General features: G+C 35.7%; 7 protein-coding genes and 2 pseudogenes across 7 annotated transcripts in view; 5 read left to right on the top strand and 4 right to left on the bottom strand.

The window, feature by feature from the left end:
- LOC140831674 (protein EXPRESSION OF TERPENOIDS 1-like) overlaps positions 1 to 1,873 on the bottom strand; it is a 2,645-nt gene extending 772 nt beyond the window's left edge. Inside the window, exon 1 of the mRNA XM_073195422.1 lies at positions 487 to 1,873. Coding sequence (XP_073051523.1) covers positions 487 to 1,123 — 637 coding nt within the window. The 5' untranslated portion in view covers positions 1,124 to 1,873. The remainder of the gene's footprint in view (positions 1 to 486) is intronic.
- A 13,000-nt stretch (positions 1,874 to 14,873) lies between these two features.
- Positions 14,874 to 16,315, top strand: LOC140831673 (B-box zinc finger protein 21-like). The gene is made up of 3 exons (XM_073195421.1): positions 14,874 to 15,145; positions 15,252 to 15,671; positions 15,761 to 16,315. The coding sequence occupies exons 1-3, from the start codon at positions 14,960 to 14,962 to the stop codon at positions 16,046 to 16,048; spliced, it is 894 nt and encodes a 297-aa protein (XP_073051522.1). The 5' UTR covers positions 14,874 to 14,959; the 3' UTR covers positions 16,049 to 16,315.
- A 2,370-nt stretch (positions 16,316 to 18,685) lies between these two features.
- Positions 18,686 to 21,567, bottom strand: LOC140831909 (pentatricopeptide repeat-containing protein At3g26782, mitochondrial-like; annotated as a pseudogene).
- A 7,224-nt stretch (positions 21,568 to 28,791) lies between these two features.
- Positions 28,792 to 30,769, bottom strand: LOC140831908 (SH3 domain-containing protein 2-like; annotated as a pseudogene).
- Positions 30,770 to 34,738: 3,969 nt separating this feature from the next.
- LOC140831907 (uncharacterized) lies at positions 34,739 to 37,939 on the top strand. Its single transcript, XM_073195619.1, has one exon. The coding sequence runs from the start codon at positions 34,739 to 34,741 to the stop codon at positions 37,937 to 37,939; it is 3,201 nt and encodes a 1,066-aa protein (XP_073051720.1).
- Positions 37,940 to 37,981: 42 nt separating this feature from the next.
- Positions 37,982 to 39,352, top strand: LOC140831906 (uncharacterized). Its single transcript, XM_073195618.1, has one exon. The coding sequence runs from the start codon at positions 37,982 to 37,984 to the stop codon at positions 39,350 to 39,352; it is 1,371 nt and encodes a 456-aa protein (XP_073051719.1).
- A 6,842-nt stretch (positions 39,353 to 46,194) lies between these two features.
- LOC140832658 (uncharacterized) lies at positions 46,195 to 49,867 on the top strand. Its single transcript, XM_073196791.1, has one exon. The coding sequence runs from the start codon at positions 46,346 to 46,348 to the stop codon at positions 49,733 to 49,735; it is 3,390 nt and encodes a 1,129-aa protein (XP_073052892.1). The 5' UTR covers positions 46,195 to 46,345; the 3' UTR covers positions 49,736 to 49,867.
- A 3,176-nt stretch (positions 49,868 to 53,043) lies between these two features.
- On the bottom strand, positions 53,044 to 54,903 carry LOC140832657 (V-type proton ATPase 16 kDa proteolipid subunit). The gene is made up of 3 exons (XM_073196790.1): positions 54,670 to 54,903; positions 54,301 to 54,586; positions 53,044 to 53,443 (listed from the first exon to the last, which is right to left on the bottom strand). The coding sequence occupies exons 1-3, from the start codon at positions 54,746 to 54,748 to the stop codon at positions 53,311 to 53,313; spliced, it is 498 nt and encodes a 165-aa protein (XP_073052891.1). The 5' UTR covers positions 54,749 to 54,903; the 3' UTR covers positions 53,044 to 53,310.
- A 4,844-nt stretch (positions 54,904 to 59,747) lies between these two features.
- Positions 59,748 to 61,392, top strand: LOC140831672 (aldehyde oxidase GLOX-like). The gene has a single exon (XM_073195420.1). It carries the CDS (start codon positions 59,755 to 59,757, stop codon positions 61,390 to 61,392), a length of 1,638 nt encoding a protein of 545 aa, XP_073051521.1. The 5' UTR covers positions 59,748 to 59,754.
- Positions 61,393 to 68,591: the final 7,199 nt, after the last annotated feature.

The raw sequence follows: 68,591 nt of genomic DNA, 5'->3' as shown, positions 1-68,591 counted from the left end.
ACAGGCCATGAAAGCAGAAATCAGATTATATTTATGTTCCACACATGACGAGAAAAAATAGAAATTCTGAGTAAGAATCAAAGAAATTTTCTGCACTATAATTTCTTCATACTTTTTTGGCGTCAGTTTTACCCGGTGACAGTAAAGAGAAAGGAAAAGTTAAAACAAGTGGTTGGACGAAATATGAAGGGTAGAGTTCATCACACGCGAATGATACATATGAGCATATATTATCAAATTGCTGAATATCGTTGTTGAGGAACCTGGTATTGTAGAACTCGTACAAAGTCATTTACGCGTTTTGCATTTCTTTCCTGTCTCCCAGATTTGGCAAGTATTACCGTTCTTGAATGAACATATTGTCAAATCGCTCGACATCCATTAATTTACAATTCGAAAATTCAAATCCATATGATTAGTACTGGTGATCTTATTTCAAAGATCTGGGTTTTCTTTTATGAATATTTGTAGTTACAACAGTACTACCTGACGTGGTAACAGGAAAACGCGTAGTTGAAGCAAGAATAGAAGATCCACCACCACCACTACTTCCGCCGCCGCCTGAATTCTCTCTCAGCCGCTTTGAATTCTCCCCTCTAATCGCCAACTGCTGTTGTTCCTGCTGCATAGTGTTGATCTGTTGCTGTCTCTCGCGGCGTTTAGAGGCGGGAACCCACGTACTTTTTATATGTGTCTGGCACGGGAAGCCACGGCTCTTGCAACAAGTCCTGCATCTCGAATGCGTGCAATCTTTCTTAGCTTGGTTCCCACAATCTTGACAGTTTATTCCCTCGTTTGCGCCTCTACCTTGCCTTGACATCCTAAACCCTGACGCTGATCTGTAACTATAACTCGTAGAATCATCACCGATATTACTCCCGAAGATGATACTGTTATTCCTTTCGATACTACTACTTGGCCCAACCGAAAATCCCACATCTTGAAAATTGTGGAGGTGATTTGGCTGCTGCTGAAGTCTGTGTTGATGATACTGTTGCCATATCTCGAAACCCTTGTTATAGATCTCTTCGTTCTTGAACAGAAAGGAGTTATTATTATTAGTATCCGTTTGTCGGTGGTCTTGTTCTTGGTCCTTACCTCCTAGTGAGAAAAACCCAGACATTTTCCAACCCTACAAGCTAAGTCTAAGCTCAAGTTTGAAAAAAAATCCATAGCCAAGAATAAGACCTCGGGCTAAAAGGGCAGAAAAGTGGTTACCGTCACCCGAAACAGACCAAGAAAAACTCTGTGTTTCCGCGTGGGCTGAGTTGTAAATTCGCAATTTAAGTCATCACAGCGACCATAAAAGCTCATACTAAGAAGCATGGGGCGGAAGAGGTGAGTGTTTTGTCCACTCCCTCACTGACACGCTGTGTGTGTCTTTCGGGGGTTTGTTCTCTGGTTGCAGCCTTTTTTCAGAACCAAAATTTAGGAATTCTTCTAGGGTAAAGAGTACATGGGAATGGAGAAATAGAAAAAAGAAACTCTTTGATAGAGAGTGTTGGATTGAATTCTTTTGTCTTTCTTCTTTTTTTATGCATTAAATTCACAGCCCTGCAAACGCCGCCATTAGCCACCTCCTCTGCAGCGTCAATTTAAGGCATCCTTTGTTTCTCTCTCTCTATACACACACTGTGTGGTGAATCTTGAATGGCCACTCCCACTGTCTCTTTTTTATTTCTTTCTTTTTTACCTTACCAGAAGAAAATCTTGGCCATTTCCTCTACAGTTCTCTCAGTTGGCAATGTGAGAACCTCGTCAGGAAAGATTCAATCCCAGCCCTTGCATGTTCATCCAAGGTCCATCATCCATCCACGTGTCATTGCTTCAACTTTTGCTTATTCGTCCCTTCACCGGAAAACACGCTCCCCCCTTTTTTCTTCTCGCTGACCAATCTTATGATCAATTATTTCACGATTTTCCTTCTTTTTTTTTTTACATTCGATTTAAAAAAAATGTGCAAATATCTTACCGTCTCTTAAACTAGAGTTTTATATATAAAAAAATGTGTAATTATTTTACTTCATTTATTTCTGAAATAATCTCATTCGTTTATATACTTTATCGTCTCATATATTTAGAGTAAATTTCTTTTTTCTATCTAAATTATACAGTCCAGTTTTCACATTTAATACTATTTTATCTGTTTTTAAACAAACTTTAACTTGTTTTTTATTACAAAAACATTCATTAAATAAGGGGTAAAATTACCAATTATTTTGTAAAACTTCCGATAACTTTTTTAATATATATGAAAACACGCACAAACCTAAATATATGATAATGAACGAGTAAGTATAACTTCTCATGTCCACACTTTTTCAAATTATAAACTGAGATTAGGTAATATTGCCTTGTTATAAAAGAAAATATCAGTCTTTTTAACTATAAAGTGAACGCTTTGTTATCCCGAATTTCCATTAATAAATTACAGAAAAAGTTAACATAATTTGATAATGTTATCGTATAACATGACTTTATAATAACGCGTGTAACTCAGTAGCTAGTTCTTAATTACAAATTAAACCGTTTTCAAGGAATTTAATTTTTAAAATTAAAATGAGACAAAATTTCAAATGCCAAGCTTCTGAAATATATGAATTTAACTATTAATTAATTAAGCAACATAAAAATCATTAAAAAAATAAAAATTTGGAATGCACTATTATTCATGTCTTATCACATCCCACACCGCATGTACAACGACCATTGAATAATGTCGTGGTCATCGATCTCACATTTAATTTCATATTGCTACATTTAACTGTTCGATTTGATCAATTTTTAAGTAGTTCTGTTTTAAATATTTTGGTTGCTATGCCTTTTAGATAATATTGTAATTATATATATTAAATTATGTATTATACAAGTTCGTAAACATTTTTTTAATCGTATTTAATTGTTCGGAAATATACAATAGCGATTTTATATGATATATATTAATAAGGGACAAACGGAGTGTATGATAATATGATGGACAACTTTATCAAATGGTAGAAAAATTAAATGTTAAACCTTTAAGAAAGATATGCACTCAGATGTCCTAATTTTTCATATATACATGACTTGTTGATTGAATATTGTTCCGTATATTTTTATGTTGTCTCAAATATGTAGATTATTTTTTAGATTTATTAGCAATTTTTTGTTTTTTAATAATATACTCCTATTATTAAATAAATATAACATGTGAAGTTTGTTAGTAAACTTTATTTTTCTGTATGCAAAAAAGAAACAAATTTATATATTTGGGACGGACAGGTAGTGCTTACAAGAAATTATTTTAAATGTTTCAAGTTTATAGCCAACAAAATATTTAGAAATTGTATTTAAGAGTCGATAAGCAATTAAAATAAAATCTTACAAACAATGACAAAATAATACACAACAGCAGAATTAATATGTTCTATTGTTCTTGTTAAAAAATATAATGAATTAGAAATATATATTTTTTCGATTGGAATGCTAATAAAGAAAACGAGATTCCTAAAAAAAAAGATTAATTCCTGAATCTGATTGAATTTAGTGGTTTACGTTGTGGAAGAAAGACATCGTGTGTATGTGATATTAGATATTGACTAGTTATATATGAACTAAAGATATATTTCATTTCCTCTACTACTCCAACCGAAGTCTTTTCTTCTAGTTGCGACTGTGACTTGTTTGAATAAACATATGCAATCAATAAAATATGACAGCATTGTGTATCTAAATATAAATGTCGCATTTGCAGCCTAAGGTATCGGACATGTAAGCAGTCTTCTCCGCTTGAGAGGGAAAGACAGCTACTTTGTGAGCAACTCTAGTCATATAAAAAAAAAATTTCGAGTTACAATTATTTGATAAAACTATGAAATTGTAAAAGTATTGATTATAATAAATAAATAAATAAATAAATAAATAATACTCGGCGTGAACGTAATAATCAATCAACTGCTTTTCTTTGAAAAGAAATTAACCGAATGAGGAAACGCTGACAGCTATCACCGACTAATCAAACGAGTATAATTAGGCTTAGTGATGATAATATGTCACAGTCAGTGAGAGTAGCCCCAGATTTTATTTGCTGCTTTCGAGAAATTCAAAGAATCCTCGAGTGTATAAAAACCAGCAGACTGTTTCCTAGTATACTCAATTTGGTACTTTCATTTATTAATATTTTTTTTTGTTTTATTACGTTAATTAAACGCCTCGTATTCCACTAATTCTTTCCCCTAATCATTTCCCTTTTGGCTTATCTTTTTCATCGATTCTATTAATTATACTTGTTTGATGTAATAATTATATTTGATGGGTTACCTCAATCGAAATACGTCGTTTGAGATATTGTATGAATTAAAATATTTGAATTGCACTTTTACCATCTGTCTTAACTTTTGACAAAATGACAAATTTTCGATTATAAAATTGGTATCAGAGCTCACGGTTCGATTCTCGTTGATTGCAAGGAGTGTGATTATTGAGAGTAGGATTATTGAGTGCAATAATTGTCTCTTCTAAGTAGAGCAATCGAAATGTGGAGCTTAAACTGTTATAACATTTCAAAGACTTGAGTTGTGCCGTTACCATCTGCTATAGATTTTGATAAAACGACTAATGTTAAACTATACTCCACAATTTTGTGAAATTTTGTGTAAATATAAGCACTATTCCATTGTCGACCCCATATAATAGCAACTTTTGAACTGATCTAAAATCGTAGGATGTAATAAATTACAATACTATGATGTTTATATCAAAATGAAAACATTGTTGAAAAATAACGAAAGATTTTTGGAATTAAAAATAAAATTTACTGTAGTGTCATTACTTCAGTTGATGCTGACTGACTTTTCTGAAGGTGGTATTTAATTTTCTATCGTCTTGCATAGGGTTTCCAATTAGGGCAGTTTAAATTGGAACATAATAATTTTCTTACAAGTTCACCAACTTCTTGGTATTAAATGTCACCATTTTCTAGTTCCATGTGATGATTAAATTTTCGATTTATTTCATGAAACCAGAGTTCGTCAAATGAAGCCAAGCTGTACGTATTATGACAAGTTAATTGGAAACATATACATATCCATTAATATTCTCTTAACTCAAACTACTTGTTTGTGTAGGTGCCGTAAATATTGAAACATGACCATCGAGCTATTAATTATCACACTTAAAAATGTTGGTTTGTACCGGAAATATTTATAATATTGTATAGTATAAATTATAGTATTTTTTAAAAGATTACACTGATATGATTACTGATTAAGAAAAAAAACAAAACTTACAACCAAAATTTTATTTTCTCTTAATTAATTCTTTCCAAAAATGGATTGTTTATATTAGTCAAAATACCAAAAAAAAACTTCTAAATATTGAAATCAGATCATATATTTAGGATTAAAAAAATAAAAATTACATAGTTGAGACAGTGCAAAGATTATTCAAGGAACAAACGTTTGCCTTGGTGAGATTGCGGATTTTGTTTTTATCCCAAAAGATGTACTTCAAGAGACGAAAAGGAATTTAACAAAACCCTTGGGATTTTTGGTTGGAAATAAAGAAGTTTCTTTTTCAGTGTTTTGTATTCAACGGAAAAATTAAATTCCAAAAAAAAATCGGGGACCAATATATATTACCTAATAAATACATATAGTAATAAGAAATAAAGTAGCGCCTCATAATTTTTGAAACAAGAAATCAGTTGATATGAAATAAAGCAAGACATTAATTCATGAATTAAGCAATGGCAGCAGTTTGACGAGATTTCTTCGGAGAAATGAACGACGAAAAACAGCAAAAGAACAACATTTGAAGAGACAGTAGTAATAATAATTTTAAAAAAAAAAACTCTTTCTTAGCTAAATAGTGAGATGTCGCATAATTAGGGGCAATTAGTAACATAATACTATATAATCATGCATGAAATTAAAAAAACGTGGTTAAATATAATTATTTCTTGATTCTCCTTACAATATATTCTCGAACGAGTATATTGTATAAAGCTTGGCTTATATGGTTATGCAGACTATTGTATTAGTTCAGATATTTACTCAATGTACATACGAAAATAGTGTCGGCAAGTTCTCGCGTAATTATAAGATAAAAAAGAAAATCAATTTCTAACTATACAAAAGCAATAGATTTGTTTTGTGGATGCTGCTCCGGAGGAGAAATGATTTTTTTGTTTTTTGGGGCCCGAGGACAATCTTCGAATCTTTATGGAGAAGTCTTAGGGATTTTAACGTGTAAGAAATTTTTTAAAAAAAATATATATATATATATATATATATATATATATATATATATATATATATATATATATATATATATATATATATATATATATATATATATATATTAGTGATTTAACGTGTAAGAGATTTAATTTCTATAATTTAAAATACATCCAATCCGCCCATCATCACAATTAAAATACTCTAATTATTAAATCCATTGATTTCAAGTCCCTAAATCTATATCCATTTATTTTTTCAACCACATTTAAAATTCGTTCTTTTATATCAATTCTTAAAAATCAGATGTTTGAATCTAAATTTGATTTAATCCAAATTATTGTAGCGAGAAAAAAAGAAAAAAAGAAAAAGCCCTAATTTATAAGATGAATAAGAGTTACAGTGATTATAATAGAATATCACGTGTCATTTTTATCCCATAATATGATAGGCAAAAACTTGTGTGAGACGGTCTCACGGGTCGTATTTGTGAGACGGATCTCTTATTTGGGTCACCCATGAAAAAGTATTACTTTTTATGCTAAGAGTATCACTTTTTATTATGAATATGGGTAGGGTTGACCCGTCTCACGGATTATGACCCATGAGACGGTCTCACATGAGACTCACCCTGATATTCTCGAGCCCTGCGTCCGGTTACCTTTCATCCCGGGGGTTGACTCTCTGCTTGCCCTCTCTGTTCTTATATTTATAATTATGCGTATATAGGGTGGAAAATACACACACACAAAAACACACACACACACACACACACACATATACATATATACATATATATATACATATATATATATATACATATATACATATATATATATATATATATATATATATATATATATATATATGTATAATGTTGTGAGACTCGCCAAGATCGATTCAATGAACTCGATAGCATCAACTGATAGAACAAGAATTATGGAGATGTTGTGACTGTGAGTAATTTAGTAAATTTATTTTCACAATTGATCAATCGAAAACCACGAGAATGTAAAAATTCAGATCGAAAATGCGATCGAATTACGTGGTTTGGCACTAAATTGCCTACGTCCACAAGAAGAACAAACAACTTTTATTAATCAATTCACAAGGAGTGTTACCAGGACTGTGCCTATTAAGAGGTAAATGAGTCCAATTACTCAGGTCCATCTCTTTTTTGAGGTCCAAAATTTTTTTAAAAAAATATTATATATAATGCTAGTTATTAGATAGTCCAAAACCAAGTATTTATTAAATGGAACTTGCTTAGTATGTTATCGATTTATTCCTCAATCTTCCCCAATATCATCTGCAGACAAGCCTTATTCGACTCCAGTCGTTGCGTCGTATCTAGGTTTCATTGAAAGACCCGTGAGGAGCTGTAAGTTTATTTTCTTGTATTTGCTTTGTTCGGGATTCTAATTTTTTATTGTAGTTTTTTACTTTCTTCGGGGCTTTATGCAGTATCTATAATCTACGCTTTTTCACTGAAATTTTGGTGGATGTAATGCTTATCTGGCTTTCAAATACTCATATTTATTATAAAATCTTGTTGATTGTCTCGGTCACAGTAGCAAGTGCAGAGCGAAGTTTCTCAAAGATTAAACTCATCAAAACTTTTCTCTGATCAACCATGTCACGAGAAAGATTGAATGGATTGACTACGTTATCGATTGAGAAAGAAATTACTGAATAACTTGATTATACAGACTTGATTAGTATTTTTAGCTCTAAAATTGTTAGGCGGATTGTTTTTCAGTGATATTTTGGACATGTTTGATATTTTTATTCTTTTTGTTTTTTATATTGTCTTTGACGTATTGATTTAGTTTGAAAAATTGCTATGAAACTAAAAAAATATGAATACACATTATGATTCAGAGGTTTCTTTTTAAAAGTTATACTCAGTCCCAAATATTGTTAAGATCGGCCCCGTTACAAGTACAATTACATTACAACGTGAATTAAAATATTACAACCGAGCTTTCTCCTTCCTTAAGCTCGTTTGGACTTCCTTTGGCTCTCTTCTGTGCGTGATCTGTGTGTGGATTCGGATGTGATGGCAAAAGAAAGTCTTCTGCCTCCAGAACCTGTGAAATATATAGAATTATTTTCCTATCTAGTAACGATACATATATTAATTAAAAGGTAAAATATAAGCTAGAAAATCATTAGAGAGTACTAAAATTATCATCCTAATCCTAAGCAGCTCAAATTACTGAAAACGAGGAATCCTGAGCAGATACAGAAATTGCGAATGTGACAAATGAAGATCCGACAACCGTACACTAATTACTTTATTATGTGCGGCTAAATGTATACTTACTTGTCATGACTTATGATTTGATGGATAATGTGTGTGTGTATATAGTGTGATTTATGTAATGTCGCTACAAATTTATCTGTTATATCATAGAAAACATTCGTCAATCTAGATTTTCGAAGCATACATTGGAGAGAACAGATTTGTTTTAAATGTGTTTTTCTGTTGAATTCTCTCTGATTTTAACCTGGTTGGATGTCTTTGTAAAATAGTGTGAAATTCTATTTGTACACAATTGATGCCCTATTAGAAGCTAAGCCCTAGCAAACTAGTAATTTTAATAAGTGGTTAATTGTTAAATAAATAAGTTGATTATGCAAATGAAATGATTGGATGTAATCCTTGTCATAACATGGTGGGTCAATGTGCAACTTTTGTTGGGCCCTTCCTTGCCCTCCATGTGCCAAACATCATTCTAAAATAGATCACGAAAAGAAGAAAAATCCGTAGGTCGTCTTTTTTGTACTCATTATACATATATTATTTGATGCGTTTAGGGGTCAATTGTAGGGGGGCCTAGACCATACTAGGTTTGGGGCCTATACATTATATTATACAAAACTTTTAATAATTTATACAAGCTTACTAAACATATCTTTTCAAATAAAAAATATGATGATAAATTAATATAACTAACAAGAGGAAAATACAATATTCGTATTTTATGATGCTCTAGTATATTTACATTTTTATAATGTCGGTATTTGTTTGTAAGTTTATTCTTCTTTTTTCTGCGACGTCGAATACATTAAGAATTGTCGATGTCATATAAATATTATCATATTCTCACAGATAAAATAACTAAAATTGAGGGGGGAGGGAGGAACGAAGTGGTAACCAAGATTAAGTTTAGAATAGACCATTTTCCAATTTAATTCATAGTACGAGTATCAATGAAAACAATTCACGAAAAATCTTCGACCACAAAATAAATTATAGGATTGAACTTTATATATAGAGTTTTGATATAATGTTCATGTATCGTGTTCATCTGTAAGGTGACATTCATCTATAGAATGTGATGAGGATAAATAATCGCTTCATAAACAAGCATAGTATATGAATAAAATATCAAAATTATATATACATACGTATGTATGTGAAAAGGTGCCACATAAATTATTACTGAAAGTTTTCTTTACCAAATCAGGTAATTGGGTAAATTGCACAGTTAACGCTGTCTTACGATGTTGTCCTAGAGCATGGGCTTTTACAAGGCCCGGTAAAAGAGTCCGTGGTCTCGAAGATCTGTTCTAGAATACATTCTCTGTAGCAATACATTATATTTTATAGCTTCCCAGAGTTCAAGTTGTTGGAATAGGTGTTTATGATCAATTGATCATATATTTTATTATCTATCACCAAATTCTTGGCCGAGTCTTTAACACGAGTTTTCTAACGTGGTTTATCTCATTGACGTGGTTTGCAGGCTATTGCGTTTATATCAATGGTTTTTTCCAGTACGCACCTACAAGCAGCGGGCGTAGGTTTTCCATTAAAAAATAAATTATATTATTTAATAATTTAAGAAAGAAATATTGTTCTTGAATTCGTAAGCATCTTCTTTCCTCAATCAACCGTGTTTCTCAATCCATGAACAGGCTTTATCTTGTTTGGAAAATGAGAAAATGATATACATACATACATATACAGGACGCAAGGCAAGAGGATCCACACTACGGGTTAGTTGACAATGAAGGGATTATAATTCTTTCATTTTTAAGATGGGGACAAGGATATCACAGCTGAGACCAGTGGCATGTAATAATGACTACTGTTATATTGTATTGTCCTTTTTTAATGATAATCTTGCTTGCAAGTTTGTTGGAATATGTATATATATTACGGGTACGAAATCAATATTTTTCTTGAGGAAATAAAAAGGAAATGGAGAAAATTAAAGCTCGAAACTTTTGGGCAATGGTCCAATTAAAGGTTGTGGGCTATACAGTATGCGACTTATTGGGCCAGGTTGACTTCTATCCCTGCATTCAACTTTCTGAAGCAAGTTTCTGAATTATGGCCAGCACGGTGACAACTAGCACAAAATTTGATGTCTTGTTCATATTCAAATTTAACTTCAACATCCCCAATCGGCAATTCTACCTGTAGCTCAGCTAATTTTGGATGAAACCCAAAGTTAGGAGATCTAGACATGTTCTTGAGCGATCGTTGTAGCACTTCAAGACACCATGTAAACAAGAAAGGTGATAGAGGGTCATCTTGACATAGGCCTCGCTTCCCATCGAAATGCCCGTTGAATTGTCCGTTGATCATAATCGAATGGGATGTTGTAGACGCGCCAGTCATAATCCAATTCATAAACCTACAAGGAAAATTGAAACAAATCAGCACCTACCTCTCTCAAGAAATCCCAGACAATGGGTCGATTTAGGTATATCTTTGTTCTCGTCCTCATTTATTATAATCATTATCATCTTCATAGTTATCGAGTATTCAATTTCATCATCATCTATTTATCTGTCGGAGGATTAAATATTCATGTCTTTCCCTTATATACAATCTCCAACTATAATTTCATTTTCTCAAATTATTTTGAGTAAACTTTATATATTTATTAAATTGTTGAGAACGATAAAGAAAAAAATTAAATATAAAAGTTGACAAATTAAATATAATAGAAGAAATCACAGAATATAAGAAGTCATTAATCCTCGTAATCGATTACTAATTTATTTAATTGGTTAAAAATATCTATCATACTCTCCTTCATTTAAGTAGGGGGTATAAGAGAATATGTCGAGTTTAGAGAAAATTTTCGTACCTAAATACACTTGACAAGAAGTGGAACATAACTACATCATTCGTTTGCAATTTATGCACACGATTATTTGCTTATATAAATTTCAACCCGATTTAAGTATTTTTATAATTTTTTATATTTATTTTGAGAATCGGAAAAATGATAATATAAGATATGGTAGTTACAAGTTTTGTTAAATGAAAATGGGTAATCTTGCCTATTTAATTAAAATGACCAGTAGTAGAAGATTTCATCCTACTTTGTGGGGCACTGCCCCCATGAAAGGATCAAAGGCCCAGATTTATACACATATATGGGGTTCGTCAATTTCTTTAAAATCAATGGGCCAGATCTTATGGGAGCAATGCTCTCATAAATAATGTCGAACCTTCAATGTTCTAGGGGTTGATGCAATTAATTTTTAGAGTACTATTTTTATAAAATAAAGTTTATTATTTACTCAAACCTGGTTTTGGTAATACTATTACTCGAACACTTGACTTTTTAAAAAATTGCACATCGAAAACTGAAAGTTTAGTATTCCCAAAAAGAAGGCACATGGTTTCTTGGCTCATCGCATTATTATTTCTCATGCAAGACTTCACAAAATCTGTATGTATATGTATATATATAAGGGAAACTTCTCGACTCTATACTTGGTAAGTTCAATTCCCAATAAAAAAATTTTAAAAAAAGAAAATAATATTTAAAGAGAATTGATTTTGCATTCTATTTATAAATAAATTTGACAAATATTTTAAGTGAAGTGTGGATAAAATAAAATTGAGTGTAAATATCAACTCTCAGATTTGTTTGAGTATGTCTTTCGTAATATGATACAACAGATCTTTATTTGTGAGACGGTAATCAGAGTCATATACAATAAAAATTATTATTTTGTACGAATGATCCAAATAAAATATTTTTTCACAAAATTGATCTGCGAGAACGTTTCATGTAAATTTTTTTATATTTAAAATGTGCTCAAAGTATCACCGCACACGCGGGAAAATGTGAGGATATTCTGGTCACAACCGCACTACGTCCACAAGGGTTTGGTCGACGCTGGGTGTGGGGGCATCAACGGTCCAGATCATTTCATGGGGGGAGGGGGGGGGGGGAATTTTTTAAAAAAAAAAAAACCAAGGGCCAGAAAAATTCTGGCCCTTGGATCTGTCCCTGCAGGCACTGCCTGCAGGGGCAGGGTCGAATTTTCCGTGCACAAGATAAGGCTGACGAGATTCTAAATTATAATACCAAAAAATCTTTTTCTTGATAATAAATTCATTTCCTTATTTTAGTTATGTATAGTGAAAGTTGCCATTTCCATAATGACAGATATTGATGTGTGGTATTATAATAATTAAATAAACCTTGTGCCATGATTTGTCCACAAATTGGCCATATTCGATACATGTGAATCAAATTTATTTGGAGAATGATCGTCCACCCTTATCTTTAACTAAAATCTAATACAAAATCGACATTATCTTCAAAAATAAATAATAATAATAATAATAATAATAATAATAATAATAATAATAATAATAATAATCCACAAATCTTGACTATAAAGCTAATATTTGTCTCATTCTTTTAGCTAAGCTGCCATGTGATTAATGTTTTTCTAAGTAATTTATTGTTAATCACGCTAAGCTTAAATATATGTACTCCAAACTAACTTATTTTGGGTTTAATATTTTAAATTATTTTTATTATTATTATTATTATGTTATCATTTCTATTGTGTTAATATTTTCATGACATGATGTAACTACAGTAGGGCTATTGTCCACGAGATAATGTCCCATCCAACTTAGTATATTTCTAATTAGGCAAAAATTTGTGTGAGACGATATCACGGATCTTATTTGTGAGACGGATTTCTTATTTGGATTATCCATGAAAATGTATTACTTTTTATGCTAAGAGTATTACTTTTTATTATGAATATGGGTAGGGTTGACCAGTCTCACAGATTAAGATCCGTGAGACGGTCTCACATGAGACTCACTCTTCTAATTAATGAGTGGTTTTATTGTTATTTTTCGAGGTATGTTATTTTGATAATTTTCATTCACATCCCTCAAAGTGAAAGTAATGGGTGGATTTTAAGATATAGCAATCCTCCTCTTAACAAAGGATAGTTGGATTTATTATTTTGAACTTTTAGTATTTTTTTTTATTTATCTTGCAAAGGAATGGTGCTGTATGGCTAGTTGTGTTTTAATTTTCATGTCACCATTGTTTGAGAGGTTGGCACATTTGCAGACGTTGAGCAAGTAAATATTTTAAATCGGTGACATGTGTCCCTTCCAGTAATGTAAAGCAAAATCTATTATTTAATTACAAAAAACCTATCGCTAATTTATTTCAAGTTTGATCTATACAAATTCAATTACTTAAATACAAAATTATTTTATTGTACTCTTCATTGAAAAATTGGTGGATCTTATGTGAGACGTGTCAATCATACTTATATTCATGATAAAAAATAATACTCTTAGCAAAAAAAAATTATATTTTTTCATTGATAACCCAAATAAGAGATCCGTCTCATAAATTCGACTCGTGCGACCGTCTTACACAAATTTTTACCTTGAAAATTTTAATAGAAATACACTATCGTGATAATGCTACAGTGATATTAATATATATAATTCAATAATCGAGTTTTTATCTGATGGTTGAAACATAAATATACACGATTCTTTCATTCAAGATATATGATGTTGTTGAAATTCGCGAGGGTAGTTGGGAGGTCGGATCTCGCTTGGGATGCTCGGATCAGACGTTCGAAATCTGGAAGCACAAACATGAACGTTAGAAGGGAACGGAAGGTTGTTCCAGCATAACTCATCCGACGCTCAAATCAGATAATAAAAAATAGAGAGAATGTTGTGTAGGTAAAACGAATGAGTATCTGAATGAATAAACAATGAATGGAACCTGATACTTATAGGAGAAAAATAAAGTCATGATTTGGTACGTCTAGATTCTCAGAATCTTGAACAAGATTAGATTAAATCTTCGCGGACTTACCTTTTTGGGCTTTATTTATATGGGCTACCCGTTAATATATGAATAGGAGCTCTCCTATACAGGAGCCCGTCTGTAATATGCATCCTGTGGGAGCTTAGCTCGGGAGCTCGACCTAAAAATTCGAAATCAACAGGATACCATAAGCGGCGAGGTCGGCTCGCATCATTATCGGAGGTTGGCAGAGGAGGTCAACCACCTCCTGATTGACGAGATTACGGATGTGTGAGAGGTCAGCCGAGATGACCTTCCACCAACTTCGTATGAATGAGTTGACCTCTTGACGAGCTCTGTAATGAAGATGATATTCCAAGTTTTTCTGAATACTGGGACCAAATCCACATATGTTATCGAGAGTACTCAGAGCGGGCCGAACTCTTTTCCCGGGCATCGGTATATATGGTTTATATTTATTATGTAATTAAAAGTTACATGATATCCACACCTTATAATTATATTATATAATACATTTTTTAATATAAATTAAAATCAACTCCCAACCTTAATCCTAGCTCCCACCCTGTCATTCACATGGACCGCAATTCAATTTGTAATAATCAAAATGAAATATATAAATAAACCAAGGGAGAAGGAATTACGAGGCCAAACATCAATCAAATGAAGATCCAGTGTGATGTATGTAACCAAGATGAAGCATCCGTCTTCTGCACGGCGGATGAGGCCGCCCTCTGCACCGCCTGCGACCGACGGGTCCACCACGCGAACATGGTCGCCGGAAAACACCACCGCTTCTCCCTCCACCAACCCACCACCAAACAATCCCCTGTCTGTGACATCTGCAAGGTATTTTCAAAGTTCTGGAGCCACTTGGCTTCATTTTTGTTGATTTATCCTTTTTATTCAAATTCTTATACCTTTGTTTAATTTAATTCTTCGATGGCATGAATAGGAGAAAAGGGCTTTCTTGTTTTGTCACCAAGACAGGGCTATTCTGTGCAAAGATTGCGATGCTTCGATACACAAAGCAAATGTGCACACTCGAAGGCACACCAGATTTCTACTAACTGGTGTGATCCCTTCTGCAAGTTCTTCTCTTTATGATGTTTCCGATACAGTTCCAAGTTATACCAAGCCCCAAGACTCAAAGAATAAGCCGGTTTCTGCTAGTATACCCTTTACCTCGAAGAGTACAACAACCCAGTGTACATCACTAGAATCTTGTGATGAATTCCATGTTCAATTTGCGAGTGGTGGGAATGTAAATGCTTCGGTTTCAGCGAGTACCATATCCGAGTATTTGATGGAAACGATTCCTGGTTGGCATGTTGACGACTTTCTGGATTCCTCCACTGCTTATGGTTTTTGTAAGGTCTGTATATTATTCATCTTATTATATCTCCCACCATAAAAATTTTGTATTCCGAGAAGATTAGTTAATTTAATTTGGTCGATTTGCAGGATGGTGGAAATGGTGTCCAGGTGCAGCCATTCTTTGAGGTTGATTCTGAGAGTGAAATGAGTGGATTTTCAGCAGAAAATCTAGGATTTTGGGTCCCTCAAATGCCGCATACTTTTAATCAGACACACAATCAATCCATGGAGTTATCCTTTGGGATACCAGATGAGGAATCTACTTTCAATAACAACAAATCTAGCAGAAAATGGAGCGACGATGATACTTTTGCTGCGGTCCCACAGTGGATTTGTCCACCCTCGATGGCTTCCACGAGATATAGAACTTACTGATTGTGTCATTAAGAAAATCAAAAAAAAAAAACTATCTTTTTAGGAACACATCTCCTAGAATCGTTTATTTGATTTTAATGAATGAATGTAGTTTGATCTTTATCATTACCACTTTTGTGCCTGAAGAAAGCTGCCCATCTTTTGTCCCCTTTTTCCTCCATGTTTGGACTTGATGTACCCTTTTGTCTGTGAATATCTAATCTACCTCATTTTGCGGCCTACGAAAAATTCCTTTAAATCCAGTGAGGTGTTATCAGGGTTGTACTTTGAAGAAAGATTCAGGTATTTGATATGAAACTGTGGAACTTGCAATGAAAAATGCAATCTTTATCTCCATTGTTCTGAAAATGGTCAACCTTTATTAAAAAAATAAAAAAATTACGTGTTTAGTTTCGAAGTGACCCGATTATGTCACGGTATGAAGATCTTTACGAGAAGAAATAAAATTTATTTTGGTACACAAATTAATTGATAAATTAGTACATTAACGGTTGTAAACGACTAAATTATATAAATTAGCAAATTGATCCGTTAGAATTCACGACATAAATCGAGAATGATTAAGAATTTTCTTACGTTGTCGAATTGGGGTTTCGGCCGACATGGACCATCGGTTTTTTCCCTGAAAAATTTATATTTTGCATTATCTATAAATTTCATGTTAAACATTTCTTGAATTTCAACATATCAACGTTAGATTTTGAAAAACTAAACTGAATTATTTTTTATTCAGTCATCTGAAAACAATATCTTCATACCATGATAATATATATGTATTCACTATATTTTATCAATATGATAAAAATTAGTAAATTGTTCGAGTTGATAATTATTTATCATAATATAAATTTTAAATAAATATAGTTTTTAATTCGTAATGAATTTCAGAAGTAAGATAAGGACTACCCACCGTCATATTGGATAGACTCGTCCAAAATCCCCTTTCGGGGATAAAAAAGAATTTCTTGGCCTTTGCCTTCCTTTTTCATTATATATACACAGACATATATGGCCGTAATTCGCTGCAATTTCTCACGTTATCCATTAGGGTCCCCTCCAAAAATCTTGAACCTTGTAAATCTATTACCAAAGAACACCCTCAAAAAATTTAATGACTTCTTGTCATCAGTTTTGTCTCGATATATGGTCAAATTATTTAACTTCGTGACGAACGAAACCTAATTATTATTTGAAATTTTTATAAATTAATTTTTAAATATTTATTATACGATACATACTTTTTTTATTTTTAAAAAAAATCTTAAGTTGACTCAGTTGTCTTTAATCCTACACTTGATTAGAAAAACAGATATGATAAACTTTTAGGCATAGTTTGGTACATGAGATAAGAGATGGATTGATAAATAATCATCCTTATCCTATGTTTGGTACCTTTTTAAAAAGCTCATGATAATATCATGGGCCTTGATAAATAGTTTTTTAGAAGGATAAAATATCCCTAATAGAAGGTGTGATAATTTTAATTTAATGATAAAATACACTACAAATAACTTAATTACCCTCAATTTATAAATGATTTTTTTTTATAAATCTATGCTAGTAGGTAGAAATTAAAATCAAATAAATATTTTATTTATTTTTATATATTATATAATATGATAATTATATAAATGAATTCGAGATAATTATATAAATAATTTTTATAAATTTCAATAAAATTAATATTATCACTCGATTAACCTTAAAAATTGATATTTGACTTGACTCAAAAAATCAAGGGCTCAATTATCATATTATATAATATATAAAATTAGGTAAAAATAAATAAATCATGTAAATACTATCGACACATGAACAGATAAAAGTTAAAAAAAATATGAATTCAATCAATAACTTTGAAATTATAAAATTTATTATAATAAGGTTAATTTTGTCATTACAATCTAATATATAAATCTAATCACTCTTATTAAAATCATACCAAACATTAAATATAATATCATACATCTTATTTATCCTTAACTTATCCTTATATTATATATCACATGTTTATCCTATCATGTGTACCAAACTATGCCTTATACTACATTTTGAAGACATAATTATCCACTCAAGTATCAAATTAAGAGCATAAAACTAAAAGACAAAGAGTAAAGGATAAACATGAATTATATATTTGATGGAAAAACTCGCGTAAGATTGTTTCACAGATCAATTTTATAAGACAGATTTTCGATTCATCAATAAATTTTTTAATGATAATTATGAATCAAGTCATATTTTTTCATGGATGACACAAATAAAATATTCATATCACAAATTAGACTTATGAGACCGTCTCACATACGTTTTTTCCCATTAATTTTATTCATGAAACAAGTATTGTTGGTAATAAATAAATTGTACCCTATGTGATTTTGAAAATATCATTGACAAAAAGCCCTGAATCATGAGATTTTTTCTCTCTCACATTCTCTTTTTAACAACCTAAAAAAATATATGAGAGCCAAACAAAGTGCCAGGAAAAGGGGAATGAATCGGTAGTTGGATTTAATTTGAAGTTGATGTATAGTACGAACAAGGAGGCAAAGGAAAAGAATTGTGGGCCAATTGTGATATGCAAGACATGATTTCCACATAATTGAATCTTTAATGGACCAATTATCCAAACCTCCCTATCAACTACAAAACCATATCCAATGCTTCTATTTTATAATATATATTTTCAGTACAACAATATTTATTAAAATACAAAATTCTCACTTTTCCAGCATCAATCCAGTTGGATTGGATAGAGAATATCCAACATTAGTGATGATGGGAGTAACGGGTAGCGAACAGATTTCTGTTCCCAACCAATCAAAATTCCATCCCAATACTTTAGGTCTAAGTTTTCCTTAAGAACACTGTAAATTGAAAACTCTTTAGAGGAAAGGTAAAATACTCAATCAATAAGTTTCTTAGTTACTTCTTGAATTCTTGTATAACATCACCAGTAATCCCCACATGAACAAGCACCATATCTGAAATGGTGAAACCTTTTTGGATCTCTTATAATGATTTCACGACCCATGATATCGGATATCAGCATAACCACATATGGCAGTCTTCACAAGTTCTAAGATTTTTAATCACCTGGATGGTACTCCCTGCCACTGTGTTCAGAATCCCAAGAGCCACAGCAAGCTTCTTAATGTGAATTCGTAACACGATATCCTTTTCTTCCTCGTCAACATCATGGAGCACTGATGCTACAGAGGGTACATATCCAACTTCTAACAGCTTCACAGATAATCGTAAATCTTCTGATGCATGAGGATGTTTCCTATCCCCGGCAAGAAATGTATTAACACAACACTTTAGTTCAATGAGACTGAATCCCGATGATTTAAAAAATCCCAGGTTTTTCATAAACACCCTCATTCTTTCTGCATCTTCCCACCAACCAGCATAGGCATAAATATTCGAGAGTAATGTGTAATAGATCGAGTTGTTTGGATCCAACTCAAACAATTTATTTCCATTTATATCCCCAAGATCAACATTGCGGCCAGCCAAAAGGGAACACCAAATAACAAAATCGGGTCTCACCCTCATCTCTGTTATCAATTATAAGCCTTCGTTGCATAACCTACACGACCAAGAAGATCAACCATGCAACCGTAATGTTCTATACTTGGTTCTATATTAAAGGTATCCACCATGGCAACAAGCGGACAGGACTGATACAAAACTGATGCTGTTTGGTTTTACACCTGCCTGAATCATACCAGAGAATACTTCAAGCGTTTCCTTTGCTAGACCATGCATCCCGTAACCAGCAACCACGGCAGACCAGGACTTTACATTTTTTTCATTCATCCTATCGAACACTCTCCTCGCCATATTTACTCTCCCACGTTTGCTAAACATGTCAATAATTGAAGTGCCCATGTAAACATCATTCTCAAGTTTCCTCTTTGTAACCTACGTAGTCAAAGAAAACCAAACCAAAACTTAACAAAAAAAGCATCATCAATTAGTAAAATTGAAGGTAATTGGTCGTGCACACACCTGCCTATTTGCAGCGCTCCACATTTCGCACAAAAAACATAACAGTAGACAACGTCACTGCATTATTCTCGAGCTCTGCACTAGCTACCATTAAACGGAAAACTTCAATGGCCTCTGCAGCTAACCCATTTTGCATACAAACGGCAATCATAGAATTCCAAGAAATTAAATCTCTTTCATCCATATAATCAAACACCTTCCTAGAAAACTCTACAGTGCCACTTGGCCAAAGCCTCGATCAAAGTACTTGCCGACAATCAAAACTGCATCCAATCCTCTTTTGATCACAAAGCCATAAATCAGTTGCGTTACTTACTTCTCACAAACTCGAGAACATGCCGACAAAATCGAAGCCATGTCAACCCCATCAATGCACTCTTCTTCCTCCTCATAGCTGCTTCCGCTATCTTCAGCCAACTTCTCTTTATAAAGTAACAATGCTTCGCGAGGATAATCATTTTGAACATAGCCATTTACCATAGACGTCCAAGAAACCACTTTTCTGCTCGGAATTTCGTCAAACACTTTTCTCGCATTCTCCAATTGTCTGCATTTTGCATACATATTGATAATAACGAATGTTACAGCCCCTTTATGATTTTATTTTGTTATATTCGTTCTTAGAGCATTTTTATTCCGAGTTTTAAAATTAATTGGTAATATTTTTTAATGTCAGTAGATTTGACTAAAAGGTATAAAAAGTTTAATTTTGGAGATAAAAAGTCTAAGAATTTAATGTCAAATAAGAAAGATTTTCGATAATGAAATATAATTGATCAAATTTTTTTCAAATAATTCAAGAATGTTTATGTTGAAATTGAGAAAGTTTTGTGATCTTGGAATAAATTTGAGTTAGAAATATGTTTTCTATATCATTTGAAATGGCTAACATAAAGTCATAGAAAAAAGACAAAAACAAAAGAAGTTTTGGAACAAAGCGTGATCACGCATTGTGTTTATTTCACTCCTGTTTTGTAAGTATCTTGGAATAAGGCGTGCTTCACTTCTGTCTTGTAACTACATGGAGCTCAAATTTAAGGATTAAAATATCATATTTAAAAATCTTAATAATGGTATTTGATTTATCAAATATTTTGGAGAGAGAAAAAAACTTTTATGTTGTGAAAAAGTAAAAATTTATGGTAAAAGAAAAAAATCTCAAACTCTCAAAATTTACCAAACTACATGATACCCCCGGTGGGAGGATGGGCTCGGCCCGCTCTCGATAGCCCATCTCAAGCAAAGCCCAGCATGCATTCAGAAGAAAGCTTGAGGCTGTCCGGGAGGTCATCTCTGGCCGACCTCCCATATCAGAAGTTCCAGCGATTGGAGAGGTCAGCCGACCTCCCTGGCCGACCTCCCATATCAGAAGTTCCAGCGATTGGAGAGGTCGGCTGGCGACCTCCCGAGCTGACCTCCAAGGTGATATTATCGGGACGATCGAAAACCCTCGGCCGAGCTCCCGAGCCGAGGTCCCAGGAGGTCCTAGCGTCTCGTGGGCCCATACCTACGAGAACTCTTACTCAAATATTAAGCGCGTAGCCCACAGAGATCAAGGCCCAGAAAGGTAAAGCCCATTAAAGATCTAATCTAATCTGTCACCATATCTTATCAAATCTTCCGAAGATTCTGAAGATCTAAACCTACCAAAACTAGGACTCTATGCATCACCTATAAATACCAGGTTCCGTCCATTATTTTGAGGATTCATACTTTTTCACATTCTCTTTGCACACACAGTTTTCTCTCTCAGTTTTCTGACTTGAGCGTCGGAGGGGCTACGCCGGAACAACCTTCCGGCCCCCTTCTAACACTCTTGTTTGTGTTTCTAGGATTTCGAGGTGTCTGATCCGAGCTCCTACGGTGAAGATCCGACCGTCCCAGACAGCGTTCAAACGTTTGGTCCGAGCTCTCCAAGCAGGGATCTGACCTCCCAGCTAGCATCACCGATTTCAGCGATATCACTACACATTTTATAATATTTTTCTCTCTACTCAATTGTGATTTTCTTCACAAATGAGAGATCTATTTATAGAGTTTCATTACACATAATCCAAAAATAAAATACATCATTACCTACATCATCACACACAAATTTCTAACTTTACAACTCTTATTTTCAACATTCAAATATTCAACTATTACTTTTTCAATATTCAAATATATTATTTCAACACTCCCCCTTGTGATGATGATCATGATACGATGATGTCTTCATTATGTGTTTTGTATTGCCTCGTTAAAAACCTTACTAGGAAAAACCCATTGGGATAAAAACCATAGTAAGGGAAAAAGAGTGCAGTCACGTAAACTCCCCCTCATGTTGACACGAACAACTCTTCACAAATTTCGTAGATTGCGCATCCCAATATTATATATGTGATTTCTGAATATTGACGTAGGTAGTGCCTTTGTGAAGAGATCTGATGAGTTTTCACTTGATTGAATGTGACGAACATCAATACATTTATTCTTCTCAAGCTCCTTGGTGAATGCGAAGAACTTAGGAGGAATATGTTTAGTTCTGTCGCTTTTTATGTATCCTTCTTTCATTTGAGCAACACATGCAGCATTATCTTCATATAGTATCACAGGCTTCTCATCGAATGATAATCCGCATGAAATTTGGATATGTTGGGTCATTGATTTTAACCACACACATTCACGACTTGCTTCATGTAGTGCAATATTCTCGGCATGATTTGATGAAGTTGTTACGAGCGTTTGTTTCTGTGAACGCCAATATATTGCAGTGCCTCCACGAGTAAATACATATCCAGTTTGGGAACGTGCCTTGTGTGGATCAGATAAGTATCCAGCATCAGCATAACCAATTATACTTGGATTAGCATCTTCTGAATACAAAAGTCCCAAGTCTGTCGTTCCTCGTAGATAACGGAATATATGTTTAATTCCGTTCCAGTGTCTCTTTGTTGGATATGTGCTAAATCTTTCCAACAGATTCAGGGCAAAAGATATATCAGGCCTTGTACAATTTGTAATGTACATAAGGGCACCGATGACACTTAGATATGGTACTTCTGGACCAAGAATATCTACATCATCTTCACATGGACGAATGGATCCTTTTCTATGTTTAATGATCTAACAACCATTGGAGTAGTTAAAGGATTTGCTTTATCCATATTAAAACGTTTAAGGATCTTTTCTGTATAATTTGTCTGGTGAACAAACATTCCACATTCTTTTTGTTCAATTTGTAAACCCAGACAATACTTGGTTTTTCCAAGATCCTTCATTTCAAATTCTTCCTTCAAGTATGACACAACTTTTTGAATTTCCTTATTCGTTCCAGTGATGTTTAAATCATCAACATATACAACAATAATTACGCATCCGGATGTTGTTTTCTTAATGAAAACACAAGGACATATTGAATTATTTACATATCCCTTTTTCATCAAGTGATTACTTAGTCGATTATACCACATTCGACCTGATTGCTTTAACCCATATAACGATCTTTGTAATTTCACAGAATAACATTCCCTGGGTTTTGAACTTTGTGCTTCAGGCATCTTAAATCCTTCAGGGATTTTCATATATATATATATTACTATCAAGTGATCCATATAAGTAAGCTGTAACAACATCCATAAGACGCATTTCTAAATTTTCAGATACCGCCAAGCTAATCAAATACCGAAACGTAATTACATCCATCACAGGAGAATACGTTTCTTCATAATCAATTCCAGGCCTTTGAGAAAAACCTTGTGCAACAAGTCGAGCTTTATATCTTACTATTTCATTTTTCTCATTTCGCTTTCGAATAAAAACCCATTTGTATCCAACAGGTTTTACACCTTCAGGTGTAAGGACTATAGGTCCAAAAACATTACGTTTATTTAGCGAATCTAATTCAACCTGGATGGCATCTTTCCATTTTATCCAATTCTGCCGATTTTTACATTCACCAAAAGATTTTGGTTCAGGATCTTCGTTATCATTTATGATGTCGATTGCCACATTATAAGAAAATATATCATCAATTTCATCTATATCTTTTCGGTTCCATATTTTTCAGTATTAATGTAATTGATAGAGATTTCATGATTCTCGTCAGTTTGTGGTTCTGACAGAACATTTTCATCATCATGTGTTTCTTCAGGAACACCATTCTCTATTTTGTGATCATCATGTGTTTCTTCAGAAACATCATTCTTTATTTTGTTATCATCGTGTTTCTCTATGAATTTTCTTTTTCGAGGATTTTTATCCTTGGAACCGACTGGCCTTCCACGCTTCAGGCGTTTAATGACATCATGAGTATCTTCCATTTGTTTCTTTGGAATTTCAATTCGAGCAGGGGCATTTGAAGCATGTATATATGATTTAGTTACCCTTTTGTGTCTGCAAATGCATCTGGTATTTGATTTGCTATTCTTTGCAAGTGTACAATTTGTTGTACATCTTTTTCACATTGTTTTGTTCTTGGGTCCAGATGTAACAATGATGATACATACCATGTAATTTCTTTTTCGGTATGTTTCTGTTCTCCCCTAACATTGGGAAGATTTCCTCATTAAAATGACAATCAGCAAAACGTGCTGTGAACACGTCGCCTGTCTGAGGTTCAAGATATCGAATGATTGATGGACTATCATAACCGATATAAATTCCAACCTTTCTTTGAGTTCCCATTTTCTTTCGTTGTGGTGGTGCAATAGGCACATACACCATACATTCAAAAATTCTCAGATGAGAAATGTCTGGTTCTTTACCAAATGCAAGCTGTAATGGGGAGTATTTATGATATGCACTTGGTGTGATGCGAATTAATGAAGCAGCATGTAAAATTGCATGTCCCCATATAGAAATAGGGAGCTTTGTTTTCATAATCATTGGTCTAGCAATCATTTGCAAACGTTTAATCAATGATTCAGCCAATCCATTCTGTGTATGTACATGAGCAACATGATGCTCAACAATGATTCCCATAGACATACAATAATTGAAAGTCTGGGAAGTAAATTCACCAGCATTATCAAGTCTAATTTTCTTGATTGTATAATCGGGAAACTGATTCCTCAATTTTATTATTTGAGCAAGTAATCTTGCAAATGCAACATTTCGAGTTGACAATAAACATACATGTGACCATCTGCTGGAGGCATCAATCAATACCATAAAGTATCTGAATGGTCCACATGGTGGATGGATTGGTCCACAAATATCACCCTGAATACGTTCAAGAAACATTGGTGATTCAGTTTGGATTTTGGCCGGTGATGGTCTTATAATAAGTTTTCCAAGAGAACATGCTTTACATTGAAACTTATTATTCTGAAAGATCTTCTGGTCTTTCAGTGGATGACCATGTGTATTTTCTATAATTCTTCGCATCATTGTTGAACCAGGATGTCCTAATCGATCATGCCAATTGGTTAATATCGAAGAATTATCAACTACCATGTTTGATTCAATGGGACTTATATGTGTATAATGCAATCCAGTAGGGAGCATTGGTAGTTTTTCAATCACATATTTCTTTCCTGATTTATATGTGATAAGGCACATATATTTCTCATTCCCTTCATTCATTGTTTGAGTATCATACCCATGGGAATATATATCATTAAAACTCAACAAATTTCTTTTCGATTATGGTGAATATAAAGCATCATTGATCAAAAATTTTGTACCATTAGGTAACAAAAATTGTGCTTTACCACATCCTTTAATCAAGTCTACAGGACCTGATATTGTATTCACCGTTGTTTTTGTTGGTTTTAGTTCCAAGAAATATCTTTTATCTCGGAGGATAGTGTGCGTTGTACCACTATCGGGTATGCAAACTTCAGCTTTGCTCATAGCATTTTCCATATTTGAACTTCAAAAAAATATGCAATGAAATAAAATTACTGAAAATACATATGTAAATATAACACATATCATAATTGTACAATAAAACATTATTACATGAATACATGAAAAATAAATTATTGTACATTTATATTCTACCATTAAATTGTTCATTTTCAGAGAAATCATTGAGAAAATCTGTAGCATCAAAATTGTTCATTTCTATCCCACCAACATGGTGATCATTTCTAGAGAAATCATTCATAAAATCACCAGCATCAAAATGAGTTGAATCACTCAAACGGTCACTGCGTTCAGTGAAGTTGGTCTCCTTTTCTTTCCCTTTAATGATTCTTTATAAAGTTTACAAAGGTGCTCAGGGGCTCGACAAACTTTGGACCAATGTCCTGGAGTACCACATCTGTAACAAGAACTTTCATATCTTTTTGAGTGATTCTCATTAACACTTGTATTCTCATGATGTCTTTTCAGTGGATGGTTTGGGACGCTCTTTTGAGATGAGTTATAAAAATAACTATCTCTATTATTTTCAAAACCACGGCCTCGACCACGACCACGGCCAATTCCACGTCCACGTCCACGTCCACGTCCACGACCTCGACCTCGACCTCGACCTCGACCAAAATCTTGTCTTTGAATTTGATTTTGGTTCCGAGGTTTAAATTCATTTTTACTTACAGCATTTACTTCGGAAAATGTTGTTGATCTAGTGGGTCGGGACTGATGATTTCTCATTAATAACTCGTTGTTCTTTTCCGCCACAAGAAGACATGCGATGAGCTCAGAATATCTCGCAAATCCACGTACTCTATATTGTTGCTGTAGAATAATATTTGATGCATGAAATGTGGAAAATGTTTTTTCAAGCATCTCAGATTCTGTGACCTCATGTTCACAAAATTTTAATTGCGAGATTATTCTATACATCGCCGAATTGTAATCACTGACTTTTTTAAAATCTTGGAATCTCAGTGAATTCCATTCATCCCGGGCGGTCGGAAGTATAACTTCCCTTATATGTTCAAATCTTTCTTTTAATCCCTTCCACAAAGCCATGAGATTTTTTTCAGTCAGATATTCACATTTCAATCCATCGTCGAGATGTCGACGCAAAAATATCATGGCTCTTGCCTTTTCTTGTGACGTGCATATGCCATTTTCTTTAATGATCTCGTTTAGACCCAATGACTCAAGATGCATTTCTACATCTAGAGTCCATGGCATATAATTCTTTCCCGTGATGTCGAGCGCAATAAATTCGAGCTTTGTTAAATTTGACATGGTGGTACTAAAAAAAATTACGATGCATTTTATTAGTTAATAAATATTGCAATACAAAGTAACGGATAAACAACAAGTACAAGTATTTGTAAAAATAAAGAAAACGCACGAGGAGGATATTCTCCGATAAATACAAGACTCGTGAGTATGATAACCAAAATAATTAAAAATATCCTTGAGAAAGCCATCTTCTTTTTTCTTCGAAAAATTTGATAATGAATAATTTTTAGAGAAGAAGAGAAAGTTAGAATGATTGAATGTGTTTGTGAGATCATATTTATAGGACAAAAACTAGCCGTTTTTTACCATTTATGACCGTTGGTGTACAAAAAAATAAAGGTATGTATTTGTATAATTTTATGGTAATAATATGGTATATATAATATTAGATATGTTTAAATAATTATGTATATCATATCATAATATTATAATGAGTGTCATAATTTATTTTGTTTAAAAAACCTTATAGGCTTTTATACTTGTCGTATCCCTTACCGGGAGTATGGGATGTCGTCTTAACATCCTCCCAGGATTTATAACAAGTTTATGAAAAATTTATTTTTATTATTTCTCATAATAACATTATATTGTATATTAAATAAAATACACAATAAATAAATAACAGTAAAATAAATATAATTACTTTTGTTACCTTTTTCTTCTGTTTGGAGCTTGGAAAAGTATGTAGGACTTTTAGAACTTCGTGCTGATAACGTGTTGTGAAAAAATAAAAATTTATGGTAAAAAGTAAAAATCTCAAACTCTCAAAATTTACAAAACTACACACTTTATAATATTTTTATCTCTACTCAATTGTGATTTCTTCACAAATGATAGATCTATTTATAGAGTTTCATTACACATAATCCAAAAATAAAATACATCATTACCTACATCATCACACACAAATTTCTAACTTTACAACTCTTATTTTCAACATTCAAATATTCAACTATTACTTTTTCAATATTCAAATATATTATTTCAACATTTTAAGATTTAAATAAGAAAATATTTCATAGGGTTTTTATTCTTTAAAAGAAAGATTCCTTATTGATAGAATACATCCTATCAAACGAGAGGAAGATTTATTTTGAAGAAAATTCTTCTCTATCATCTCTCTCCCATATACATCATAAATAATAAAATACTATAGTCTCAAGAGATACTTTTCATTATCAAGACGCGAAGAACAAAAAGAAAAGATGCGAGAAAATTCATGTGTCATAGCTGAGATTTCTTATTTTTATTTCTTTTATTTCATGAATTCAAACATTAGATTTTTGTCTAGTTTTGATTTTATGGAGAAGTCGTTTGTGATTGAGACCACGATTAGGCCAAACTTGTGATCGTTGTTTGTATATTGGACCGATTTGAGTTTTGATTTATTTAATGTTATTGATTGATATTTTCATAAATCTCTTGCATTTAATCTGACCAATTAATTGAATGTTTGTTGTTTGATCTTGACTTGAAAGAGAATAGATTGAAAATAGCTTCAAAAAATATTGATCAACATATGTTTAAACCGACTAAAAATAGTATTTGATTTCAATGTGTGATTTTAGGCAACATATGATTAAACCGACTAAAAATATTGATCAACATATGGTTAAACCTTCTACCGCTGCCATTGCAGCACCAGCTTCTTTACCCAGAGTAGTCATGTTTGACTTGAGTTCATTACGTTTTGTTTCTGCAGCTTCCAGCTTTAACACGTTATCTGGATTAAAATTCGGTTCCCTCATTCTAACTTGGCGACTTCAACAACCTGTCTGGGACATCCCCGAATGAGAGCACAAAATGATTATGTGATGCATCATGGAGCTTCATGATTATGGAATATGAAACGTACGTTTCTTCAGAAGACATTGCCAAATTCTGTGAAGAATATAGTTCATTGCATGGCATGTGTCGCATTTCAACGTATTAGTCTTACCTGAGTTTCGGCTTCCAGTCTTACTCTATCATATGTCCGTGCAAGTTGTCGAGCATCCTCTAGCGGAGATCCGACTACCATGGCTCATAAAGGCTATGCAACCTGGAAGAATTATCACATCACTGGATATAGTAATAGAGTAAGATAAAATTTTGCTTCGAAAATGAAATCGTAAGATACTGGATATAATTTAGAACAGTAAATGCAGCACATATTATTTGCTAGATATATTTTAGTTATGGAGCAGATCAGATCTGGCAAAACTGCACCGGGTTATATTTGGCTCATCATGTCGCAGAACCTGTGTTCCCAGCACTGTTGGGAGATTTTTATACTCTTTTTCTATTTGAACACCAGCTCTGCTAAAGCTAAATGCCACTTTAGATCAAACACTGCCGCTGATAGTCTGATACATATGTTTTCGGTACCAAATTTTCTGTTATCTTCAGATAACTTGGAACCTGTTGAAGAAATGACCTCTTCATGAGCCATGATTCTGATTTCTGGTTGACGTGAGGAATCACTAAAGATGAGAAATTTAAGAAACTAACCAGCTTGGTTCCAGTTACAATATAACCATCGACACCACGAACGATCTCTCTTTGAAAACGCTGAGAACACAAAAAAAGGCAAAACATAAAATTACATGGTTACAGGAAAATCCCTCACATGTATATATGGGTAAAGACAACTGAATAACCTTGGCAGCACGAGTCGATACGTATAGCTTCTCCAAGTTTTGATGTCGCTGAAGTTCAGTTTCATAGGTCACAATAATTTCTGAATCACCAAGCCCGGCACCAAATTGTTTGAGAACAGCCTTGTCCATAACAACAGATCCCATTAAATAAAGAAATCTGATTTGACAATAACGATGACCAATCAAAGCTTAGCTACTAAATCCCACAAGGCACGGCTTTTGCTCCTAGAGACATGCCAAGCCGCAGCATAAGCCATAAAGCAAGTGACTAATTGGTACTGCATTTTATGGGCCACGTCGCCTTAAAAGAAATTATTGTGTGTTTAAGTGAGACTATTTAATGTCCATTCAAATTTGCTATTTTCTAAGGAAAGTTTATTTCATTATCGCCATTTAGTTTGTGAACATTTTAGATGCTAGCTATGACATAATTTTACTTCACACATTCGCTACACTGCCATAAGGAGGGTCATGGACGTTGCACAGATCATTTTCGACATCTCCAACGGTGGCAAGTTAAAGGTCAGGGTCACTAGTTAAGCATTAGGCTTTAGTAGCTCAAGAGAAACATAATGCTATATTTGACACTCCTATCAGTATTTATCACAACAATACACACAGTTTTCTTCAACTCCAGTACTTATAAAGTTTTATTTCAAAAAACCGTAGTCCTCCTCCAGTTGCATGTTTAAAAAAAATGAAAATTTTACAGAAAATACCCCTACTAAAAACCATTCATTATCGGTAGAAAGTAACTGAACACCATTAAACATCGAAGATATTAAAACAGTCCACGAGGAACCGAAACAAAAAGAACCTTATAACCAAAGATAATGGAACAAAATCTGTGCGTGTGAAAGAAAGAGATGGGATAGCATACTTGCTGTTGCATGGCTACTTGATCTCTGAGCTTCGGTGCTTGTTTTCTGATAGCTCCCATGAAACGTGAAACTTGTTAACTTTACATTGTAAAGTTTATTCTGTGATTAAAGTATTAATCTCTAAACATTCTTGCAATATTTTTAATTGTAATATATAGTTCATTTGAAACGTTTTCCATCAAATCAAGATCTTTTATTCAAACAAAATTTATTCTTATTTTTTCACGAACAGTCAAAGATTTTTTAAACCTGTTAATCCGGTTGATTTACGAAGAAAACTATAGGTTCTGACAAACTGGGTAATTTTTTTCGGGAAATTTGGGGTTTCACCAATTTGATTGTGGTTTTCGAACATTAAACTCTTGTATTTTTTTATACATATAGTGTGTTTTTTCATTTATTATTATTATTTGACATTATATATAGTAAAAATTTATTTGAATCAGTATACACTTGTTACAAAAAGGGCTTATCAATCCAAATACCATGCTCCGACATATAATTTGACCCCCTCATCAACAAATGATCTTCATAAATTATAAATTTTTATTTAAATAAAATATACATATTCTATATATTAAATATATACATATTCTATATATATTAATATAAAATAAAAATAAAATATCATATTTTTATTTTATTTTTTTGAAACTATTTCACGTGAGTTCAGACGCTATATATCACAGTTACTTTATTATATTGTACACAAATAACGTATAAAATTCAATGCTCAGATGCTTCATCTAATTCCTGGAAGTCTGAACAGCATGGTAAATGGGGGCAGCAGGCAGCCATTGCATGAGAAATGGGACCTCCGTAGTCTCCACCACCAAAATGTGGCGATGGATTCCATACCCCGTAGTCCTCCTCCTCTATCAGCGGCTGAACCGCCAGCGCCGCAGGCGGACGAGGTACTTGGAGGAACTCATCCGATAATGAAGGTGGCGGCCCGCCTGCAACTGCAAGCACCATCACCAATAAGACCATAATTGACCTCATCATCATGACCTCCGAGTCTGATTCAATGGGTTTTTATAAATTTTCTTGAGCTAATAAATCCCGTAAATTTATAAGTTTTAAGCATAGTTTGAAGTTCGATTAAATTGTGCATGCTTGATGTATGACAAACTCATGAATGTGGCGTGTGTTCGTTTCGAGGGAACAGCTCATTGCGGGCAATTTCTCAACTTCTTCAAATATTATTTATACGCAACCAAAATAAATATAAATTCTACTACTCATCGATAACGAAGATTTGGTTCGAGCCATGATCCATATTAAGTTGGAGCCATCTTTTAAAAACACAATGTCACATTTGTATAATTGTATCCTTGTTTTAAAAAACGGTAGGTAGACAGTCACCCACCACCTACCGTCTAGGTGCTTCGGCTATTTTTTCTTTTATTTACATATTTTTTTCTTGTTTATCTCTGTATTTCTTAAATAATTCATATATATCGGATTCAAACTGAAAATTAATATCACATTTTTCTTTTTATACGATAAAAACTGATTGAAAAATATATCAAATAATTTTTTAAAAAACTAAAAAAATCTATATATTACATCATGCAGCCGCATAGGCGGCTTCTAAAATCGGGACAGTGAGCGATCGCCCAATCCCCAGGCGGCATCTTTTAGAACTATTATTTGGATTGATGGATTTTAAATATATATATTCAAACGTGTTTTTGTAGTTTTAGAGAAACACGAAAATAAACTTCAAATTCACTTTTGCATGTTTATATAATGTTTAGACGTTCATTCATTAATGTAGACATTTGAAATTCATTCTACTTTGTATAACTAATGTGTAAATAAGTAATGTATGAATTTAAAATTTAATCTATAATTTTATTGTTAACAATAAAACTATAATCGAAATCCATGAATTTCAAATCTATCTCCACAAATACAACTATACTTAATTTGTGGGACATTGAAACTGAGATAGTATGAAACTAAAAGTGAAACAAGATGAGCCACTCTATCACATAGGAACCATATATGAACCCAAAAGTTCAAACTTAATTAAAATTGATTCCACAAAAAAATGAAACCATATACGAATGGTTAATGCTACGGGTGTCATTTCTTAATTATCTTGTTTTTTTCGTTCTAAGGAGGCCCAAAAAATTTGGTCAATCATTGAAGAACTGCACCAAACTTTGATTTATCCGTTAGGCCATGGGATTGTATTTACCAATTATTCCAATTTTTCATTATACTTTCATAAAACAATATTTCAACATACCCAAATAATCAACTCATAGGATGTTTAACATAAAATGTGAATGAAAGTTCGATCCGCGTAGTAAAAAAAAAACATGGATCGCGATATGAATTAATTTATTATTTTCTCGAGATGTATTCGAATTAAATGTTATTTCTAAGGCCATAAATTGGATCTCAATCTCACTTTTCCATTCATTAATATATTGTGAGCATGTATCCTAGCTAGTGAATATTACAAGGAACATTATGATATTGAAAAAAACAACAACATACAATTGATTGCCAAAATTTATATTGTCTTTTCGCGGTCTCCTCGAAGCATTCCCATTTATTTATTAATAATCATTCCTTTTGCCACAAAAATTCACAAAACTAGATTTAAATATCAGTGTGCCGAAATATGGTGCAAAAATTAAATTAGTTAACTGTTAAAGCTCAATTTTTATTTACAAAATACATAAAAATATTAAATTTTAATGCCATAAAAACAATTTGCCAAAAAAGGAAAAAAAAAATTTAAAAAAAAAAGAAGAAGAACTTTTGGTATTTAATCATAGTTCAACCAACCAAACAACCCTATAGGAGACCGTCTCCCAGTTTGTCGCTTTTCGTGAATATATCCATGGTGTCGATTGAGGAGCCCGCCAACTAAATAAATCAACTTTTTTCAAATAATAATTATTTTTTTTTTAAGCAACATTCAATTTATTTTGATTTAAATTAAATTCATCGGAGGCACATTCATAGAATTCGAATATTAACAAAATTATTCGACAAGAATTGTTTTCTATCATTAATAGATACTGGTAAATGTCCAAAGTTACATGCTTGAAATAATGAAAGCTCACGACTAATATGTGGAGGGGTAGGGACATCACACAAAATTAAAATATTATATAAATGTCTATATATAATGTTATTGTGTTCACTTATCGTATTCATCGCTGAGTTAAGATTAATAAAACATATAGAAATTATATATTTAATAAATAAATGTCACATCAACAATGATTCAGTATTTAACACGATTAATGAACAATATAATAAAATTATCACATTGTCGTGTTATATGGATGATACCCCGATATGTCCCGGGCAGTTGATCCCGGGAATGCTCGGGTCATGGGTCAGGCCCATGAGCGATGCCCGGGTCAGGACAGCCCATCTCTCGAGTGGTTGATTCAGGACATAGCACCAGAGTTCTGGTATAACTTCTCTTCTGACATCTCGAAGCGAGGGAGGCATTTAATGATGTTGAAATACACGCGGCCGACCTGTTAACATTAATGAGTGACTGGACAGATGGGATATGACCAATATATGATTTGACATGTCAGAACAATAGGGTATAATCAGCCGCCCTAGTATATTTAATGCGCACGTCCCAAAAAACGAGGTCATCATTATTTCCTCCACTATAAATACCAGGTTTTGCATTTATTCCTTCATTCAGATATTAATGAACATTTAACACACTCATTTATTGCACACCAATATCACAGCCATCACTTGGCTACATTGGTTTTATTGCTTGAGTACCCTGCTGACTTAAGCATCGGAGTGGCCACGCCGGAGACCCCCTCCGGCGCCCATTCACGTGGTTGTTTTTCTTATTGGCAGATCTTTCAAAGGCCAACGAAGAATCTTCTTTCCAGTCCGCCGTCTTAGCTCATATTTCTTCCCGTATTCTTGATAGCTTACCTGGTAGAGTTACCGACCCGACTCCACTGTTCGACCCGGGTGGCATCATTGGCGCCGTCTGTGGGAAATCTGAGTCCTAAGACGTGGATATGGCTCCTACTAGGAGAGCAAACCAAGACGCCTCTCGAGCCCCAGAGGAAAACAATACACGTCTCTCTGGCGCAGGTGGTCCCCCCCCTAATGATCCTCAACCCACCATTCATTTGACTCCCGAAGAATTGAAGAAAATCATAACCGATGCTGTCAACATGGCTAACGCCAAAAAGGTTGCTTCTCACCAGGCCAGTCAGCATGAACAGCAGCGTAAGCAAGCACAAGAGGAAGAGAGAAGGGAAGAAGAAAGGGAAAGCGCAGGTTCTAAATCCCCCACTATCGCTGGAGAATTGGAAGAATTAAGAAAAAAAGTGAAAGCATTGGAAGGGCAGGCTGTCTCCAAGGGCGGTATTTTTGTAATCAAAGGCTGCCCATTCTCTGACATCATCGTCCGGGAACCACTTCCCGGGCATTTCAAGTCGGCAAAAATCAAAGATTATGATGGAAGCTCTGACCCTGAGGAACACCTAGCGCGTTTCGAAAATATGGCCATGTTGCACTGCTATGAAGACCCAATCAAATGTAAAGTATTTCTTACCACTCTGGTCGATTCTGCACAGAGATGGTTTGAAGGGTTGGCGCCACAAAGCATCTGTTGCTTTGAAGATTTTCAAAAAGTGTTCTTGCATCAATTTAGCAGCAGTAAAAAGTACAAAAAGACCGCCTTCAGTTTATTCGAAGTAAAGCAAAGGCAAGATGAAACCCTGAGGGCTTATCTCAAAAGATTCAATCGGGTGGCCCTTGATGTGCCGACCTGTGCACCTGAGACAAAAACCACCGCATTTATGCAAGGGTTATGGGAAGGGGATTTCTTCCGATCCTTAACCAAAAAACTGCCTGAAAATTTTGAGGATCTCCTGTCACGAGCGGAGAAATATATCAATATGGAAGAAGCGCAAAACCAGAAAAGAGAGGCCTTGAAAAGAGCAAGAGGAGATCGGACTTACAAAACTGAAGAAAGAGCTCCTAAGAAAAGTGGTGGGGGTCATTTCCCCCATGTGCCTTTAAAGATGGCTCGGGACAGAAAGATTCAAGAGTGCAGGTCAAATGAAGTCCTTCCTCCCCGTTCAGAGGTCAGAATCTCCAAGCCAGAACAAAAAAGGTACTGTACCCTTCATAAAAATTGTGCTCACGACACTAATCAGTGCCGAGTCCTAGGAAGAAATGCTAATAGACGTCCCGTGTCCGCGCCTCACCCGCCACGAGAACGATCTAAACAACCACCCTGGTTGTCCAGACGTTCATCGCTGAATATTCCCCAAAGAACGATGAGCACTTCAAGTGGAAGACGAGGAGGAGAAACGAGTACCCGGGAAGAGAGAATCAAGCCAGCGGGAGGAGAGGATCCTTCTCCGAGTCGAGGAGTAATCAAAATGATTTCGGGGGGAGCTACTGATGGCGACTCTAATCGGGCAAGGAAGGCAAGGGGTGGGAGGGAGTGTCTAGAAGTTGATAATAAAAGAAGAGACGAGACGATTATAAGCTTTGGACCAGAGGATCTCCAAGGAGTGAGTTTACCTCACAATGATGCGCTGGTCATTCAGGCCCGCATCGCCAACTATGACGTGTTAAGAATTTTCGTGGATAATGGGAGCTCTGTCAATGTTATTTTCAAAGATGCCCTCATCCAAATGGATCTGCATGAATACCAGCTGGAAACTGTGGAAACCGCCCTGTTCGGGTTTGCTGGGCACGCCGTGTATCCAGAAGGGGAAATTGCTCTACCCCTGACTCTGGGCACTGGAGACTTGAGAAAAACTGTCATAACTACTTTCACAGTAGTGGACGCCCCATCTTCATATAATGTCATCATAGGGAGACCAGCCATGAATGAAATGAGAGCAGTGGCCTCGACGTACCACCAAAAGATCAAATTCCCAGTGAAAGGACAGGTCGGAGAAGTCAAGGGCGACCAGCCCTCTTCTCGAAGATGTTATGGAGAAACAGTCCGAATTGATCAGAAGAAGGCAAGAAGGGAAGGGAAGGGGAAAGAACACCAGGAAGAAGCCCGGGAAGGGGAAGTACACTTTGTGACGGAAGAAGAGCAAGAATCGGTGGAGATCGAGTCGGGAAAGACTATCCGGATAGCTCGGGACATCTGCGCCACCACCCGGGTAAAACTCTTGCAATGTTTAAAAACTAATGCCGATATCTTTGCTTGGTCTCAGCAGGAACTGACCGGGATCTCGCCCCAAGTGGCCGAGCATAGACTAAATATCCTCCCAGGGTCCCGGCCAATTAAGCAAAAAAAGCGACATTTCGGCCCGGAGAAAGATAAAATAATTGAAAAACAGGTCGAAGCATTGCTGAGGGCTGGACAAATTAGGGAAGTCCATTTCCCTTCTTGGCTATCGAATGTAGTTCTCGTCCCAAAGTCTACTGGGAAATGGAGAATGTGCGTAGATTTCAGAGATCTGAATAAAGCTTGCCCGAAGGATTGTTACCCACTCCCTCGGATTGATCAGCTAGTCGATTCCACTTCTGGGTGTGAAATCTTGAGCTTTTTGGATGCATATCAGGGATATCATCAGATCCCTTTAGCTACAGAAGATCAAGACAAAGCTAGTTTCGTCACGTCTGGGGGAACTTTCTGCTATGTTGTAATGCCTTTTGGACTAAAAAATGCAGGGGCTACGTATCAACGACTGATGAATCTTGTCTTTCAAAAACAGATAGGCCGAAATATTGAAGTATATGTGGATGACATTTTGATTAAAACCCGAGAAGTCGCCCATTTCATTGATGATCTGATCGAAACCTTCGCCACTTTGAAGCAGTATAGGATAAAACTTAACCCGGCCAAATGTGTGTTTGGGGTTAAGAGTGGCAAATTCTTGGGGTTCATGGTCACGGATCGAGGAATCGAAGTCAACCCAGAAAAAATCAGGGCCATCATGGATATGCCCTCTCCTCAGTCGGTTCGAGATGTGCAAAAACTGACAGGGAAAATTGCAGCCTTATCACGCTTCATTTCCCGATCTGCACACCGTAGCTATCCTTTCTTTCAAGTTCTGAGGAAAGCACAGAAATTCGGCTGGGATGACAACTGCGAGCAGGCCTTTCAAAATTTGAAAAAACACTTGGCTGAATTGCCTGTCTTAGCAAAACCCGAGCCCGGAGAAAAATTGTGGGTCTATCTCTCAGCCACCGAAATTGTTGTTAGTTCCGTGCTCGTCAAGGAAGAAGGGACCGATTAGAAGCCTGTCTACTATGTCAGTCACGCCCTTCGCGGAGCCGAAATGAGATACAGTGAATTAGAAAAGATTGCTCTAGCTTTGGTAATGACTGCTCGAAAGCTGAGACCGTATTTCCTATCACATCCCATTGTGGTCCTCACTAATTCTCCTCTCGGCAGAATTATGACTCATGCAGAGGTCTCGGGGAGGATGATCAAATGGACTGTAGAACTCGGGGAATACGATATTGAGTATAAACCCCGGGCTGCAATAAAAGCACAAGCGCTATCAGATTTCTTAACAGAAATGATCCAGCCCGAGGAAGAAAAAGTGTGGAGGGTATTTGTTGATGGCGCTTCAAACATAGCGGGATGCGGAGTGGGGGTCGTCTTGATCTCCCCACTCGAAGAAAGGGTTAAATTGGCTTTAAGGATTGACTTTAGGGTCACGAATAATGAAGCAGAATACGAAGCTGTCTTGGCAGGGTTGCGTGCTGCCCGTGAGATTGGGGCATCCCGAATCATCATTTATTCCGACTCCCAGCTGGTTACTCAACAAATTAAGGGAGCTTACGAAGTTAAGAGTGAAAAGATGCTCAAGTACTTGAATCTTATCACTTCTCAAGCGTCATCCTTCACAGACTGGAGTATCGAACAGATTCCCCGGGAAGAAAACACCGAAGCCGACACGTTGGCTAAATTGGCGGCTTCCTTGACAGAAGTAAGCACCCGGGAGATTCTCTATTGTTCGAAGCTCGTATCCTCGCTTGAAGAAGAAACACCCCCGCTGAGAAAAGACTCTTGGATGACTCCTCTCATAGAGTATATAAAGGAGGGAAAACTTCCAGAAGACCGGACCCAAGCTGTAAAGATCAGGAAGCAGGTACCCCGATTTGCCCTTTTAAATGATGTTTTATATAGGCGATCCTTTCAGGGCCCCTTACTCAAGTGCCTATCGGGGGAAGAGACAGAGTATGTCCTTCGGGAAATACATGAGGGATGTTGTGGGGAACATCTCGGGGGAACGGCTCTATCGCGGAAGGTTATTTTAGCAGGATTTTGGTGGCCTCAAGTAAACCAAGATGCTACCCGGCTCGTCCAGAAATGCCAAGGTTGTCAACATCACTCTAATTTCCACCACCGCCCAACTGCTAACATGCAACCGATCTCCGCATCATGCCCTTTTGACCAATGGGGATTGGACATCGTGGGTCCCTTTCCGCCAGTTCGCGCCCAGAAGAAGTTCCTCCTGGTAGCTGTGGATTATTTTTCTAGATGGGTAGAAGCCGAGCCGTTGGCAAGAATCACCGAGGATGAAATCATGAAATTCTTATGGAAAAACATTGTCTGCCGATATGGCAGCCCCAGGAAATTGATTTCAGACAATGGCAGACAATTCCAAGGAAAAAGATTACCTCTTGGTGTCAGGAAATGAAGATTATGCAATCTTTTACCTCAGTAGCCTACCCTCAAGCCAATGGCCAGACAGAGGTAACCAACAGGATCATCGTGCAAGCTTTGAAAGCCCGGTTGCAGGGGAAAGGAAAAGATTGGGTAGAAGAATTACCCAGCGTCTTATGGGCTTATCGGACTACTCCTCGGACATCTACTCGGGAAACCCCATATGGTCTGGTTTATGGATCTGAAGCAGTCTTGCCAGTAGAAATCGGGCAATCTTCCACTCGAGTGGAATCCTATTCGAGCAACAATGACTTATCTCGAGCCCTGGAGCTCGACCTTGTGGAAGAAAAAAGAGATCGGGCGGTCATCCGGATGGAAGCTTATCGCAGCAGGATCATAAAATCCTATAACAAGCACGTCCGAAGAAGGGATTTTCACGTGGGAGATCTGGTTATGAAAAAAGTTAAACCGGTGGGTGATGTGGGGAAGCTAGAAGCCAAATGGGAAGGGCCTTTCAAAGTAATCAGAAAAGTCAGTTCTGGTACAGCCTATTACCTCGAAGATCCTCAAGAACGTGTTCTTAAAAGACCATGGAATGCTTTTCATTTAAAGAAGTATTATGCTTAAGAAACATTTGTATCTGTTATTTCTACACTGAATGAAGGAAATTACTCGAAAGAATTATCTTTTAAGTCCAGGGACCCGTACCCTGGCCCGGTGGACCCGTACCCCGGATAATCTTTTAAGTCCAGGGACACGTACCCTGGCCCGGTGGACCCGTACCCCGGATAATCTTTTAAGACCAGGAACCCGTACCCTGGCCCGGTGGACCCATACCCCGGATAATCTTTTAAGTCCAGGGACCCGTACCCTGGCCCGGTGGACCCGTACCCCGGATAATCTTTTAAGTCCAGGGACCCGTACCCTGGCCCGGTGGACCCGTACCCCGGATAATCTTTTAAGTCCAGGGACCCGTACCCTGGCCCGGTGGACCCGTACTCCGGATAATCTTTTAAGTCCAGGGACCCGTACCCTGGCTCGGTGGACCCGTACCCCGGATTATCTTTTAGGACTTATACCCAACCCGGGTAAACCGTATCCCATTTAGCAATCGAAATTACGAAATTTTTCTAAAGGAAGCAAAATCGAAAAAAAGAAACATGCATACATAGATCAGAGGAAAGAGGTTACAAAAAAAAAAAAAAAAAAAAAAAAAAAAAGAGAGAGACTTACTGAGAGGAATTGAGGGTGATGGTTGATAGTCGGAGAGATCGCCGGAGAAATCTACAGAGAAGACCGAGGAAGAAAACAAGCAGGGCTTCGCCGAAGAATAAATTTGCAAGTGATTTTTAGAAAAAGCGATGGATCGCTATATATAAGGGAGAGATGGAATCTATGCCGTTGATCTAGCATAGATTGGACGGGTTAGATTAGCCTTGGAAGTTGAGCGGCATCATTCGGCGGGAAAATTGAAAAGACAGTTGCTCAAATCGAGGCGCCATGGTAGCTGAGAATACGTACGGGCTCTGACAACACGTCATCAGAATTCTATCATTATGACTGCGCAATGATTGACTGAAAAAGCGAAGAGAGGGATTGGGATAATGCCATATCTCGGCCTTATTCAGATCCCGGAAGAACTAAAGTTATCGAAGGAATACCCACTATACCCAGATTGGGACTTACCGATTTATCATATGACTATTCTTTTATATCCATGCGTGAAAAAGGTAAAGAGGTAATACGCCCCGATAGAATCCTTTTATCACAATCAAGAAAGAAAACATGCCAAGTCCCGGCCTCTTACGAGGTAACTCGGGAGCAGAGGATCCCATCACCCGGCTAAAAGGCCCGGACAGCATGGGACCCGGCGTTCGGATATGTTTAGGCCTACCTTTTTCGGTTTTCGGATTGATGATTAGTTTAGCTGGTGTTAAAACATTTGCAAGGAATTAAAAGAAGACGCAGGAATTAATTGTCTAAATTTTCATTAAGGGAATGGTCGGCGTCGTATTACAGAAATTTCAGTGGCCACTCGACCTTTCCACTCATCCATCCAGTCAGTAACTTCTTGAATGCCAAGATTGACAAAGGAATCAGTGCTCGAGACCTTATTTAGATGCCGCCATTCCTTCAACAACATAGCATGCAGCAGGTTTTGGTCAGTCAACAACTCTTCAATGCGGGATACCCCTAGTTCCCGCCTGTATTTCCTCGTCACCATCCTTTGAGAGCGAGTGAGGACTGTGCCGTTCAAATAAAGAAGGCCGATGAATTGAAGCTTATGCCAGGTACATATGACTTTGGCCAGAATGTACTCATCGACATTCTTTTTGAAAAGCTCTACATAGGGACGTAACTCCGCTGGGATTTGACTTTGCACACCAACAGAAGAGATGGCACTGCTGCAAGTGCTGGAGTCGCTGGAGCTCGACATTGTTCTGTTGGTATGGGTGCATCTTATCCACCAATTTATTTATAGGAAAGGGAGGAAAAGACGTTTGGGATGAGGGAATGTGAAGAGCCTAAGGTTAATTAAAGCATGCCGTCATTTATTGGGAAGGAGAATGTATCATAGCCATTAAGACCAGTGCACGTGGGCGATTAATAAGGGCCTCGAAAATTACGTGGGGTAGACCAAAAGGCGGATGCAGTTATCAAAACGACCCCGAATATGAAAGGTTTCCCGAGATAATGTTTAATGATAATGCATGCATCATTATGACTACCCGGATATCACAAACCCTTGGAGCTTCGTATCCTCTCTAAGAGATTGTCAGGGCCCAACGTAATGTTTCAAAGCAAAGCCGGTGATCAACCATTACCGTTGGGATACTTTTGTTTGGTTTGTTCAGCAGGTATTCAGTAATAAAGACTCATACCAGATCTTAAAAATACAAAGCAAGGATGAAACAGAAGAATAACTTTATTCACTTGCTAGCATTTCTACTAATTACAGCGGAGTATTCTTCTTCTACAAAGAGTATCCACATGGTTTTCCATTTCCTTAGCTCATTTGGGGAAGACTTGAGGAAGCCCTCGGTGCTTGTAATGCCCGAGAGGATTTTCATCTCCTTAAGCAACGTCAGCTGGTAGATGTAATCACCCTCGAAGATGTTCACCTCTTCGGTCACGTTCAGACGTTCCCGATACTTCTCCATCTTTACCACCAGTCTAGAAGCATTAGCTTCTCCGGTCTCGTGGAGAAGTTGTAATTTCTGAAGTTTCTCCCAGTAACGAACAATCTTATGGAACACTTCATCTTCTATCTCGGTTTTCTTCTTCTCAACTAATCGCCACGAGACTTCTTCCATATCTGAATTCGACGGATTACTGGAGCTCGCCATTTGACTCTTGTGACCAACTATTTAATGGTAACTTGGAAAAAATAAAAAAGATGTTGCTATATTTATAATAGCAAGGGGCTAATCACAACCGTCGAATCTTTGGATACATAGACGGTCAGGACGGACATTGGGAATTGCACCAAAAAGTTGAAAAGACGTACACGCCTATCGAAATATTGCGATAAATCATCCTCGAAAACATAAAAACGTGGGAGATATGATTGATTGATGTACATCGCGAGTCTTCACCATACACCGACGTCTGTGTAGCTATGCTCAGTCCAGAAGGTGTATCAAAATGGCTTTCCTGACCGGGCACAAGGGACTAATCGGGACAGCGAGTAGACTCTAGCCCGACTATTTAAGGAAGGAGTGATGATACCCCGATATGTCCCGGGCAGTTGATCCCGGGAATGCTCGGGTCATGGGTCAGGCCCATGAGCGATGCCCGGGTCAGGACAGCCCATCTCTCGAGTGGTTGATTCAGGACATAGCACCAGAGTTCTGGTATAACTTCTCTTCTGACATCTCGAAGCGAGGGAGGCATTTAATGATGTTGAAATACACGCGGCCGACCTGTTAACATTAATGAGTGACTGGACAGATGGGATATGACCAATATATGATTTGACATGTCAGAACAATAGGGTATAATCAGCCGCCCTAGTATATTTAATGCGCACGTCCCAAAAAACGAGGTCATCATTATTTCCTCCACTATAAATACCAGGTTTTGCATTTATTCCTTCATTCAGATATTAATGAACATTTAACACACTCATTTATTGCACACCAATATCACAGCCATCACTTGGCTACATTGGTTTTATTGCTTGAGTACCCTGCTGACTTAAGCATCGGAGTGGCCACGCCGGGGACCCCCTCCGGCGCCCATTCACGTGGTTGTTTTTCTTATTGGCAGATCTTTCAAAGGCCAACGAAGAATCTTCTTTCCAGTCCGCCGTCTTAGCTCATATTTCTTCCCGTATTCTTGATAGCTTACCTGGTAGAGTTACCGACCCGACTCCACTGTTCGACCCGGGTGGCATCAATGGAGAAAGTGGTATATGTGATTATTTATTTTTATCTTATATGGTCAGGACTTACAGCTCAGATAGTTCACAAGAATCACAATTTGAAGGTGACAACTTAAATAATCGAACATATCCTTTTTTTTAATATAATGTATTTTATTCTATTTATTTATGATAGTTGTATTCATTTTGATTTATTGGATATTTATTATATTTCTATTTGGTGGTAGAAAAAATATGAAAATATAATTAACTTCATTATATTTTCATATTGTATGAGCGTGAATTTCGGTAATTAATATAGGGGGCCAACTTGAATAAATTGAATTGAGAGAGTTATGCTTCATCAATGACACCATAAATGAGGGCTTTTATATATATAATAAGTTCTATTATGAAATTGTTTAGTCCACACAAATTTATAACCCTATAAATTTTTCAACCATAACATGTATGTATCGCAAATTCATTTTTCTAAAATAATAATATTAATTTTCAGATATATCATTATGGAGAAAATTACATTTTTATCACATAATTTAAACACATTACAAGAAAAACGTTAAATGACAACAAATTTTATCTGTTGCCGTAGACTATTTAAAAATTGTTATAACTGAGGGTGTTGTGGCAAGTGCGTTCAAAGACAACGGTTAATTACCATTGTCGTAGCTATCATATTGGACGGTTTATCATATGGTTTCCGTAATAAATCGTCGCTACTTAGCGACAGGTTTTGAGTAAACTATCTATAATTAACGACGGATTTTGATTAAACGGTCGCTAATTAGCAACGTTTTTAACTAAATTCGTCACAACTTTTTTACGTTAAAAAAATATTTTTATAATTTAATAAATCTGCCAAAAAAGTTACAATCTGACTAAACTAATAATATTCATTATACTAACTAACTTAGAAATTTATCAAAATTTGAAACGAAAAAACTTATCATATTTCGAATTTAAAATCATCTGAGAGAGAAAAATTTAAGGTGTGAAGAAAATGGACCGAGAGTACGGAAATTTATAGACAATTTGCGACGGTTTTTGAATAAATAGTCGCTATTAGCGACATTTTGTGGTTAAACTGTCGCTATTAGCGATGGTTAAGCTAAAGTCATCGCTATTAGCGACCGTTTTTTAATAAAACCGTCGCAATTTTTAATTATAAAATTGTCCCTATATTTAGCGACGATTTTTGTTAAAATCGTCGCTAATTTAAACATGCGACGGTTTTGATAAAACCGTCGCTAAATATTACAACATATTACAAAAACCGTTGTGGTTTTGTCTTAAAAACACGCTAATCCGCAACAGTTTTCTAAAACCGTTGTGGATTATCCGAAAAAACATGCTAATAGACAACGGTTTATAAAACCGTTGTCTTTGACCCTAAAAAAACGCTCAAAAGACAACGGCTTTTAGAAAACGTTGTCTTTTGCTTAAAAAAAATACCTAAGACAATTGTTTTCAATAAAATCGTTGTTAAAAAATATATGACAATGGTTTTAGTGAAAACCGTTGTTGTAGGTGCGTTGTTGTATGCCAAAATTCTTGTAGTGACGATTTTTTTTTCACGTTCTTAGTTAAAATATTTTTCAAATTATGGTCCTTTTTTAATCGATTGTTGACTTGACATAGAACACATCAGTTTTATAGTTCCACGCCAACAATGCATAGTAACAGAAACATCATTTACTGACGTTTATGTCAGCACTATGATTAAAATTAGAAAAAAAATGTAAATTTGACCTAAAATTAGGGATGTAAAATAGCCAAACAATAACAGGCTCGATCTCGGCTCGTTTAAGGCCAACATAGGCTTGAGCTTGATTCAGGATTTTATCATAAAGCTCGAGATCGGATCGTTGTGAAATCACCGAGCTCACGAGCAGCTCAAAATCGGATCGTTAATAGATCGTTTAACGAGTTAGACTCGAGCTCGAGCATTCTTACATCCATTTAAGAGGTGTGGTTTTTCTTTTATATTTTTCAATCACTCTTATTTTACTAAGTTAATCGATGTGGCACAATACTCAAAACCTAACAAATTAGCCCAAGAAACTACATGAGCTCAAATACCATTAAGTTCGAGCTCGATTCAATAAAAGTTTCGAGCTCGAAATCAAGCTCGATCTCGGCTAGAACATTAACTGACGATTTCAAATACCATTAAGTTTTGTTAATCTAAATTGCTGATGAAAATGAAGTTTGATTTGTTAGACCGATGTAATAAATCACATTTCTTGTTGAATTTTGATCTATGACCTATAAAAAAATTATCTTTCATTTTTGTAATTGGATTTTTTTTTAAAAAAAAAAAATTAAAAAAACTCTATATGCTTAGAACTACCCAAGCCACGTCGACTAACCCTCTTTCATTTCCACGTCGAATGGAATAAATCATTAACAAAAATGGTAATGCAAATCTCGTAACTCGGGAACAAACATGGGGGAAAAGGTAGTGTGTCGAACTAATCATGTTTAGCGAATTTCAAATTGTCACTATAAAAAAAAACCCACTGCACGGTCCGCGCTGTATGGCCTTCCTTGATTCCATTTCTTCTCTGCTACTGCTACAATACGCACCATTTGCGCATTCCTAGAATTTCACCCGCATATCGTCGCCATTCTTCGTTTCCCCCCATGCCAACGGCTAGTATCCTCTTCGTGGTGGTGCTCTGGGCAGCCGTAACCGCCGCCGTAACATGCGCCGGCCTGGACTCCGAAATCCAGGCGTTACTTTCATTCAAACTCAATCTGCACGACCCTCGCGGCGTGATGGATGGCTGGGATGCCTCCACGCCAGCAGCGCCGTGCGACTGGAGCGGCATTCTGTGCGCTGATGCCAGGGTGCACGAGCTTCGACTGCCACGGATGCAGCTCGGCGGCCGGCTCAGCGACCAGCTTGGCAACCTGCGCCTGCTGCGCCGGTTGAGCCTGCATTCGAACAACTTGAATGGCTCAATCCCAAGCTCACTGGCCGAGTGCTCGTTTCTACGTGTTATCTATTTGCAGTACAATTTACTCACGGGAGAAATTCCGCCCGCATTTTTCTCAAATCTCAAGAATCTCCAAGTTCTTGACCTAGCTCATAATTTCATATCCGGAAAAGTATACGGGGAGCTTCAGGTGAGCTTGAAAGTTCTTGATCTCTCATCAAACTCGTTCTCCGGCGAAATGCCAGCGAGTTTTTCGTCGACCCACCAGCTTCAGCTCATCAATTTTTCATTCAACCTTTTCTCCGGCTCGATTCCGGCAAATATCGGAGCGTTGCAGCAGTTACAGTACTTGTGGCTCGACGACAACGAACTATACGGTACTATTCCATCTGCCCTTGCGAATTGTTCTTCGCTTATCCACTTCAGCGCGGGGGATAATATGCTCTCCGGCGTTGTGCCGGCTACGTTGGGGTCACTCAGAAGTCTTCAAGTCATCTCCCTACCGGATAATCAGCTCTCCGGTATGGTTTCTTCGTCACTTTTCTGCAAAATCTCGGCATTAAATGCTACAGTCAAAATTCTTATACTGAGTTCTAACGGGTTCACGGGAATCGACAGTAATAATGGAGGAACGTGTGTTAGTGTTCTTGAAGTTTTAGACCTTCACGAGAATCAGATAAATGGTGTGTTCCCTGATTTTTTAAACAATATTTCTACGTTAAAGAGTTTAGATATTTCAGGGAATTCAATTTCTGGGATGTTACCAGATCTCATTGGGAATTTAGTCGCTTTGGAGTTGTTTAGAGTGGGTAATAACTCTTTAACTGGGGGAATTCCTGAAAGTGTGACAAAATTTGTTTCCCTGAAAGTTCTCGATCTTGGGAATAATAAATTTTCGGGTTTGATTCCAGATTTTTTGGGAGGAATGAAGAGTTTGAATGCGTTGATTCTTGGTAGGAATTTGTTCACTGGTTTGGTTCCAGTGAGTTTAGGGGGTATATCTTCGTTAGAGTCGTTGGATTTGAGTGATAATAAGTTGACTGGCACTGTGCCGGTGGAGTTGATGAGACTTGTCAATCTGAGCACCCTGAATTTGAGCAACAACAAATTTTCAGATGGAGTGCTGCTGAACGTTGGGGAACTGAAGGGGTTGGAGGTTCTGAATATGAGTGGCTGTGGGTTCTCAGGAGTGATTCCTTCGAGTATTGGGAATCTTATGAGACTCAAAAGTCTTGATTTGAGTAAGCAAAACTTGTCAGGCGAGTTACCTGTTGAGCTCTTTGGATTGCCAAATTTACAAACTGTGGCTTTGGATGATAATTCCTTGTCCGGTGAAGTGCCTGAAGGGTTCAGTAGTTTGTCTAGTTTGCAGTATCTTAATCTTTCATCAAATAGTTTTCATGGTGGGGTTCCGATTACTTATGGTTTTCTGGGATCATTGGTCGCTCTTTTGTTGTCACACAATCGATTGAATGGTACAATTCCCGTCGAATTGAGCAATTGTTCGAGTCTTAAAGTTCTAGAGCTGAGAGAAAATGGCATAACCGGTGATATTCCCAGTGAATTTTCCATTTTATCTGATTTACAGAGGCTTGACCTGGGCCAGAACAGTTTAACTGGTGAAATCCCAGAAGGAATTTCCAACTGTTCATCTTTGCTTGCTTTATTATTGGATTCAAATCACATCTCAGGTCGCATTCCTGAAACATTGCCAAGGTTATCAAACTTAACAGAACTGGATCTCTCTTCGAATAATCTGACTGGAGTTATCCCAGCAAATCTTTCGACAATTTCTACCTTGCAGCACTTAAATTTGTCGGTTAATGATCTCAAGGGTGAGATCCCAGGGGCCTTAGCTTCTCGATTTAGTGATCCTAGCATTTATGCTATGAATGAAAATTTGTGTGGGAGGCCTTTGAAAAAGAACTGCATTAGCACGAAAAGACAAAAGAGGAGGAGATTGATTCTTTTTATAACTGTGGCTGTAGCTGGGAGCTTGATATTGCTATTCTGCTGTTGTGGGTACATTTACAGTCTCCTAAGATGGCACAAGAAGTTGCGAGCTGATTCAGCTGGAGAGAAGAAACGGAGCCCTAGTCCTGGTTCACAAGGGGCGCGAGGAAGTGGAGAGAATGGGGCTCCGAAGCTTATCATGTTCAATAACAAGATTACATATGCAGAAACTGAGGAGGCCACGAGGCAATTTGACGAGGAAAATGTGTTGAGCAGGGGTAAGTATGGGCTGTTGTTTAAAGCCACTTATGCTGATGGAATGGTTCTCGCAATTCGTCGTCTTCCCAGCACATCTATCGAAGAGAACACCTTCCATAAAGAAGCCGAATATCTTGGAAAAGTTAAACACTGCAACTTAACAGTTCTTAGAGGCTATTATGCAGGGCCACCTCCTGATATGCGACTTCTTGTTTACGATTACATGCCAAATGGAAACTTGGGCACCCTTCTTCAAGAAGCATCACACCAAGAAGGGCATGTCTTAAACTGGCCAATGCGTCACCTTATTGCACTAGGAATTGCTCGCGGTCTAGCATTCTTGCATTCTGTCTCTATAATCCATGGTGATGTAAAGCCACAAAATGTCCTCTTTGATGCTGATTTTGAAGCCCATCTTTCTGATTTTGGGTTAGATAAAGTAACGATACCAACTCCAGCTGAAGCCTCCACATCTACCACACCAGTGGGTACTATCGGTTATGTGGCACCAGAAGCCACCCTAACAGGGGAACCGAGTAAAGAAGCGGATGTATATAGTTTCGGGATCGTGGTGTTGGAAATTCTAACTGGGAAAAAACCGGTGATGTTCACTCAAGATGAGGATATTGTTAAATGGGTGAAGAGGCAGTTACAAAGGGGCCAAGTTTCAGAGCTTCTCGAGCCAGGTTTGCTCGAGCTCGACCCCGAGTCATCTGAATGGGAAGAGTTCTTGCTAGGGGTTAAAGTTGGACTGCTTTGCACAATGCCTGACCCTATGGAGAGGCCTTCTATGACTGACGTAGTTTTCATGCTCGAAGGTTGTCGGTTAGGTCAAGAACTTCCTTCCTCGGCTGATCCCACGACTCTTCCTTCACCCAACTGAAAACCGATACTCTGTTAGCATTCAATCATTTATGTAGTCATGTGTGTATTCTTTGCATGCAGATGATTAAGATCGCATTGAAATTTTTCAGAGATTCAATCTCTTGTGTAAAAAACTCTTACATGCTTTGATCAAAACGGAAATTCATTACTTCTTCGTTAATATATTAACCAATTCAAATGTTTCAAGTAACAAAAGATATATCTTATCGCACCTAGCATAAATTTAGCTTGTTCAAATTTATAAAATTCAGTGTTAATAAATATATTCCCACCACAACAATACCCTCGGCCACAAGAATTTTATATAACAGAAATGCCCTTATATCCATGCAACGTATGAACAATTGCACCAGAATTAATTTAATATAATCTAAACATAGAAAAAAGGACATGAAACTAAAACGGCACCTGGCGTATCATCGCATCTTTCGATGTATAAACAGAATGAGAAAAATAGCCGTTGCTTTGGTCAGTGTCTCCGAACGTAAAATATGCAGACTAGACTTTATCGGAAAAGGGTATGTCTACTTCTGATTGGTCGAGTTTTGAGTAATTTTATTACTTTTTTGGAGGGGTCCAAACACAACCCACGTCTAAATTATCAGTTTGACCCGTCACGTGGGGGCACAATCTTGTCGTTTTGGGCAGATATGTGGCAGGACATCTGGGAGTTGTTTGGCCAGTTGTCATGTATTAGGCTTGTAAACATATTAAAAAAAGAACATCGGATAGGATTGTGGATATTTCCATTACCTTTTATTAGAAATCATAGGTTAGTGAAACAATTTAATCGTAAGTGGAATGGGATTGAAGATAAGAGCAAGGATGTTTGGTCAAACTAGATAACTCGTAGGATGTATATTCTATGAGATCCACAAATTTGTTAGTTCCTAGAAATTGACAAGTATCTATTGATGTATTATACTCGATGGATTGTAAATTTCCGATAAGTAGTAATTGACACATTTCACCTATTGTGTCGAAACATCACATCTTCACAAATATTATTTTTTATCTCGCACATAAATTACATATATTAGAGAATGTAGGAGGATTGTGTTATATGGTTGATTTTCTTTCTCTAATAGTATGTTATAAGTTAAAACCATTTGTTTATATTTTATATGGCTTTTATATTTTTATTTATACATATCTATTATATGATACCCTTTTATTTTCTCAGCTTCATCCTAATCTCATTGACATTGTTTAATCACATATAAATATAAGATTGAATGTTCGTCACTTTACAAAATATCACATTGGGTGGTCGATGTCACTAGTCTTTTGTTTATTTATTTCTTTTTTCCAATTAAGAACTCACGCCCTTCCACAATTCACAATTAAATGAAATCTCAAAATTTCAAGGTTTTGTGATATCAATGTAGTTCAAAATTTTAAAATGTACAACAGTTCAAACATTACTTTTAGCAATAAAAGTTCTCTAATAGCCATCCTCTCGATTATTGCACCACTTCGCCATTCGATAGATAGAGTGGGTATCATGTGAGACCGTCTCACGGATCATAATCTGTGAGACGGGTCAACCCTACCCATATTCACAATAAAAAGTAATACTCTTAGCATAAAAAGTAATATTTTTTCATGGGTGACCCAAATAAGAGATCCGTCTCACAAATACGACCCGTGAGACCGTCTCACACAAGTTTTTGTCCGATAGATATTTGGTTGTTCTTCCAATATAGGAATTATTGTCATCAACAGTGAATTGTACTCGTTAAATTTTTTAAAAACAAAGAATTGAAAATCTCATTCATATATATTAATCTTTCTCTAATATCATGTTAAAACCATGAATGGATCGAACATTGAAACTCATATAAGAACTAAAAAAAATCAAATTCACATAATATAATTAAAGTAATAATTTTTATATTCTAACAATCACCACCGTTTTAAACCAATCGCTCGTGGGGGTTTGAGCTCATTTTCATTCCAACTACCAAACACTCCTCCAAGACAACAACAATAAATGAAAATAGTAATAATGAATTATAAAAAGACGAATTGTACAGATAAAATGTGCAGTGTTGAGAGTTGTGAATCGAGTAAATGATGAAAGATGGAGACATAAGAGTACTTCGTTGAAAGTGATTCATCACTGTCAAACTACTTTCTCACCTTTTACAGAAGGAGAAAATTTATATATTTTTTAAATATCATTATATATATAAATATAGTATATATATATATATATAAATATAGTATATATATATATATATATATATATATATATATATATATATAATGATATATATATATATCATTATTTGTGTAGTCTATGAAAAAGTATTACTTTTTATGTTAAAAATATTGATTTTTATGTTAAAAGTATTAATTTTCATATTGAATATCGGTAGGGTTGACCCGTCTCACAGAAAAAATATTCGTGAGACTGTCTCACAAGAGACCTACCTACTCATATATTATTATTATATAAAAAATCTATCTGTTAGAATATATCATCTTTTTATTCTAAAATTGTTCTTACACTGATATTTTAATATTGTTGCTGCAACTTATTCTCAATACTACTCTTTCAAATGCACGGTGTTTTTTTCACTAATTTCTATTAATTATTATTAAATTAAACATAAAAGTAAGTATTTAATCAAATTAAAAATATTATATAAATTACTATTATAATTTACACATAATTTACTAGTAGAAGATAAATCACAATGACGTGGAAGAATTCATATAGTGATCTCATTTGGTGTGAAATGTTTGTGTTTTATTGTAGTTGTATTCTTTGAGGAGGAATGATTGAATGTAATTTTAGTTACTCATATGGCCGAAAGGATATCAACGGATAATATTTATCTTTATGTATATATTATTTTCGATAATTTAGAGATATAACACGTTTAATAAATTAGTGAGATGATTGAGAAAACATATTAACCTATATCAAACAAATAATTATATCCAAATTCAACATTTACTGATTAGTTAAATTTTAAACTAATTTTTAATTATTTATTTAACATAATTTTTACAATGGAAATAGATATAATAAAATAAATAAATATGTGAGAATAGTCAAATGATTAGGGTGTGGAATCAACTAATCAAGTATGAATTTGGAATCTGACATTTTAAAAAATCAACGTTTGTTTGGTCTTTGTTTTTCCTGTATATGTTAGAAAGTCATTTTTCAACCAAAAAGAAATGTTGTAATTCAAAATGGATGTTTGATCAGAGTCATTTTTCAAACTATAAATGGACATGAATAGAGCCATATTTCTCTATCTTTTTCCGGGTAAATAAATCCAACTCCAACGATAATAGAATGGCCAAACTCGTTTCTTTATGTCTTAAAAAAGAAGAAGAGATGAATCACCTTAAGAACATCAGGAAATTTATTCAGGGAATATCAAACTTCCCATGTAAAATCTACTTCCATAACATATCAACCACTCAATTATTCTGGTATAAATGAACCTAAAAACATTGCCACGGCCAAAATCACCAGCGTAACCAAGGAAAAACAGATTTTGATTCTCACTTGAGAGCGAGGAATTGTCACATCTGTAGAGCAATAATACTCTCTTATTCTGCTCGAGATTGACCAGCACGAGAAGAAAGAATGATGCCAACAATGAGGCCGTAAAGAGCAAGGGCTTCAGCGAAAATAAGGATAAGAATCATCCCAACAAACAGCTTTGGTTGCTGAGCGTTGGCCCTATCAGGGAATAATATGAAAGTTAATAAATCTCATTTAAGATAAAAAGACAATCAAAAGGAATAATGCCAATCACTATCTGAATAATGCAAAAGATAAATCGAGACATAAATTATGACTCTTGGCAACGGAAACAACATCTTCGGATTAAACGATAATGAAATACAATAGCACTGGACTCAAGTTGCCTCTTTGACTCAGAAAGAGATAAATCCTTGCATTATCTCAATCAAAATAGAACAGTTCAGCATTAAAACAAGGCCGAGAAAGCTTTTGCCTTACCCATGCTCACTAAGAAATAAAATAACCCATCTCATTAAATGTCAAAGATAATTTTACACGAACATAAGACAATTCAAGAAGGCTTTCGAGAAAAGATTTAGGTGAATTAACAAATGGAAGGCATCTGGTAACCGGAGAAGCATGACGACTTCTTACTTAGTCTGTCAAACATCTAGTTTTCACTCACCTCTCACGAAGAACTTGTATTGGTAGAATCTCAAGAACACCATAAATAAATATAAACAGTTAGAAGAGCAATTCTCAGTGGTGAAATAACATTCTTGTTGCCACATAAACTAAAAGACGAATGAATTAACAATTAAAATGATAAACAACTAACAAGATCATAGCAAAACGTCCCAACAAAAATCCAAACGAGTGTACAACCAACAAGATCATAGCAAAACGTCCCAACAAAAAGAATATATTAAGTTTGGAAAAATCAAGCCCACTAACTGTATGCTAATTGACATCAAAATTTAACAGGTAACTTCTTTCACCATGCTTAATCATCCATATCTAATACCAATAACAGAAAATTGGAAGCCACGACAAGTTAAGGCAAAGAATCGCACCTGACACCAGCATCTCCGACAATTCCAATGGCCATACCAGCAGCCAGGCCAGCAAGACCACAAGAGAGTCCAGAAGAAAGGTGCGCATATCCATCAAACAAGTAGTAAGACTTGGCCTTAGGGTTAATACCAGTACTGATAATCACAGCGATAATCAAACCGTAAATACCCAAAACACCAGCCATAACCACCGGAACAATAGACTTCATCACCAACTCCGGTCGCATCACCCCCATAGATGCCACACCGACACCGCTCTTCGCCGTTCCGTACGCCGCCCCCATACCTACAAAGAAATAGTAGAAATATAAAACACAAACATCTCAGATCCGTAAAAAAAAGAGCGATGGATCACCAAGAACAGCTTACAGGAGAAGACTAGAGCGGCGGCGGCGCCAAGGAAACCGAAGAAAGGCGCTGTTTCATCGCCGCTGAATGTCGACGACATCTTTTGATCAACAATTTGGATTGGCTTCTGCTGATATCGGATCTGAAGATGCTTGCTTTCTTGCTTCCAAAGAGGATTCGCGAATTGGTGAGCTGGAGAGAGGAACAGGATGCCCCAATGAAGTCGAAAGCTTTTCTGTGGTGGAGTGAGATTCCAACTTAAATTTACGGTTTTGCCCCATTGGGGTTGTATTGCGTTTTTATTTGTGAAGGGGCTGTTTTGAGTTTTAACTATCAGCACGTAATTTTCAAAGAGTTGTTATAATGTAAGACCATCTCACGGATCATCATCTATGAAACGGGTCAATCCTACTCATATTTACAATAAAAAGTAACACTCCTAGCATAAAAAATAATATTTTTTTATGAGTGACCCAAATAAGAGATTTGTATCACAAATACGTCCCGTAAGACAGTCTCATACAAGTTTTTGCTATTTTTAAATACTAATATATTGATGCACGCAACACAATATTTTTATAATTCATTTGTTTATATTTAATTGAATATCAAAATATAATTATAAAAATAACAAAAGATTAGATAACAATTTGATATATTAATTAAAAAATTAAATAGAAAAAAGAAAAATAGACCCAAATATTGAACCTATGATTTGATAAAAAAAAAAATAAAGATTCTATTTGTTAAGCTATAAATAAGTTGCATTAAAATTTTAACATTTTATTAATATATATAATTATTAAAACAGACCATGATTAAAATATTATTTGAATTGTTGTAATTAAAAAAAATAAAAATAAAAGTTTTTGTTGAAATTTTAAAAAAAATTAATATTGATATCATAGAAGGACAAAATTGAAATAGACAAAAAATACACTAAGACACTATTTTTGTCTCTACTCTAGTTTGTAGAGATTCTTACTAATTGTAACATATAATAGATATAGATGATAATAATATAATAAAAATAGACTAAGATGGTTTCACCGAATTTTTTAAATTAGATGAGATTTTTTATCCAAAAATAATATTTAATGGTTCAGATTATATTGGAGATCCGTCTCATAAAATTGATAAATGAGACAATTTTATATGAGTTTTTGTTTATATAATATATATTTTATTTTTCGAATTATATTTATTTTTAGTTATATTTGAAGAAACTGCGTTGACGTTTATTATATATTTCATTATATTTCTAAAATGAGATATTTTTTAAGAAAAATTATATTATGTAAAATTTTATTGAGCAATATGAGTGGATTTTAATAAAAGATAAAGTATGTTGAGCTAATATATAGTATAAATCTTTGAAATTATGATAAATCAAATCAAAATCAGTACTTGAATTGAAAATAGGGATTTCAAATACTGCTAGGGGTAGAACGTATAAATAATTTTAGTTCGTCCCTATGCATGATAATAAATTATATATTATTAATAATAATAATTTGAAATATATATTAATCTAACAAAATGATATTTAACTTTAATTAATTTGCACAAACTCGTATGTGTATTAACATAAATATTTTGTTTTAGAAAATTTATCCCTATCATTATAAAATAAATTATCTCATCAAGAAATTTTTAAAAAGTAAAGAATAAAATATTTATTAACCAAATTAAATTTTCATACAGTTATTTTTTAAAATAAAACTAACTATTAAAATATAATTTATTCTAGTCCATTTGAATTTAGACATTATGGATAAATTAATTATTGCGCTTAAATAAAAAATGCATTCTGACAGCTAAAATTTTTAGAATTTACAACTTTTTGACGCGCTTTGTTTTGTAGTCGTGCAAGCATAATGGACAGACATGTCGCGAGATAATTAAGATTGGATATTTTAGAAGTCAAAATGAATTTTCATATTTAAATTTTACAATCTTCAACAATTAAACCTAAAAAAATGGAACCTCCCGTAAATAAATTTTTATTTGCAAATTACTTTATTGTATTCCGTTTAAACAATTACTTCTAATATTTTATAAAAAAATATTAAAATAAATATGTGTTTGTATAAATATTATATTAAAACGTTTTTAGAATTAAAAATAATTATGAAGATATTTTGACAATTACTTTATAAAAGGCAAAAACTTGTGTGAGACGGTCTCACGGGTATTATTTGTGAGACGGATCTCTTATTTGGGTCACCCATGAAAAAGTATCACTTTTTATGCTAATAGTATTACTTTTTAGTGTGAATATGGGTAGGGTTGACCCGTCTCACAGATTATGATCCGTGAGACGGTCTCACATGAGACTCACTCCTAATAAAATTCTTTTAATTCTCGTTAAACGTGTTTTCTTATTCTAAAAATATATCTCCAATATTTTGTAAAAAAATATATTTGAAGAACATTTTTTCTAAAATATTTTTCAAAAATGTTTTACACATATTTTATCCTAACATACTGTAATGCCCGAGATTTAATTACTGTAATCAGACGTTGATTAATTGACATGATTGAGGTTATACGAACTCGAATGAAGAAGCCGGGCGTCGTTGCATTGTTAGCCAAGAATTTGGACAGAACCTTCGGCACTCGAGCGGTAGAAAAGGACCGCCCGAGCGCCAATGCATCACAAATTGATCGTCGGACAGAACGTGTGGCGCCCGAGCGGTAGAAAATTTCCGCTCGAGCGCCAATGGATAATAAGCCACGCACCCGGACAGAAAGTGTCGCGCCCGAGCGGTACTTTCTTACCGCTCGAGCGCGAGACGTGTAAAAGGCGGAATGAGCCACTCGTCTTTTTGCATGGAAGTGGATGTATATATATATATACACGAATCCTTCAGTTTTGAAAGAAGAAAAACGAGGATAAAGATCGAGAAAAGGGTTCGGGCAAAGGGTTGAAAAATCCTTACGCTTTTTGTGAGAAATTCGTCCGTCTGATTTTGAATCCGACTTCAGCACTGTGTTCCTAGCAACGCAGGTTTCATCTGGACGTAAGTTTTATTACGTTTAGACGTGATTTGAATTTATGATATTGTCAGAATTGAATAGAAACCAGATATGGTGTTTCTGCTACAATAGACATTGTATAATTGAAGTCAGATTTAAGAATAGACGGATTATGCAATTGTTATGAATTTCAGAGTGAAATTGATGGAGATTTGATATCAGAATTGTGTTAGTATTCAGACTATGAATTATATTAACACAGATTATGAAGTCCAGTATTATATTTGTGATGTTCAGATTGACGGGGTATCAAGAGTGTATTGTTATGCCGTTAAAACATCAGTTGATTAAATTGATCAGATTCAGTAATGATTTCGATTGTAACGTGACATTGTTGATATGAATTAGATTGTACCTTGTTCAGATATGGATCAGATTATATACTGAGTTGAGTACTGATCAGAACAGGTTTTGAATTAAGATATATACTGATATCGTATTTATGTGATTGTCATTTCCAGACTGGGTATGGACAGATCAGAATACAAGACTTCGTCTTCGTCAGAGCGGGAAGATAAAGGTATAAATAAATGTTGATTCGGGATTGCACAACTCGAGTTAGGTTTGACTTGAGTTTCCCTAAATCACATACTTTATTTTATTGCATAGATATTTGCAGATTATCAGATTGATATGTTAATGGATTGACTTAGAATAGAGTCAGAGTCCGAGTCTAGGGCAGACAGCCTAGCTAGGGCAGAACCGCCGAGTCTTTCTCAGAACCGATAAGACTCTAGACTTACGGTGTATCGAAGAGCTTCAGATGTAGATCGACGTCTATCTCAGACACATTCGATACAGCATACCAAAGTCTAAATTAGATCGGGATCCCTAGATTTGAGATAAGATAAGATTAGATCACGAGTCATTGATTCATGTAGTCAGATTAGATACATGTTTTGATGTTTGTTTATGCTTTTATATATGTTTTATATGCTTGCATTTAATACATTGTTTATACTGGGATATTTATATCTCACCGGAGTTATCCGGCTGTTGTCGTGTTTTGTATGTGTGCATGACAACAGGTGGGGCAGGATCAGGGTCCAGAAGATGAGGAGAGATCGAGATTAGAGTGGTGATCACGGACTTGGATGTAGATAGATTTTATTACTTGAATGTAGTAGTTGAACCTAATTTTAAATTAGAGGCATGTTATACAAGATTTGTATTATTATACTAGTTTGTATAATAGATTGATTCCATTACCTTCCGCATTTTAAAAGAAAATTTTTAGACCCTGTTTATCTTAACTGATAATTAAACCCCAAAGATGATTAAGAAGATGATTAGCGTCCGGGTCCCCACACATACAATTTAATTCTATTTCACTTATAAAACACTAAATACTTTTAGGTAAAAACTTGTATGAGACGGTCTCACGAGTCGTAATTGTGAGACGGATCTCTTATTTGGGTCACCCATGAAAAAATATTACTTTTTATTGTGAATATGGGTAGTGTTGACTCGTCTCACAGATTATTATCCGTGAGACGGTATCACATGAGACTCACTCATATTTTTAAAGTGTATTTCCGAACAAAGCGTGGATATTCATAAGTGAGGAACATATAAACAATTATTTAAGACTTACTAATTCAAAATAAATGCGGTGTATAATTTTATATAAACAAATTAAAATTTAAGGGATTTTTTTATTTACTATTTGATTTAAATATATTAAACATATCAATTATTTGATACATGTGAATATTATTTATATGCAAAAAATCTGTAATATTGATATTATTGAAAATTTAAAGATATTTTGTTTAAAGAAAACGTTTCGTTATTTGTTTATATTATAATTATATATGGAATTGAACCCGATTATTTTCGAAAAATATTGGGAAGTGGAGATTCGATAGATGAAATATATATATATATATATATATATATATATATATATATATATATATATTAATGGAATTAATTTAATTTATAATAATATCAGGCTATCACCTTCAATTAGATCCACCTCTATTTTCATAAATTGCAAGTCTATTTAGAGCTCCGTTCAATCTTCCACATTTCCCCCACACCGCAAACGATACAAAACCTATAGCCATGAAAGCTCCCCCATTCAATCTTCCCTTCCTTCTCCAACACATTCTCTTCCCGCTTCTACTGCTTCCATTCCACCGGGATACTCTCACACTCGCCGCCGGCAAATGGGACCTCCTCCTTCCCAATATCGGCTTATCCGCCATGCACATGCAACTGCTCAACACAGATCGAGTCGTCATTTTCGACACCACAGACTTTGGAGCATCAAATATCTCACTCCCAAACGGAAACTGTCGCAATAATTCAAAGAACCTCACCCTCAAGAGAGACTGCACCGCACATTCCGTCGAATACGACATCGCTTCCAATGCCGTCCGCCCCCTAACTCTCATCACTGACCCCTTCTGCTCCTCCGGCGCCGTCACGTCTGACGGGACCCTTGTTCAGATGGGTGGATTCAATGACGGTGATCACAACGTTAGAATGTACAAACCATGCAGAGGTAATTCTTGTGATTGGCAAGAGATCAATGGTGCCCTTATACAGAGAAGATGGTATTCGACCATCCACATTCTGCCGGATGGTCGGCTGATTATAGTTGGTGGGCGGCGGCAGTTCAGTTACGAATTTTTCCCGAAAAGATCCGGAGCTGATAAAGCTTACAGCTTGCCATTTCTGGTGCAGACGAATGTCCCAGTCCTCGAGAACAATCTATATCCGTTTGTTTTTCTCAATAGCGATGGCAACTTATTCATTTTTGCGAATAATCGAGCTATCTTGTTCGATTATGTCAAAAGGGCAGTGGTGAAAAATTACCCGCAAATCCCAGGTGGGGACCCAAGGAATTATCCTAGTACAGGTTCTGCAGTTTTACTTCCATTGAAGAACAGTACTGGAGCCGAAGTATTGGTGTGTGGAGGTGCACCAAGAGGAGCAAATGGTACTTTTATCGGAGCTTTGAATACGTGTGGACGGATCCAAATAAACGATCCGAATCCAAGCTGGATGATGGAGACCATGCCAATGGGTCGGGTGATGGGGGATATGTTGTTATTACCAACCGGCGATGTGTTGATCATAAACGGAGCGGGCTCGGGTACTGCCGGGTGGGGATCCGCTCGGAACCCGGTTCTATCACCGGTAATTTACCGACCAAACAATCGAGTCGGGTCAAGATTTGAGGTGCATAACCCGAGTTCCAGGCCTCGAATGTACCACTCAACAGCAATACTCGTTCGTGATGGTAGGGTTCTGGTCGGTGGCAACAATCCCCATGTTTACTACGATTTTAAAACCAAACTTTTTCCCACGGATTTAAGCATAGAAGCGTTTTCTCCTCCATATTTAGATCCCAAGTTTGCAAAATTGCGCCCCACAATAGTTTCACCACCTTCACAAGCTAAAATCGGGTACAGAAAAACGATCAATGTCCGGTTCACGATCCCTCCGGGTCGGCTAAATGTATCTTCTCTCATGGTGACAATGGTGGCACCATCATTTGTTACACATACATTTTCAATGAATCAAAGACTTCTGGTTCTTAGTGGAGTAGGAAGTGTAACAGCTGTTGCAAGATCGACATATCAGATTCCGGTCGTCGCGCCCGGTTCAGGCAATCTTGCACCATCGGGATACTATCTCTTGTTTGTGTGTCATCAGGGCATCCCTAGTGTGGGTATTTGGGTCCGAATTAGCTGAAAATATTTCACATTCTTTTCGGCTCCACATAGGATATTAGTTAGAATCAATTTGTTCATCAAATTATGTTGCAAATTTGCAGAGAAACAAGGCTTCCGTAATTCTCTTGCACAATTCTTTTTTTTTATCTTATTATTTTCATTTTTCACAAGAAAAGCCGATCATTGTGATGAATACATAGCTATTGACAATATATATAGTGATTTAAGAGGTGGAAATTTAAGAGTAAAAGTAAGATATTATTTTAAACTACAAAGATGTAACGTGATTACATGTATTACGGATGAGACTTGAGTGTGAATATGAGATTTGTTTATCTTAGACAAATAATTTATAAATAAAAATCTAAATCTACTTGAATAAATTAAGAAAACTACTTATAATCAGCGAAAATCAAACCCGAGATCAATATTTTTCATTATCTCAACCTTAATCATTGAGTCGAATCTCGACTTAAATATACGGAACTTATAAATTGAATATGTTTTATTTTTTGAGTCAGGCTTGTACGACATTGTTATTATGACAATTAATTCTATGTAAAAAGAAAATTACAGACTGTAGGATATATTTGACTTGGAATGATATTTTCAAATCTACGATTCATGTGTACTTCAATTATTATTTTTGTTAAGACTTATGCCTCAAAATAAAAAGAGTGGGTCTCACGTGAGATCGTCTCACAGATCATAATATATAGGACGGGTCAACCCTACCTATATTCATAATAGAAAGTAATACTCTTAGCATGAAAAGTAATACTTTTTCACAGATGACCTAAATAAGAGATCTATCTCACAAATACGATCTGTGAGACCCTCTCACACAAAGTTTTTGTCAAATAAAAATATTATATACAAATACTATGAATTAAATTTATATTTAAATACTTGAAAATTCTTAAGAATGACTTTGTTCAAAATTTTAAAGTCAATCCTGTGTTACACCTAGTACAACTAAGTCAATGCAAAAAAAATTTGTGATGATTTCATTAGTCAATTTTACGAGATAAATATCTTATTTGGGACATTCATGAAAAAAAATTTATACCAAAATTGTTATTTATTATTTTAAATATAGACAAATAAAATCTATGAAATCGTCTCATAAGAAATATACTCTTGTGTCAAAAGAAATTCTTTAGCCATAACATCAACATGTTATCATGATTCTTGCCAGAGCTATTATTTTAAATTTTTAGTTGTTTAGCATATTTATAATATTTTTAATTTAACCTCAGTTTTCAAAATATTTAATTAATAGCACTACGTACTCAGACTATATATATATATATATATATATATATATATATATATATATATATATATATATATATATTGTTTAGCATATTTATAATATATTTAATTTAACCTCGGTTTTCAAAATATTTAATTAATAGCACTACGTACTCAGACTCTATATATATATATATATATATAATTGATAATTTTGTTTGTGTATGTCGAGATTCCTGGCTATAGATAAAATGAAGGGTTAATTGGGTATCAGTACCCAATATAAAAGAACTTATGATTTGGTACCTGGTGAGAGAAAATAAATTTAAAAATGCCAAAATTGCCCTTGACTTTTAATTGATTTTAATTGATCCCCGCGCCCCGAAAATGGTATCAGAGCATGGTTAATTTATTTCAAACACAAAAAATTTATTATTACTAGTAACTAAATGTATGAGAAGGAGAATTTCGAAAAATTATGAATCCGAACTTTAGTTCGAGAAAAGTAATTTACAAGAACTATTCCAATACTTTGGAATATACACAAGTTTATCTAACTATTGTTAGATATCAGAAACAAAAGGTAGACTCTTACAGGCCGAAAAGAACAGATCTTCAATAATCTGTTAAATATGCCAGGAACTACCATCCAGTTCGAAATTGAAATTATTTCCCTGGAAATAATTCAATTAGAACAAGAATTACAGCGAAGTACCTGCTTCACTGAACTCAGAACGAAAGGTATGCGTTTACAAGGTTTAAAGAACCGTAAAAACATACTTCAAAATCTACTCAGAAGAAATTCTTCAGGGAGCAATGGATCTTTATAAACAAAAGATCTACGAAGGGAAGCAACAGCACCCCCAGGTAAAAGTTTATGATTCAGAATAATAAATTTCTGGAGATAGTACCAGACTCCTCTAAGCTCTCTCTGGATCTTAGAGAAATACAGAAAACGGTACAAAATTATGGCAATATGCTATATTATGTACCCCAAAGGGTTGAAAAGGTCCTAGAGAAACAAGAAGAAATTCTTGAGATCTTAAAGGATATTCAAACAAGAATACAGAAACTAGAACAACAACCAAGTTCTAGTAGAAGAACTTCAGGAGGTTGGTTACCACCATCCTTTGGTACCGAACCTTTGTTACATCAACAAGGGAAGGCCAGAGTGGTGCCAAAACCCTTAACTGAAGAAGAAAAGATGATCAATCTAATTAAGTCCGTCTCAGAAAAGAAATTGATCTGATGACAACGTTAGAAAGGATCGGTCTGGAGGATCTACAAGAGCTTGCGGAATCTTTCGCAAATCTCAAAGTAGTAGATCTAAAGATGAATACAGCAGTAGGAGAAACACTACCTGCAATAACCTGGTCATCTTCTCAGGAACCACCAAGGGAAAGTATGGGATCTCATGATGAAAATATGAGAGAATCTCAGACTGATTTCCATACTGGTAAAGGATCGCACCCAGCGGGAACAAGGGCAAGGAAAACTCAAATTCCTTAGCACCAAACACCCTATGGGAAAACTGTTTTAGATCCTATACATCCTTACGGGGTTATGCTTAACCTTGATATATTGGACTTCAAAAACAGAGAAGAACTCATAGACGATTGGACATCTGCTATGAGGATTGCAGCAGGAACACTTGATCTCAACAAAGAAGGATTCATTAAACTTTTGGAAATGAGTCTTATGGGATCAGTAAAAATTGCTTGGGACATGACTTCAGCAGACATGAAAGAGTCAGTCCTAGTTGGGGAATCTCTTAGTGAGATCGCTGGAAAGATGGCTACCCTATTCAAAGCACACTTTATAGGGGTAGACTATTTCAATAGTCAAGATACGGAGAAGAAGAAAAAATATACTCAAGCTCTGTATAGTCTTGAATTACATGATATATGTTTGGTAGATGAATACATTATGTTATTTACCAAATATAGATGGAATTCAGGAGTCGAAGAAGATATAGCTATGCAGCTTTTCTTCGCAAAAATGCCAAGTCCTTGGAGAGAAATGCTCATAAGGGAATACGTACCTGGTTGTTACGCCTTAAACGCATACAAATCTCGAGGATGAGATTAATGTTTTTAATGCTGTAACATATCCCAAAGTTTTTGTTTTGATGATACCAAAACTTGGCTTAAAAATGTACTAATGTTTTATATTGAGGCATGCAGGAAATTAAGAACAGTTTACGTTCGGAAGATCCGAAATGTTGTTCGGACGGTCCGAAATTGTGCAATTCGGAAGCAAAATAGAAGCTGTTCGGAAGCTGCGATGAGAGCGTTCGGACGTTCCGAAGACGTGATCGGACGTTCCGAACACAAGCAATCAAATCACTTCAATGCGGAGACAAATTGATATGACTGATTGATCGAGTAAGATTTCGGACGCTACGAAGACTCTTCGGACGCTACGAAGTGTTGAAGATTTCAAATCTCCGGAAACGCGGGAAAGTTCGGACGGTACGAACTTGAGTTCGGACCTTCCGAAGTTGTTCATCACTGTCTGAAAGAACTGTTCGGAAGCAACGAAGTATGATCGGTCCCTCCGAAGCATATGTTCGGACCCTACGAAGTCATGAACGGACGATCCGAAGTCATCCCAGATTTACGCAAATTGATTTCAATCAGATCGGACGTTCCGAAGCATAAACAGAAGATCCGAACCTTGGCGTCCAAGTCTAGTATAAATAGGCCTTTGAGGATGCATTTTCAATCATTCGATCCCACTCCACTCTCTTGTCTCTTACAAAGCTTTCTACTATCTCTTGTGTGCGTTGATTAAAAGAGTTGTAATATCAAAAGAGTTGTAGAAAAAGAGTGAAAGTAATACTCTCGAGTGGGTTGTAAAGTTCGTGGCTATCCTTGGAGCCCTCAAGGCCAAGTAGACGCATCGAGGCGTGGTTGTAAAAGCTAGCTTGGAGCTCCTAAAGCCAAGTCGATATAGTGATACCTCGATCCTCATCGAGAAGGGGAGACGTAGACGATTCTTCGTCGAACTTCCATAAACATCTCTATCCCTCTTTACTTTACGCATTTACTTTACTACGCATTTATTTTACGCACTTACTTTACGCATTCACTTTATTTGTGATTGTCCCTCAAGTCTTCCGCTTGCAATTTTTGCAAACTCGTTTTAAAAACGCTAAAGGGCCTAAAAGAACCTATTCACCCCCCCCTTTAGGTTCTTCAAGTGGTATCAGAGCAAGGTTTTTCAAAATCTTTTAAAATGGCCAATCTAGCAAGCGAGTATGCCCAAGGACAATCCACAAATCGTCCCCCTCTTTTCAATGGTACAAATTACGGATATTGGAAAAATAGAATATCTCTATACATCCAATCCGTCGATTACGACCTTTGGAAAATAACGGTGAAAGGTCCCTATATCCCCATGAAAACGGTGGATAATAAGGAAATTCCTAAGGGAATGGATGACTTCACCAAGGACGATATGAAACTTATCTCTCAAAATGCTAAAGCTATGAATATTCTTCATTGTTCTCTAGATATGAATGAATACAACCGAATCTCGGCTTGCACCTCCGCCAAAGAGATTTGGGACAAATTGGAGATTTGCCACGAGGGAACCAATCAAGTCAAAGAAACGAAGATAGACCTTCTCCAACTCAAGTACGAGACCTTTGAGATGGAACCCAAGGAGGATATCGACACCATGTTCCGGCGGCTCACCCAAATCATCAATGAGCTTGCCCAACTTGGTGAGAACTACCCAACTAAACAAGTGTGGAGGAGAGCCCTTCGAGCATTACCGGCGGAATGGGATGCAAAGCGCACGGCTATCATTGAATCCAACAAGGGAGATGCGGCATCCTACGACCTTGATCAACTTCATGGGACCCTAAAGACCCATGAACTTGAAGTATCTACCCGGAAGGAGACAAAGAAAGATGACGATAAAGTAAAGGCGAAAGGGATCGCCTTGACCAGTCAACTTGAAGATAGCGACGATGAAGAAATGGCACTCCTCACTAGAAAGTTCAAAAGATTCATGCGGAGTTCCAACTTCAACAAGAAAGAAAAAAAGTTTGAGAAGGAAGTGACCTGCTACAACTGTCAACAAAAGGGTCACTATGCAAACGAGTGTCCCTCCAAGAAGAAGGCCGGCAAAGACAAGAAAAAGGCCCTTCTAGCCACGTGGAGCGACAGCGACAACGAAGAGGAGTCTACCCTATGCTTCATGGCGAAGGAAGATCATCTGACCGACTCGGATGACGACGAGGTACCCTCTTACGATGAATTACTCTCCGCTTACACTAGTATGTACAATAAGGCTAAGTCACTTAGAAATGAGAATAAGCAACTTAAAACTGAACTAGAAGCTAGGATGCATGACAACACTAAGCTCAAGACAAACCTAAGAGACTTAGAGAAAGCCTTCAACAAGTTCAATGTGAGTAGCGGTAAACTAGAAAACCTCTTGAGCATGCAAAGGTGTAACTTCGACAAAGGAGGTCTAGGATATGAAAAGAAATCAGTCAACTTCGCTAGTCTTATCGCAAAGGCAAAACCAAGAACACCACCAACATGTACTTACTGTTGTAAGATAGGCCACATAAGACCTAAATGCAAGAAACTTAGACACCAACACAACAAGAATAGTTATTGGAAATGGATCCCCAAATCCCCAACTACTACTAACCCCAAAGGACCCAAAGAAACGGGTACCAACTATCAAACTGTATCTCAACCTTGTAGGGACAAAGGGGAGACAAGTCATCGAGCACTTGGTATCTTGACAGTGGATGCTCTCGACACATGACGGGAGAAAAGAAGCTGCTACAATCCATTCGACCAAAAGAAAAAGGATCGGTGACCTTCGGAGACAACAGCAAAGGGATCATAGAAGGCATCGGCTCAATAGGTATATCTAACTCTACTATTATTGATGATGTACTTCTTGTGAAAGGGCTTAAACATAACCTCCTAAGCATTAGTCAATTGTGCGATAGGGGTTATGAAGTCAAATTCACACCACACGATTGCACTGTATCACTCACAACTGACAAAACCATTAGTTTCAAAGGTTATAGAAGTGAAAATGTTTACAAGGTCGATTTAAAGATTTCATCTTTTTCAAAAATAAAAAGCCTTGTAACATTAAATGTTGATGACAACATTCTTTGGCATAGACGACTTGGTCATGTTGGGATGAGCACCATAGAAAAACTTTTAAAACTTGACCTAGTTTCCGGAATGCCAAAGCTGAATTTAAAATTAGATTCTTTTTGTGATGCTTGTCAACTTGGTAAACACACAAAGGAATCTTTTAAAAATAAAAATTTTGTATCCACTTCTATGCCCCTTGAATTACTTCACCTAGATTTATGTGGTCCCTCGAGGACAACTAGTCTAGGAGGAAAATCTTATGCTTTTGTCATTGTAGATGATTTTTCACGTTTTACTTGGACATTGTTTTTAGCCCACAAAAATGATGCCTTTGATCATTTCAAAATTTTTGTCAAAAAGGTTGAAAATGAGAAAAATCTTTTGATCAAACAAATCCGTAGTGACCACGGAACGGAATTTCAAAATGAAAATTTTTCAATTTTTTGTCAAAGCAAAGGCATTGGTCACAACTTTTCTTGTCCTAGAACTCCTCAACAAAACGGTGTCGTTGAGAGGAAGAATAGGACCCTAGTAGAGATTGCAAGGACCATGCTATGTGAGCATTCTCTACCAAAATATTTTTGGGCTGAAGCAATGAGTTCTGCTTGTTACATCATCAATCGCGTATCAATAAGGCCAATTCTCAAGAAAACTCCATACGAACTATGGAGAGGGAGAAAGCCTAACATTTCTTACTTCCGCGCTTTTGGATCAAAATGCTTCATCCACAACAATGGTAAGGACAACCTGGGTAAGTTCGATGCTAAATCGGACAAAGGTATCTTTCTTGGTTACTCTACTTCTAGCAAAGCATATAGAGTCTTTAATA

This window comes from Primulina eburnea, chromosome 5, assembly GCF_022965805.1.
Source record: "Primulina eburnea isolate SZY01 chromosome 5, ASM2296580v1, whole genome shotgun sequence".
NCBI classification, from domain to species: Eukaryota; Viridiplantae; Streptophyta; class Magnoliopsida; order Lamiales; family Gesneriaceae; genus Primulina; species Primulina eburnea.
Note: the sequence above shows the minus strand (reverse complement) of the source record. Positions and strands in the feature narration are given on the sequence as shown.

What these genes read in the sequence shown, in the direction of transcription:
- LOC140831673 (XM_073195421.1), top strand. Translation starts at nt 14,960, where the DNA reads ATGAAGATCCAGTGTGATGTATGTAACCAAGATGAAGCATCCGTCTTC. An exon ending in CTGTCTGTGACATCTGCAAG is followed by an intron (nt 15,146 to 15,251) that starts GTATTTTCAAAG and finishes TGGCATGAATAG; the next exon opens with GAGAAAAGGGCTTTCTTGTT. An exon ending in CTGCTTATGGTTTTTGTAAG is followed by an intron (nt 15,672 to 15,760) that starts GTCTGTATATTA and finishes GTCGATTTGCAG; the next exon opens with GATGGTGGAAATGGTGTCCA.
- LOC140831907 (XM_073195619.1), top strand. Translation starts at nt 34,739, where the DNA reads ATGGCTCCTACTAGGAGAGCAAACCAAGACGCCTCTCGAGCCCCAGAG.
- LOC140831906 (XM_073195618.1), top strand. Translation starts at nt 37,982, where the DNA reads ATGAGATACAGTGAATTAGAAAAGATTGCTCTAGCTTTGGTAATGACT.
- LOC140832658 (XM_073196791.1), top strand. Translation starts at nt 46,346, where the DNA reads ATGCCAACGGCTAGTATCCTCTTCGTGGTGGTGCTCTGGGCAGCCGTA.
- LOC140832657 (XM_073196790.1), bottom strand. Translation starts at nt 54,748, where the DNA reads ATGTCGTCGACATTCAGCGGCGATGAAACAGCGCCTTTCTTCGGTTTC. An exon ending in CGCCGCTCTAGTCTTCTCCT is followed by an intron (nt 54,587 to 54,669) that starts GTAAGCTGTTCT and finishes ATTTCTTTGTAG; the next exon opens with GTATGGGGGCGGCGTACGGA. An exon ending in GTCGGAGATGCTGGTGTCAG is followed by an intron (nt 53,444 to 54,300) that starts GTGCGATTCTTT and finishes ATTCCCTGATAG; the next exon opens with GGCCAACGCTCAGCAACCAA.
- LOC140831672 (XM_073195420.1), top strand. Translation starts at nt 59,755, where the DNA reads ATGAAAGCTCCCCCATTCAATCTTCCCTTCCTTCTCCAACACATTCTC.